Source organism: Diadema setosum, unplaced genomic scaffold (genome assembly GCF_964275005.1).
Source record: "Diadema setosum unplaced genomic scaffold, eeDiaSeto1 scaffold_66, whole genome shotgun sequence".
Classification (NCBI taxonomy): domain Eukaryota; kingdom Metazoa; phylum Echinodermata; class Echinoidea; order Diadematoida; family Diadematidae; genus Diadema; species Diadema setosum.
In genome coordinates this window covers 24,115-96,203 of record NW_027307692.1, presented here as the reverse complement: position 1 = coordinate 96,203, position 72,089 = coordinate 24,115, and the positions used below count along the sequence as shown (strand labels likewise).

The 72,089-nt window shown below is 38.4% G+C and overlaps 2 protein-coding genes across 2 annotated transcripts; one reads left to right on the top strand and one right to left on the bottom strand.

The window, feature by feature from the left end:
- Positions 1–11,893: 11,893 nt before the first annotated feature.
- LOC140245929 (uncharacterized) lies at positions 11,894–38,228 on the top strand. Its single transcript, XM_072325397.1, has 4 exons — positions 11,894–11,940; positions 30,747–30,945; positions 33,610–33,714; positions 37,642–38,228. The coding sequence occupies exons 2-4, from the start codon at positions 30,784–30,786 to the stop codon at positions 37,906–37,908; spliced, it is 534 nt and encodes a 177-aa protein (XP_072181498.1). The 5' UTR covers positions 11,894–11,940; positions 30,747–30,783; the 3' UTR covers positions 37,909–38,228.
- A 10,351-nt stretch (positions 38,229–48,579) lies between these two features.
- LOC140245930 (uncharacterized) lies at positions 48,580–54,969 on the bottom strand. The gene is made up of 2 exons (XM_072325398.1): positions 54,823–54,969; positions 48,580–49,791 (listed from the first exon to the last, which is right to left on the bottom strand). The coding sequence occupies exons 1-2, from the start codon at positions 54,967–54,969 to the stop codon at positions 48,580–48,582; spliced, it is 1,359 nt and encodes a 452-aa protein (XP_072181499.1).
- Positions 54,970–72,089: the final 17,120 nt, after the last annotated feature.

The window sequence follows — 72,089 nt, the reverse complement described above, 5'->3', positions numbered from 1 at the left end:
TTTCTTTTAAAAACACGTGCAGGGAATGAGCCTAGAAAACATTTAATTATCTAAGTGACTATCCCATGAATTATTAGAGTATATAGGGCTAATATTGTAAGTTCTTACAACCAAATCGTCTAAATGGGGCATTATTTAGTCACTCAGACACAGGTTTTTTTTTTAAGTCATTTGTTTTTAACATCAAAATCACATGATTTCCCATTCACAAATTCTACCCAAACGCTATGCTTTTAAAGGAATGTTTCACATGGCAGCCTTTTTGCATTTCAACACAACAGTGTACCTATACAGGACAGGAAACACTTCCGCTCACGCAATATTTAATGAAGTGATTGACTATATACATGATCGTTTCACCATGCTTGGGTCATTACAGATCTTACAGCACCAAATATGGTCAAAATACTTCTTGAATTTCAAGAGTGGCGACCAATACAAATAATCCAATATTACAGAATGTATAAGCCCTATGTGTGTTGGTGTGTTTTAAAGAATGTACACTGTACGCCACCATAAACATTGATATGTCTAAAAGTTGCTTGTAACCAGAGATATTAGCTGAAAAGCAGCCATTTTGAATTTTAAGAAGGCAGCCTTGAAAGTGATCTGCAATTTTAGGGATGGGAAAAGTGCATCTGAATGTTCAACATCATGAGCCCGGTTTATGCCCGAAATCAAAATGTGAACTGTCTGTATTGCGTACATCATGAGATATGGGTCAAAATATACATTCAGTTACAGCGGCCATTTTGAATTTCAAGATGGCCCCCTTTGATATCAAAATGAACCATCGTTTCAGAAAAAGATGTTTCAGAATGTCTTACAACATATGCATGTTCTCTGCCCCAAATTAGAACCTTACACAATGCATACGATGTGAGATACCGGTCCAATTACATTTGTTATGGTAACCATTTTGAAATTCAAGATGGCCGCTAAGGAAAATGATCCATCATTAAATAAAAGAATGCATATATTAGCATGACTGACATCATATGCATGCTTTCTGCCCCAAATTTATAGTCTACATAATGCTTACAACTTGAGATATGAGTAAAAATATATTTAGCTATGGCGGCCATTTTGAATTTCAAGATGGCTGCCTAAAAATTGTATCAAAGCTATCTACAATATTAGAAAATGGTGTATCAGAATGTCTGACATCACAAACATGCTTTTTGCATCAAATCTGAACCTTCTATGATGCTCACATTATGAGAATTGGGTCAAAGTACCGTTTGCTATGGCGGCCATTTTGAAATTCAAAATGGCGACTGAAGACGTGGTCGGAAAAAATGGAACCAAAGTTTTTTGGATTCAGCACCCCCAAATTTACCACGTTAGCTAAAAAAAATCAATTTTGGCACGAAAATCTCACGGGACCCAATATTTCGACATAGTAGACTTTACTAATTTAGTCGACTAGACTTCCACAACGCCGTGCCCTCTATTGACTGGCAATGATCCTAGATCCTGTACTCAGCCCTGTTTACACAATCCTCAGTTCTCCACGATATCATGCCGACCACAGAACTCAGCTCGGAGTTGCGTACACACGTGCACAGAAGATTTGTACACGCGTACACACACACACACACACACACACACGCACGCACACAGACTCACACACATATCATATCATATCATACACCATACCATAACTCTTTGCAGTGGCTTTGCGTCCTGCGTCATGAATATTCACGATAGCTCGCACTTTTGGCGAGGAGAATGGTACATTTGCGGCTGCGCCTATTGAATAATCATGAGATAATCTGTCGCTTGGCTACGGGAAAAAAAAAAAAAAGGCGCTATCGCGCCCGGAAAGGACCTGTGACACGGCCTTAAGAAATATTCTACCCGTCACCACGCGATGCCTGTGAACTATCCATCCAAATAACGTTGTAGTCATCAATTCGTTCCTTCCTCTTAGCTGTGTCTGCTCTTTTCTGAATGAGAACTATATTATGTGACCGTGCATCACAAAACAATCAAAAAGTCGCACCCCTTGATTTTATGTGAGGACTCAAAAAAAAAAAAGGTGAAATGGGTCAACCATGTCAATATTCACTTTTCCATATTTCCTGAAAGAGCTATTTTTCTTATACATTATTCTGAAGTTTGGGATCATAACATGAATGGGAAAGTGTGTTTTCAGCATTTTTTCCACAACCTTTTTGAGGGGGAGTAGAATGATCAGATGTCTTAGAGGCCCCTTTTCATTTTTTGAAATCCTTTGCACACTCTTCAATTTTAAGTCAAATAACTTTTGAAAGGATGATACTACTGCTTTGAAAGTTGGCATTAATCATAGACAGAATGTGTTAACAGAACACGCTCAAATTCAGCTTAATCTGATAATCCCTTTATTGTTGTTGCTCCACTGGTTTACATCCTGTGTTTTGTCCCATTCATTACACAGCTAGCACAGCTTGTAAAAGGTTAAGGGCTTGATAGACCCTGTACTTCAGAGCCTCTTTTCTCAGTTAAAACACACTTTTCCAGAGTGTGTGCGTCCTTTCCAGTATTTAGATAGGTTAGTGGAGTCTATTTGAATTGAGTTATAGATCATTTTAAAGCTTAGAGTCTGCTCTTTCAGAATTTGCCCTTAACTTAAAATCCATGTCTGGCGACTTTTTTGTTGGTTTTGTGATGCAGGGTCACATAATGATTATAGAGAGAGTCTGGCCAAGATTGTGTGTTTGTGTGTGTGTGGGGTGGGGGGGGGGAGGGGGGTGGGGGAGGGAATTAGGTGGGTAGGTGTGTATATTGTTTCATCGTATCTTTTTTTTCCTTCGCCAGACCTTGTCTGATTCACTCGTAGAACGCAATCTGCAGCCGCAAGAGGGCGCAATGCAGAGAATTTGTCAAAAAGTCTAGATTCTGGACAAGGTGCAGCTGCACCTGCAACACACAAGTCTGATGACCGCTGCCAAAATTCATTTCATTTGAAATTCCATGACACCACCACTTATGATAGTACTGTGCAGCTAATGTTCGTATCTTTCACAATTTACCGTCAGTAGCCTGACTAATATATATTCTATGAAGAGTTTGTTCGCAAAAACCAATGTCAATATTTGCCAAATGGAGATATTTGCGAATAAAGGTCAAGAAAAATAGAGAGAATAATAAGAAAATGTTTGCTTCTTCTGACCATAACTTCAAAAATGTACCTTATGACCAATATTATAATTCAAAAGGTATTATTTTGTACCTTATGACAGCGACCGTACTTCAAAATCTTCAAAAATGGACATCGGTTTTTGCGAACAAACTCTTCATATATAAGTTCATGTATATAATTGCTAAATCTTTATGAGACGCAAATATTTTAGGTAACGCCGAAAATTTCATATCACCTTCATGAACTTTAGGCTAATTGTACATTTTTTGGGATTTTCCCTCAAATTGGCATTCACTCACCGCTGATTGGATGGTGGCAGTCTTGCAGTCCGGGAGAATGTAAATGTATGTTGGAATGTTACACCTTTATTGAAACAGTACGGGGGAAAGAATCTACCCGCTTCAAATTACGGTCAAAGCTACACTGCCCTACTTTGGCAAAAGGAAGCAAGTGACATCGAGTACAAATGCTACAAATGAAGAAAATTTTGGGTAGGCCCTTCAGCATGGAAATTTGTGAAGAGAAATAATGTCGGTATTCCTGCAAGTCATGGTGATGCATTTTAAGGGTGCGTTTTATCAACTCTTTTTCTCGGCAGAAACAGATTTTCAAAACGGCGTTCAAGGAATTGTAACGAGATGATAAACGCAAAGCTGTTTTGATTATGGGGTTCGGAAAGCCTTTTTGAAAACCGCAAATTTGTGCTTTCCGAGACAGGTTTCCGAAACAGGTTTTAAGAAACCTATTTCTAGAAGCCCTTTGAAGCGAGATAAACGCAAAGCTGTTTCAAAACGGCTGTGTACTGCGGTTACGAACCATACCTTCTCCTCGGGTCAAAATGGGCAATGCAGCTACACAGTGTGACAAGGCCAGTTTTCGTGCTCGCGATGAGGGCTTTGGAAACGGCTTTTGAAAGCCGTTTCAAACAGGGGAAAGATGATAAACGCAGCCTATGACAATACGAAAAATGTTGATATTCCCATAGAAACTCATTGTTATGTAACTTGCTTCCCTTTGCCAAAGTATTATAGATTTGTAGCAAACATGAAAAATCTGGCAAAAGGAAGCATGTGACAATCATGTCATGAGTATATTACTTACTTCCTTCTGCCAAAGTATTATAGATTTGTTGCAAACATACAAAATTGGCAAAAGGAAGCAAGTGACAATCATATCATTAGGATGTTACTTACTTCCTTTTGCCGAAGTATTTTAGATTGTGTGCAAATATTAATAATTTGGTAGAAGGAAGCAAGTGACAATCATTATCATAATGAGGTTGTAACTTGCTTCCTTTTGCCAAAGTATTTCATTTTTTTTTTAGCAAACATGAAAAATCTGGCAAAAGGAAGCAAGTGACAATCATATCATGAGATTTCTTGCTTCCTTTTGCCAAAGTATTATAGGTTTGTAGCAAACATAAAAAATTGGCAAAAGGGGGCATTAAAATCTGTGAAAAAAAAGAGGGGGATATCACAACAAAGGTGAGAACATCTATACCCCAACCAAAGGAAAACATGCTTCTATTGTACTGCACACCAAATACTCATAAGGATGGTTATCCCTTTGAGGTATAGTAGGCGAGCCTATAAGTACCTCCTTGCTTGTTATCCTTTACGTCCTGTTGTAAACAACATCATTATTATAATGGTCTGTAGGATAGAACTAACACTTATCAAGGGCTTTAGCAGATTCTACTTATTAAGCTCAATAATTGGTTGGGAAGAATGACTTCTCCCATATGCATAATATTCGGTGGTACTTATGTAAGAAAACAGGCAGTTGACCACTGACTTATGCTAGAGTCGCACACGGCCGGGTCACAAAACGGATTTGATCCGGGTGAAAATGAGTCGGATTAGTCCCGGAATGGAGGGTAATTTATGCTACAGTCCCACTCGGCCGGATTTCGAACCGGGTCCATATAGGAATTATAACTGTATCGACCCGGTTCGAGCCGTAGAGACCCGAATTGACCTGTATCTAACCGTAATAAAATTCGCTTTTTAAATCCTTAACTAACTCCTTTTCGACCCCTGTCGACCCGCGTCAACCCGCTTCAACCCGTACCGACCCGGATGTAAACCTTGTCATTATCCATTGCATTGAAGGCAATGCGGTATACAGCAAGGGTCCATGCGGTTTTATGCTGCGGGTTGCAGCGGGACGATGCAAGTTAATGCGGTTCGAACCGGGTCAATTCGAATATCAATACGGAATTGAAATCTGTGTTAAATTTTGAACATGACAAAAAATTTTTCACCGCCGTATCGTATCCCCCGGAATTCATTAGGAATTGACACGGGTTACGATGCGGGTCAATGCGGGTCTCTACGGTTCCAACCGGGTCGATACGGTTTTAATCCTTATGGACCCGGTAGAAAATCCGGCCGTGTTTTGACTCTAGCATTAACGAGGAGAGACAACTATACATCCTTATCCTTTCCTCTAAATCTCACCGATCAATGAATCTCTCCGTAACATGACTAAGGGACGTTTAACTCCTTATGTGCCATGGTGTAACTCCCCTGTGTGCCTTATTATTCTGAGACAGCAACGTATAAATGGAGCAAGATCTTACCCAAAGACAGCATCAAATTTCGAAGATGCACAAGGATCGAGGGGCATTTAGCGTGGGCATGGAACTGCATGAATGGCGACCCTGGTTGTCTTCAACATACATTTTCCAGATCTCTCGGACTACATTACTGCATGCACCCCATCTACGATGAGTCACCGCCAGTCCTGGGAAGCATGCTGCAGTATTAGTAAAAGCTCCCGAAGGTAAAATCAAGCTCGGATGTGATGTAAAGAAATTCGCTTCTAGCAGGGCCCGCTTTCCCAGACTTATGTAGAATTTGTCAAACCAGTTAAATGAAATTAGTTTCTCCTGGACACTTCACGAATTCGCACCAAGAACACTAGATGAAACAACAAAGAAAATTCATGGGAAACAGGACGCATGAGCTAATTTGGGAAACTCTTAGGTTGCGGTTGACGAGAAGAACATTGCTCTTTGACAAGATGTACCTAGTCTGGATAGCATTTAGGCCTTAGTCTAGTGTTCTCACCTGAACGAATTAAAAGAGACTTTTACTTTGTTTCAATAATGTGTAAGGACTACGGGTGGAGTGAATATTGGGAATTTCTGAGTAAAACAATATACAAAATATTCAATGTTTATGAGTGCGATGGTTCCGAATATTACATGAGCGTGCAAGTTTAACCGTTCTATTCAACGACGCGAAGCGGAGTTGAATAGAACGATTAAACTTGCACCGATTAAACTTGTACCGTTCAATAGTCGACTATTGCACTGCCATTGAGAGTGAGCGTTGGATAGCTGATTCCTCTGAATGTCATGTGACCCGCATTCATCCAATCAGATGGCAAGATTCCATACATGTGTTGTATAATATCCTACACACCGTAGTCTACAAAGATTCCCGTGGAGAGTTTGAGAAGAAGAGCCTTCTTTTCCATTTTGATGACCGATATTAGCCCAATTACTCCGGAGTCCCCCCCCCCCCCCAAAAAAAAAAAAAAAAAAAATGATAATAATAAAAGAATAAATAAATAAAAAAAGAAAAAAAAGAAAAAAATCTGTACTGTTCTTTTTTAACACGTCTCCAGAAAAGATAAAATAATAATGTAGGTGATGCATTTTGTTGCTGTTGTTGTATCATTGTTGTATACCTGTATAATTGCTGATCGACGTTTCCACTGCACTAATCCTTGGTTTAACTTTTCTTCCTTTTTCTAGGCAGGCCATCAAACAGAGATTATAAATAGGCCCTACAGAGATTTGCCAGTAGGCGAAATCAATGTGAAGATGAAATAGATATGCTGATAAAGCAGAGAGAGAGAGAGAGAGAGAGAGAGTGAAAAAAAAAACAACAACAAAGAAATAATTATGCCCTACATTTGGTTGAGCACCGGTTAAACTGCAGGGTAGGTCTATACACGCAGCTCGATACCTACCACATTAAAGGGATAATGGGTCCCTAATGGTGGAGATGAGGATTGGGCTTGTAACTATTTGCGAGATATATCATCAAGAAAAAAAAAAAGAGGAATTTAAGATTAATCAGATTGAAGTCGGTTTTGGAAATCAATGGCTGAGACATCCAAAAACAAAGGAGGGCCTAAGAGTGACAAAGCGATCTTCATAAACGATTGTGTCCCACCTTTTATTAGGATTGCCTTGATTTGGATATCTCGGTCACTTCAAAAACAATTAGGCCTATTCATCAAATAAACGTTGAATTCCTCTTGGAATTACATGCTCTTTCATATATACTTCGTAGGCCTATTTCATAAGAGGTATCTTATTATTTCACCATAATGTTGGAAACCTGAAAATAGGTCTCAACTAAAACTATACAAAAACTTTAAACCTGTTAGGTGGCCTGCCGAATGTGACAAGGACCCGGCTGATCGGAAACGCCCTCCCCCAAAACGTCTCGACACTCTATCAATCCGCGCCGCTCGGACGATCACCAGCAGCTCGACCGTCGGACTCAACACGTCGCCGCGACGCCGCGTCGCCGTGTACAGCCACAATAAAAGAGAGTACATAATTATTCTGTACACAATTGTGTCCGAGCAACGTACAACATTACTGACTGGTGATTATTATGCAGGGGCCGCGGAACGTGAACGTTTTTTCTGTGTGTGTGTGTGTGTGTGTGGGGGGGGGGTGTCATGGTCAAGCCCCCCCCCCCCCCCCCCCCCCTTTACCCCTTAGACGCACCGGCGTAGCCAGGATATGATCTTGGGGGCGGTTACTATGCTATAGGGAGCGAAGCGACCGAGCCCCAACCGGCGAGGGAGCGAGAGGGGGAGGATGTGTCCCCCCTCCCACCGTGAGAACTTTTTGCATTTTGATGTTGTAAATGGTGCAATTTGATGCATGCTTTTGCGTGTTTTATCGACTTGAAACGGCCCCACTTGTTTAAGGTAGCAGGATGTTTGATGTGGATTATTATTGAACAATTTGCCTATAAAGTGGTAGCATTCAAATAAACTTCTTTTATCTATTCTTACACTGAATTTCATGAACGCTGTCGGTTTGGCATTCAGACAGAAAAGGTATGCACACGGGGGTGTACATATTCCAAAGGGATATTTCTCCTTCCACACGAAGGTGATTTTATATTTTCAGACCTGAAATTCAACGATCTGGTGCAAACTTTGGGTGCAGTACTTGGATTTTTTTTTCTACCTCCCCCCCCCCCCCCCCCAGGAAAAAAAAAATAATGGAAATAATTCGGGTTTTTTTTTTCGGGGAAGTGTTAATAGCAAAGTCACGGAATTTAGCTCTTATTCCGAGTGTGCATCATCTCTGTGTAATGTACAAAGTCTAGTGAGGTAGAGCTTAGGGGAGGGTGTGGGAGTAGGATGCCCCTCCCTGTCGAAGGAGCTTTTGCGTTTTTAAAATTGAAATAAAGCGATCTAAAGCACATCTTGGTGGGAAATTCAGAAATTGTCATTCCCAAAAGTATACTAAGTCTATAGAGGGGACCAATCAATGGGAGGGTGGCAAGATACCCCTCCCATATTCGAGGGAGCTTTTTTTTTTTTTTATTTTAAAACTGAAATTCAACTTGGGCACTTTTCTATTGAAATATCTGGAAATTTGTCAATTAGAGAAGTGCAAGTCTGTGGAAGGAGACATAGCAGGAGGATGTGGGAGGGGATAAGACAGGGAGGGCTATTCCCCCTCCTACATGAGCGAGATTCTGTATTTTCTGATTGCAGTTAAACGTTTTGGTGCACACATTCTGTGGCATATATGTGAAGAGCTTGCAACCAAAAGGCGCTAAATCCATAATATATTGAAAAATGATGGATTTAGCGCCTTTTGGAAGCAAGCTCATCATTTTGGAGAACTCAAAGTGTAGCCAGAGTCTACTTGTATGCACAGGGCGGGGTGGGGACAAACAGGGAGAAAGCGTGGGGAATGCTATCCCCACCCTTCCCGTACGAGGGAGCTTTTGCCTTTTTAAAGTTGAAATTGAGATATCTCGTGCTACGTATATTTCATGGAATATTCTGGAAATTATCAAAAAAAGAAAAAAAAAAAGAATGATCGGGGAACTGAGAGAGGAAAGGGCTGATTAAAAGGGGATATTTTCCTTGTCCATGAGCTACGGAACTATCGATTTTTCGGAATGTAAGTGGTGCTTAGACGGGAACGATTATGTAAGGGCGGTATCTTAGGAAATTCAAATTTAAGTGCATGGGCGTTTTGATTTTCCCCCGATTTTTCCCTTTTTTTCTTCCTTTTTTTTTAAGAACCAAAACTGTGTGCGTGTATGTGTGTGTGTGTGTGTGTGGGGGGGGGGATGCAGCCCCCCAGCCCCCCCCCCCCACCCCCCCCCGGTTCCGCGGCCCCTGTTGGTGTTATAATATGTAGATTAAGATATATTAATTGCCAGAGAGGATTTTAAGAACTTTATACAATAGCATTGTTCTTCCTTACCTGACTTATTGCAATGTTGCATGGGGCAATACGTTTAAGACCCACATTGATAAATAAAGTATTACAAAAGAAAGTATAATTCCAACTTCCGACAGCCGAGTAAGCCATTATTCCTTCAGTTAAAGTTACTACCAATCATTGTTTGATTCTTGTGTTTAAACTTCAGTCTTGTCCACAATTCTGCCAGTTGTAAGGATTATTTGCCCTTAACTCACGGATCCATAATTACAACACACGTCAAAGAAACCTCTTCCATCGTCCTCGACTACTGTTTCCTTGAATTCTTTCCGGACTCCACTTGTAGGACCTATTAAAGAGTGGAACCAACTACCTGTTGACATTAGGAACTGGTACAACATTTTCTAGGTTCAAAGTTCAGTGTAAAAAATATCTATTAGACAATTTGAAATGAATTTGTTAAACTATATGTTAAACATTCATTCAGGCGCGGTGGAGCACCCCAATTATCTCGCAGAAATCCATCGGCAGCCGAGCCTCATTTGCATAAAGTAAACAACATGTACTCGCGTAGTTGAGAAAAAGTAAACAACTTCTCAAGCTAATAACAATTTCAGGAAACCTATTTTCGGATTAAAATTGAGTTAGTTTGAATTTGAAAACGTGTCCGAATATGCACATATAACATATTAAAGGATTTGACAATGATAAAATGTGAAATTTTAGCGAAAACCTGGCGAGCAAAATTACCAAAAATATGCCTCGAAAATCATCCTAAAATTCACAAAGTGTGATTGCGGAACAAAAGCGCCATTCAAACAAAGTACACCGAAATTTATTTATCTGCTTGCATTTTAAATTTCATACCATAATATTCCCGGCCATGGTTGTGTCGGAAAAAAACAGAAGGTGATGTCAAAAATGACACGAACGCAAAGCGTACAGGTCGGTCCCATGTATATAATCGCGTCACTGTGGCGTTGCATGTCACAGCACACACAACGCATTGCTGCATGCAGCGTGCGCGGCAGCAGCTCAGCAATCACCGCCGTGCGACACTCAGCAAAATTGACTGCGTCACATGGAAACCAACAATGAGCACGAAATCCTGAATCTCACGTACCACGCATGCCCAATATTACGGGAAAAGAAATGACGTCATTTTCAATTGTTTCGCCGACTACAATTTTCTATTCCAAACCCTGTAGAAACAAGTTGATTTCTCAAAAAGTACAGGTGGTACAAAGCGAAAACTTTCACCATATATGGATTGAGGCCTGATGAACTTATGTTGCCAGTTTTGGACACATTGGAGCCCGGCCATAGTCCAGTCGGAAAAAAACAGAGAGCATGTTTTGCGCCGGAGGTGATTTTCAAAACGCTTTAATATCTCAAGTTCTAGTGCAGCAAATTTCATAATTTTTTCATCAAAAGGAAGGTTTTTAAAAACTTAGATAGTGTGGGAAGTTTGAGTTTACTAGCGGCACGCATAGCGGCACAAGGAGAAGGTAAAGATTTGACTTTTTCATGCACACAGTTTCGGGCAGCCGTGGATGCCCGTTGGAAATTCAAATAGAACGGGGCGATAATGAGATGCAAATTGGGGTGCTCCACCGCGCCTGCATTTGATATTATGTAGATTGGCCAGCCTACTTTAGTTTTGAGTGCTCTGTGTGGTGTGGTTGTGTACAGGGGTGTGAGGGTGTGGGTGTGGATGTGTGTGTGTTAGTGTGTTTATGGTCTCCTTTTTTATGTAGGTTTATTTGTTGCCATTGTACAGTATAATTGTTCTGATACATCGTATACTTGCCATGTCGTAGTGTTAGTGTGTGAACTTAGGTGGTACCTTGGTCTGCTGTTGGTGGTTTCAGTGACTGATCTGAATGTTTACTCAACTGATTATTATGATTTGGAATGTCACTTTACATCATTGGCGGTTGGCCTTAGTTGTGCTGCCGAGTCCCAAACTTGTACCTTGCATAGGGCCCCACTCACAAGCCTTGCTTCTTTCGGGGTCCTAAAAAAACATGTAAATTTTTGTATCAGCGATTTGTGATATCTCGTTATTTATGTTTGGTTTTTGAATAAAATTGAATTGAATTGAATTGAATTGAATTGAATTGAATTGAATTGAAATGAATTGAATTGAATTGAATTGAATTGAACCCCCATTATCCCATCCGACCGGCACCTTCAAACGAGGGAGGACTTCCCCAGCATGCATGTATGCTGCGCAGCTGCTGATGATACGCAGTACCGGCGGCGCGCGTGATCCCGTGACCCACCTTTCGAGGACTGATATGAATCAGTGTAGTAAGGGCGCCTACATCCAGAAAGTTGGTGAAGAACAGTGGAGGCCCGGAGCTCGGAGGTGAGATACCGTAATGTCATATGAATGATTATGTTTTCATACAGCAATCTTTTATTTTTTAGAAAATCAACTCTATTGTACATTCTTAAGGGCCTTTGTTACCTTGCTAGTGCTGCAGCTGTGCTTTTGTGGTGACATGTTTGATGTGTTTTGCTTGTAGTTGATCAATACAACGGTCCCACGCGTAGGGATCTACGTCAGTAAGTGTTTATTCTGTTTCTGCACATTGTAACGTTACATCGATAGCTACATGTAACGTTAGGCCTATAGGCTTTACCCGAGCCCCATGGCCATGGCCTGGCCCCTTCAGTATCGACAGTTTACTGTGTATAGGCATACACGCAAAATCACCTTCTGCATTCTAATTCTGTATTACAGCTGACACCCCAGTAAATTTAGATGTGGTAGCTTCTGACTATAGAATATGCTATTGCTAACTCAGTTCGGGAAACCCACTCACAAGGAGGGTCCCCTCCTTATAAGTAACCCGTCCCCCTTATAAGTAACCCCGTCCCCCTTATAAGTAACCCCCGGGGCACCCCTTATAAGGAGTCTCCACGCTTTTTTGCAATGCAACGCGGAAATGAAAGGACTGCGGCAATTCGCTTGATTATGTCCATAAAGCTTCACAAGTTTACTAGTTACTCACGAAATTTGAGCAAAATCGGTTCAAGGCATCATATCTAAAATCATGGATTTGAATGCGATGTCAAACGACCCATGCGAATGCTGAAATGCGAGCGATTACTGGCGTGAGTGTCGCCAGGCGCGGCGGCGCGGCAATGCTGGAGTGCAGACGTGGCGACCGAGTACGGAGACTTTCGTTCATTCAGGTGGCTGTCTGCACTCAAGCATTGCCGCGCCGCCGCGCCTGGCGACACTCACGCCAGTAATCGCTCGCATTTCAGCATTCGCATGGGTCATTTGACATCGCATTCAAATCCATGATTTTAGATATGATGCCTCGAACCGATTTTGCTCAAATTTTGTGAGTAACTAGGAAACTTGTGAAGCTTTATGGACATAATCAAGCGAATTGCCGCAGTCCTTTCATTTTCGCGTTGCATTGCAAAAAAGCGTGGAGACTCCTTATAAGGTGTGCCCCGGGGGTTACTTATAAGGGGGACGGGGTTACTTATAAGGGGGACGGGTTACTTATACGGAGGGGCCCCCCTTGTGAGTGGGTTTCCCGAACTGAACTACACGCAGCCGCTGTCGCGAAGCGACAGCGGCTGCACCTCTATTCCTTCGCAGACGTTGTCATTTTTCAGTGTGGTTGTGCGACTCCTTCATGAATATCTTTATTAATCGTGGAAAACTAAAATACAAGGAATTATCGTAATCTATGATAATCATTCAATAATCGGTATGCGATTTTTTGTTTAATTACGTCAAAAACTTACCAAAATCTGTGGCTGAAATCAGGTCTGTAAATGTCCTTATTGCTTCACTCCTCATCTGCGTGTTATTTGAATGGCATTCACTCTCGTATACTACAACGTAGGTAGTCGGAGAGGTACCTCTCCGACTACCTACGTTAATTACGTTAATTCCACGAGATGTGCCTCTCCAACATTCAATAATCGGTATGCGATTTTTTGTTTAAGTACCTCTCGTGGAATTAACGTAATTAACGTAGGTAGTCGGAGAGGTACCTCTCCGACTACCTGTACGTTGTAGTATACGAGAGTGAATGCCATTCAAATAACACGCAGATGAGGAGCAGTGGCGTACCGTGGGTCAAGACATTTGGGGGGCACCTCATGGCAGCAACATCAGAATTGCATAACGTAATAATTAAATGCGAGCGAGCTTGAAAATTTTGACATTTTACAGTCCCCAAACTGCCGTTTGTAGCTATATATAATAATATATGTATGTATATATATGGGTAATTCCATGGGGTTGGGACTGAAATTGTGACATACAAGTTGAAAATTCAAGTTGGGTAAATTGAAATTTCCTTTTTCCCCCTGATTTGTTACTCCCATTCTTCAACTTATTCCACTAGAAATCTGTTTATTACTTCGCACACTTTCAGTCAGCATGGGTAAACAGGTATGGCAAAATACCTATGTTACACGGACTTCATTTGTTGACATCCTTCATAATTTTGTGTTCTGAAATGATAACAATGAACACATCCACGTTTTTTTCATCCATAACACATCAACATGTTATTTAACAGGCGCATGAGATCATTATTAGTAAGATTGTATGTTCTGATGTCAACTGCAAGCCACTTTTATTAACATGTATTTTTCTACAAACCATTAACAATTTCAATCAAAGGTTTAACTTTTTCATCAAGAGTGACACAATGACAATATTCTTAAAAGCACCACAATTGAAGCAAGTGATTTGTATGGGTATTCAAGTGAAAACATGATTTTATTGTTATAATCAGGGGTTTTCAGTCAACAACCTCGCCCACAGTGTACTACCTATGTTACACGGACAGTATGTCTTTGTAACATAGGTACACTACGACATATCAACTGATTTCCTTTATTGTGGTGTGAGATGTTAAAACCTACACATATAGACTTTATGTATGTTCCCACAAATAACACTATTGTAACAGTTCTTTGGAATTATATCTACTGCACACCTGTGGAACAATACCTATGTTACACAGACTTCAATTCTTTGTAACTCTGGTATGAAAGAAGGCAGACTTAAAGGGTGTGTACAGTTCTGGTCGAGGTGAAGATTTAGCTTTTAATGTTTTGTGAGATATTCAGAAACCACTCTATGAGATGTGAAAGAGCATGCAGTTCTAAGGGGTATCAAAAGTTTATTCGATGAAAATCGGTTCTGAAATGGCTGAGATATCCAAAAACAAGGTGAAACAAAGAGATACTAATAAAGTTGGGGCATGTCGCCTTTTATTATTAGCACTTTTTTGGATATCTCAGCCATTTGAAAACCAATTTTCATCAAATAAACATTGAATCCTTCTTAAAATCACATGCTCTTTCATATTTCATAAGAGGCTTTTCATTATCTCACTTAGGAATGTTCAAAACATGAATCCTCACCTCAACCAGTACTGTACAGTCCCTTTAATCAGAAGAAGAAGAAGAAAGTGAAGCTTTACACAATTTGACCTTATATACACTAACATCATCAACTAGTTGTCAACTAACTAAGAAAACTAATAAAGAGAAATCAGACAAGTCTTCTTGTCTTCTCCATGTTCTTTGTTTGAAATTAATTTCTGCTCTTTTGTCCAATGTCCATTTAGCCCTCGATTTTTGTTTTTCTTCTGTCCATTTTCCCTCTGTGCAGTTTTCTTCTTGTCTAGTTTGTTACGTTCACTCTTCTTGGGTGTTGCTTTGTTGGCTTCCTCTCTGTTTGTGGAGTGCTGTGGATGTGTCCTTGTCACTCTTTCATGTAGTTTAAGACGTAGCGGTGGCAGAGGAGGAGCCATGGCAGATTCATCGACAAACTGAACATAAGGTGTAAAGAGAAATAGAATAAAAAAAATTAAAAGAAAATTTTTGTCGGGGCCGACTATATATTCCTTTTGATGTATGTGTGTGTTTATGAATGGAATTAAATAATTTCAACAATTTTGCTTACATTTCTACCTCTTGGCATACCCATTAGCTAGAGTTCCATGTGTACCTCCCACCAAAATTGGAAAAAAAAATGGGTTATGCTTAAAATGATGTAAATATTAATAATAATAATAATATAGCATGTAAAACATAGGAAAATATAATTTTCATACTCTATGCTAAAAACTTGTTTTGATGTAAGCTAGGAAGGGCAGGTCGCTGCCCCAGTGTCCTAGCTAAGGTTAGGCTAGGGTCAGGGTTACGGTTACGGTTATGGTCCTTAATAGACTCCCAAAATAATACTAGGCCCTATTTTATATTCATCCCCCATCAAAATTGTCACCCTCTTTTTGAATGATAGTGTAGAGCAATAATAGTCTAATTTTGATTGGGGTTCATAATGTCATTGAAGCCTTTCCTACCCACTACCCACCCAAACTGAATAGGACACTGGCATTTTAGCTTTGAGACTTCACAGTGGGTGAGCATGGAATAGAAATGGTGAATCCTTGTGAAATGTTAACAACTTCATCAGAGCATCTAACAGGTCAGTGAAATCTTGGAAGGAAAACATTGACATTTTCGAAGTAAATCTGTTAAAGAGAAAGAATATCACAGCTCCTAGTTCTCTCAATATCACCAGCAAAATAAGGCAAACTCTATTTCTCTAGTTCAGATGCAGTCTGGACATCTACGTTTTCCAACTAGTATATAGTGATGAATACTAACTTTAGCACGTCTACCTTGGTAGATACCTTATGACAAAAGGGTCCAAAAATTCACAATAATCGGGAGGTAAAACAAATTTATATTGCAGTGAAGATACACTGATATACTTTTGTATGGTTTTCTAAGAGAGGAATTATATGCTCCTTTTGCAGAGACCGGCATGGACGGAAAATTTGGCGATCAAAATTATGAACATGAACCTGTAACAAATATCTCAGTATGTGGGACTAAAGTATCATCGTCCACAGTATTTTTGGCCAGTTCAGAGGTTTAGATGTCGTTTTTTTCCTCTAATAGAGTTACAGAATATGACAAATGTTATTATTTTCGTAAAAGAGCGTAAAAGCTTACCAATTGACTTCAGAAACATTAAAACTCCTGTACCTACGTTACATGGACAACGGCAGAAAAACAGATCTTGCGCTGTCCAGGTAGGTGTATATTGGCTGTGAGTAGTTTTTCTGCCATTGGGGGAGGACTGCCAGTGACATGAATACGATTGCTGAAGTTAGTAGCTCTTCTTTTTATCACGAGACGCGTCTTTCCTTACCTACGTTACACGAAGAGGCCGGACATCGCACTGAAGTACAGTGATATGTTCTGTATTTTCTCGTTTATTTGGAGGATTTTGATGCTAATTTTTGGATAAGAATACTTCTGAAATATAAATCTCATTATAGAAATAAAGTTTCTGATCATATTATGATTGGAAGTGTATGTAAAACCATGCTATACCTATGTTACAACAAAAATTGCCATGGACATCGTTTGTAACATAGGTATGAGGTTGCTTGAAGATGCTCTGGTGTTCTTATTTTGTTACAAATGTTTATGTGCCTTATAGTCTTTGTAGAAGTCACCTTGCCTCTCTTAATTATGATAGGCATAATGCTGAAAGGTTGTATATTCCTGTTTTACATTGCCATGAAAATGGCATATATTTATGTCACAACATAATCCACAAAAAACCATGGGACATCATTAGTGAAACAGTCATAGACAAAATACATTTGTACACAGGCTTGTTTTTTTTTCATCAAATAATTCTTCACACATTTCTCTTCAAGAATAACTGCAAACCACAGACAATTAGTTGATAAATTTGTCAGAATATGACTTTTATTCCCTACACAACATGAAAATCTAGAGAAGACCCAACCCCATGGAATGACCCATATACATATATATATTTGCTTTGGAAATTAAGGGGGTTGCACCGGGCGCAACTGCTGGCAGTTACTGGCAGTAACATCATGAGAATGGCATAACGATTAAATGCGAGCGAGCGAAGCGAGCGAGCTTGAAAATTTAGACATTTTACAGTTCCCAAACTGCCGTTTGTAGCTATATTTTTCCGCTTTGGAAATTCAGGGGGGGGGGGGGGGCGCACCGGGTGCAATTGCTGGCAATTACTGGCAGTAATATCAGGAGAATGGCATATAAGGGTTAAATGCGAGCGAGCGAAGCGAGCGAGCTTGAAAATTTTGAAATTTTATGTTCCCAAAACTGCCGTTTTTAGGTATATTTTTTCGCTTTGGAAATTACGGGGAGGGGGTGAATCGGGCGCAACTGCTGGCAATTACTGACAGCAACATCAGGAGAATTGCATAGCGATTAAATGCGAGCGAGCGAAGCGAGCGAGCTTGAAAATTTTGACATTTTACAGTCCCAAAACTGCCGTTTGTAGCTATATTTTTTCGATTTGGAAATTAAGGAGAGGGGGCGCACCGGGCGCAACTGCTGGCAATTACTGACAACAACATCAGGAGAACTGCATAACGATTAAATGCGAGCGAGCGAAGCGAGTGAGCTTGAAAATTTTGACATTTTACAGTCCCAAAACTGCCGTTTATAGCTATATTTTTTCGCTTTGGAAATTAAGGAGAGGGCCTGGGCGCACCGGGTACAACTGCTGGCAATTACTGACAGCAACATCAGGAGAGTTGCATAACGATTAAATTCGAGCGAGCGAAGCGAGCGAGCTTCAAAATTTTGACATTTTACAGTCCCAAAACTGCCGTTTGTAGCTACAATGTATATTTTTTTCGCTTTGGAAATTAAGGGGAGGGGGCGCACCGGGCGCAACTGCTGGCAATTACTTACAGCAACATCAGGAGAATTGCATAACGATTAAATGCGAGCGAGCGAGCTTGAAAATTTCGACATTTTACAGTCCCCAAACTGCCGTTTGTAGCTATATTTTTTCGCTTTGGAAATTAAGGGGAGGGGATGTACCGGGCGCAACTGCTGGCAATTACTGACAGCAGCATCAGAAGAATTGCATAACGATTAAATGTGAGCGAGCGAAGCGAGCGAGCTTGAAAATTTTGACATTTTACAGTCCAAATTGTAGCTACATATATATTTTTTTCGCTTTGGAGGGAGGGGGCGCCCGGTGCGCCCCCTGGATCCGCCACTGGTAGTCAAGGGTGTCGGTTTATGTTTATGATTGGGGGAGGTATGACCAGCGAGGGAGCGTCGAAGTGACCAAGCGGGAGAAGGATGTCCAAAATCTGCACTTTATATAGAGCATCTGGTGTTTGTGAGTGTGTGTGTTTCATATAGATGGAAAAGTTAGGAAATAGCCAAGGTCAAGTCTTATTATTGGCAATGCAAGGCATTTTGATATAGACTAGTATGTAAAGCAACACTGCAAAATCAATGATCAAGCTTAATGTGAACAACCTATCAAACATCATTGCGCAACATTGCAGCGACTCTTTTTACCATTCCGATGTTCTGAGTACACTGCGCACATCCATGCTTGTATTCAAAATGCCAACCAGGAATCACACTGAATCACAATCTTTTGTCGTCTCCGGGCTTTTTGAACAATGTTTCACTATAATACCTCTTTAATTATATGGTTAAAAGAAATCTTAGAAAAATATTTTTTTTCTTTATCATCCTTTCATGTCGATTTCAAAAGCAGTTTACTTAACCCTTGAATTACCATTTTGGTAGGTTTTTTTTTTTTCTTTTTTCCTTCTTTTTTTTTTTTTTTTTTTTTTACCAGCGGATTGGGGGGGGGGGGGGCACGTGCCCCCCCATGCCCCCCCGTAGTTACGCCACTGATTAGGAGTGAAGCAATAAGGATGTTTACAGACCTGATTTCAGCCACAGATTTCGGTGAGTTTTTGACGTACCGGTAATTAAACAAAAAATCGCATACCGATTATTGAATGATTATCATAGATTACGATAATTCCTTGTATTTTAGTTTTCCACGATTAATAAAGATATTAATGAAGGAGTCGCACAACCACACTGAAAAATGACAACGTCTGCGAAGGAATAGAGGTGCAGCCGCTGTCGCGAAGCGACAGCGGCTGCGTGTAGTTAAGGGTTGTTTTACAATCAGGGTACGCACTTCTGTCTCACGGGGGTGAAAAAAAAAGTTTTTTCGTATTCCCTGATTTTTTGTCGTTGCATTGTAGGATAGTTAAATTTAAATAATCTAAAAAATTGGAGCTTAAAGTCTTCAACTTTTCTTTTTATTGCATGAAACATGCCAGTGGTGATAAAAATCTAGCCCTCAGACCTCTGATACCATCTTACCACACCCTGACTAGAAATTGCAACTTCAGGTGAAAAATTAACACATTTTTTGATAATTGAAGGATGGTGAATATGAAAGCAAGTCATGTTTTTAAGTTTTAAACACTTTTGTTCTTGAAAATTCATGATTTTCATGGAAAAATCCCCAAGGCAGTCACCATGACATTGAAGAATTAATGATCCTAAACTCCACAAATCAGTTATACCAGATTTGTTGTATATCCCCGATAGGCATATCAAGGGTGCTTTTACAGGCAAAGTTTGAATGCCCTGTGGTTAATGGTTGCCGAGATAAGTAGTGTCAAAAAAATCATTCGGAGAGGACATTTCTTTTTCGGAGAGGACATATTTTTTTGACATATAGATAACAACATAACAAATACTTTTAAAGTGTTTAGCCCTTTAAATGATTGATGAAAATTATGATTGTCAAGTTCAAAAAGAACATTTCCTTTGATACATTTTATCGAAATGTAGAGCAATTCCACATCATGTGATAAACAAGCCATACCAACACCCCCATAAAGGTTGTGACAAAGAAAAAAAAAGAAAAGAGAAGCGCAACCCATAATTTAGACATGCAGTTGTGCCAGATTTATTGGACTTCACAACACTTTTAAAGAGTTGTTTTACATGTAATCTTTGAATGTCCTTTGATAAGTGGTAAATGAGATATTAGAAGACCAATGTACATTGTGTATACGTGTACATCATTCGGAGAGGACTTTTTTGACACATAAAGATACTGTATGAAAACATGATACTCTTTCCCCTTTTCAATTTATGAAAAGTAGCATTATTTATTCAACAACAAGGACATATTTTCAATATTTTTTTTTCTATGAATTTCAATAAAAATCAAAGAATTTGATGATACTGAGAATCCCTGAAGAATACTTAGATTGGGCTACATAAATTACAAGTCCTGTAAATCCTCAAAGAGGCGAAAGTTTTAAAAAGTTTGTATCTCAGGTAAAGTATAATAATGTTGTGTAGCACCAGAGGTGTTTTTGTATGCAAATCTTAAATGCACTGTGGCATAATGTTTACTAAAAGCATTTAAAATGTCACTTTGGAGAGTATACCTCTTCTCAAAGAGGACATATTATTGACATTCACAAAAATTGCGCTCAAGATAGATGTATACATAGAGAATGGGTGCAGGTGTGGCTCTTCATTGTTATCTGCAGTTTACAAAGTGTCAGTAAAAAGTGATGCTTATGACTTTCTTGATTATCATATTGCATCACATTACAAATTAAACCCTATCGTGGTAAAACATGTTCACATAGTGTAAATTAACATTGTATGGTGTGTTCCAAGCTGACTTCTCTTATACTTTTTGAAATCCAAACAGTTTTTTACATGAACAAGCAACTTGTAATACTCTTGATATATCAATTATTTGAGATGCCTGCATGAACAAGTAAAAGGGGAAGGCATTTTTGTTTCATTATCTAGGCATTCTTTGTGTGTGCGTGTGTGATAAAAGCATTCTTTATTATGTCTAATTACACATGTAGTAAGTCTTTGAATTAAATCAACATGTATTACAAATAAGAATAATCAAATAGGCCCAAAATCCAAAATGTTTTGGACCAGTTTCCACAGAATAACATTTTGCTTCTAATATTTATATGGTTGTTAAGGCAGAAGGGCTCCTAATGCACTATGAGGGCAGAATTCTCAATTCAAGTTGTTTGCAATGTGAAATAATGTAACCTATTACAGGAGCTTTTCTTTCAGATTTTATATCGCATGGATCATACCCAGTACATTTTCGTTTTTGGGAGCACACTACATTGTGCTGCAATGCAGAGTATTATGCATTTACACACGTGGAGTTTATTTATGATTCATCTGTTTTGTTGGGGCGATAGGGTAATTAAACCATAACCATAGTATTAGTAATGTGTTTTCTGTGTGCTTGTGCATAAATCTTGGTGACTGTGTGTTTTCATTCATTTTTCTTGTTTATATTCCATTCATATGGTGAATGTGTCAAAGCAATTGTCCTCTCCGAAATGATTGATTCTGTGAACATAAATGTCTGTACAGCAAACCGAAGGACTCTGGTTATGTTCAGTGTGTGATGAACATCATTAAATATGATATATATACTAATAGAAAACAAAGAATGCTGAATGTTCCTCACTTCTTCTTTTTTTATTTGCAGTTTCATCAATGGGAGTTTAAAATGACATTATAAGTCAAAGGGGCATTTTCATTCAAAAGCATTCATATTATGAAACATGGGGGCAATATAATTGTAAAATGTTTTCAATAAATCATAACTCACTTTTTAGCAATATTTTGTAAGTTTGTTACATTCAATTCTCATTTTCAGGAATTCATGTGTAACTACCATTCGGAGAGGACATTTTTTGTTTGACATGAGTTAAATAAATGAAGAAAAGCATATGAATAAGTCTTGATACATGTAAATGATAGACAACTATTAGCACTGATAATAACACAACTAGGATTTAAAACGTACATATTCCTGTGGAGTACTGAACAAATATGTCATTTTTCGGAGAGGACGCTTTTGGACGGAATTGAAACCATCAAAATTCAAATGTGCACTGCCTGAAAATTAAATGAGTGTGGGTTACACAAATACCCTGTATGTATAGGGTATGAGTGAGACTCTGCAGAGGGTATGTAATTGTTTGAGTTCTGAAGTCTTCAAAAAAGTTATTAAACTGTTTTCGGAGAGGACATTTTTGGACGGAATATGCATATCAATCATGCTTCAAACCCAAATTTTTAAACTGTGTCGTAGATATCATGACACACACAGTTTTTAATATCCACATTTCATTTGCTCATTCTGATATTCTATTTCTGTGTTATGGTCATTGGTTTCATAGATGTTCATTCTCAAATTTTGAAAAAATCAAATGAGACTGTAAAAACTGCCCAAATTGGCTCATTTTGACATATTTTGAAAATTTTGTAAGCTATGTCAAAATTTTTTTCGCTGTTTAAGGTTGAGGTAACTAGGCCTAATAACATGCCATACCAGATTTTGTATTAATGTACACTGTTTTTTTGCTGGACGCTGATAATGTCCAAATCTGAAGTGCGTACCCTGATTGTAAAACAACCCTTAACTACATGCCTATGGTGCATGTACAGTTCTACACCACATACTGTACATTGTACCTATAACCATGATAACATAACCAACCATCCACAGGCAGTGACACCGACAGTGTATAAATCCCGGCTCGGCGCGGGGCACAGTATGGTTGGACCTACTACTCATGGACCACCCAATTTTTATTTGCTTGATAAGAATATTTAACACTGAAATTCACGTAAAAACTTGACCTACGTGATTGAGAAAATCCAGCACTATCAAATGCTGTTCCCTTTTCAATTCGTAGTTTCAGTGCAAAAATATTGATCGCCTTTGAACTTGACTGGCCTCTTATCAGCTCCCAGTGGTGCCGCTCCTTTCTTAGATCGACCGCTGTTTTTGCATTGACGATGCACAAAACTGAGTTGTATTGAACACCGTGTTGTGCGAAGCTTTTTATAAAATGCATTGCATTACATAACAATTTGGTTAAAATATTCATTCAAAATTTTGTCCTTGATTAAAACCCATTAATGAACAGTGAATTTTCACATTTTTTCCCACACACTCTCATCAATGGTCAAAGCCAATACATTTTCATGTGCACTGCGCGCAGTACAGTGGGTACTAAGCGTTCTTTGCGCCAAAACCACACGGTCGGTTTCAAAAAGGGTGGTTGATGATGCGTAGTAGAGCTACCATACCACGTGTAACATAACAATGGGGTCGCTGGTGTGGTTAAGGCAGTGTATGATCCTACTTGTACTATCTTCCTCACATTATGGACACTCACAATTGGCTAATAATTAGTAGAGGGTAAAACCATCAACAGGCATCATGTTACACTGTGTACAACCAGCAGCAGTAGTGTGAAATGCTACATCACATTTCAGTTCAGCATTACCCCCCCCCCCCCCCCTTCCAGAGAACTGGTAGCATGTGGATATCATTAATTATTACCTACATTGTATACGAGGTAGTTTTGCGAGGCAATTACAGTTGGTATTTTGCAGGGTCGGGAGTACAGCGGGCGATATTAGAGCATATCACGAGCATCCGGGTTTTTACATATACAGTGGACTCCTGTTATAACGAAATCCTCGGGACCGGCAGTTTTCTTTCGTTATATCGGAATTTTGTTATAACCGAGTAAATAAACAATAGCAATACATAGAATGGATGACATTGCAGCCCAAATTTTTACTTCGTTATATAACCAGAATTTTGTTATAACCGTGTTCGTTATAATGGGAGTGCACTGTAAAACAGGGAGGTGGGAAGAGAAGGAGTGGAATCTAACCCCCCTGCTTTACATGTAAACATTCCGGTCGACCACGAAGAGAAAACATTTAAGGAGGTCGCTGCGTGTTGATTACACGCACCGCAGAAGAACGCCGATAAATCAACTCATACAAGGTCGACCACTTCCAGCAGCACTACGCGTCAAACAATGACTAGTCCATTTGTGCTCAATAACTGCACAGTGACCGTCAGTTATTACAACTCTCCAAATTGAAACAGAAGCAAAAATAAAGTGTAAAAGCGTTCAGATGTTTGAAGTTCGCCTGTTACAGCTACTTGTATCTTTGAAATTGGAGTTGAATGATATACATTGATGAACAATTTGTCAATTATTCGACATGTTGGTGATGATCTACAGGTAGTCAAATGTCGCTTGATCTATATCATAGTGTATAGCCGTATTCACATATTTTCCTAATTTAACCAGGGGATAGGTAATAATTATGATATTGACTGGCCTCGAGGGAGATACCAGATAAATATTCTTTCAGTTTGGGCAATATCTTCTGGTATCTCCCTCGAGGCCAGTCAATATTATATAAATGTGAAGACTGGCCTGAGTCGGATATGTGACCGTGCATCACAAAACGAACAAAAAGTCGCACCCCTTGATTTCATGCGAGGACTCAAAGAAGGTGAAACGGGTCAACCAAGTCAATATTCAGTTTTTCATATTTTCTTAAAGAGCTACCCTTCTACATTATTCTTAAGTTTGGGGTCATAAAATGAATGGGAAAGTGCATTTTCAGTAGTTTTTCTACAACCCTTTTTTAGAGTAGTGAGATCAGGTACATCTTAGAAGCCCCTTTTTATTTCTTGATAACCCTTTTGTACACTCTTCACTTTCAAGTTTGATAACTTTTGAAGGGATAACGCTACTGCTTTGAAAGTTGGCATTGATCATGGACAGAATGTGTTTATATAGCATGTTTCAATTTAATCTGATAATCCCTTCATTGTTGTTCCTCCAGTGGTTTACATCTTGTTTTTGTCCCATTCATCGCACAGCTAGCACGGTTTGGTAAAGATTAAGCGCTTAAATAGACAGATAGACTCTGTACTTCAGAGCCTCTTTTCTCGATTCACACTTTTCCAGAATGTGTGCTTTCTTTCCAATATTTAGATAGATTAGGAGAGTCCATTTGAATTGAGTTATACATCATTTTAAAGCTAAGAGTCTGCTCTTGCAAAATCTGTCCTTAGCTAAAAATCCATGTCTGGCGACTTTTTGTTTGTTTTGTGGTGCAGGGTCACATATACTAGAGAATCCTGGCTAATGAATTTTGTACAGCTTAAAGGGACTGTACACTACAGTACTGGTTGAGGTGGGGATTCATGTTTTGAATATTCCTAATGTGAGATAATGAGAAACCTCGAGCATGTAATCTTAAGAAGGATTCGACATTTATTTGATGAAAATGGTTTTTCAAGTGGCTGAGATATCCAAAAAAAGTGATAATAATAAAAGGCGACAGGCCACGCCTTTTATTAGGATCTCTTTGTTTCATCTTGTTTTTGGATATCTCAGCCATTTCAAAACCGATTTTCATCAAATAAACTTTTGATACCCCTTAGAATTGCATGCTCTTTGACATGTGGTTCCTGAATATCTTGCAAAACAAGCTAAATCCTCACCTCGACCAGAACTGTACACACCCTTTAATCACTGATCTCTGTGTAAAGTAAAACTGCGAGTGGAAGAACCCTGAGTGCAGTCAGCTGTTACTTTCGAGTGTATGCCACCCATGCATCTCCCCATTAAGAGGTTATTAGATTTAATGATAATTATCATGCACGTAGATGCCAAGAAAATCCAAGTAATTTCAAATATGTAGGAACTGTAGGGCATACATATATGTCACCGTGCATCACAAAACCAACAAAAAGTCGCACCCCTTGATTTTACGTGAGGACTCGAGGTGAAATGGGTCAAGCAAGTAGGCCTAACTTTTTAGTTTTCCATATTTTCTGAAAGAGCTACACTTGTATACTTCTACATCATTCTTGAGTTGGGGATCACAAAATGAATGGGAAAGTAGGTTTTCTGCACAGTTATTCTACAACTTTTTTTTTTTTTTTTTTTTTTTTTTTTGATAGGGTAGTGTGATCAGGTATGTCTCAGAGGCCCCTTTTTAATTTCTTGAAAATCCTTTGCACACTCTTCAACTCTAAACTTTGAAAGAATAATGCTAACACTGCTTTGAAAGTTGACATTAATCATGGACGGAATGTGTTGATAGAGCATGCTCAATATCAGCTTCAATCTGATAATCTCTTTATTGTTGTTGAAACGGTGGTTTAGAATTTGTACATCCTGGTTTTTTTTTTGTGTGTGTGTGTGTTTTGTGTGCTTTTTTTTTTTTAGTCCCATTCATTGCACAGGTAGCACAGCTTAGGAAAGATTAGGTTCTTGAATAGACCATGTACTTCAAAGTCTCTTTTCTCAGTTCACACTTTTCCAGAGTGTGTGCTTTCTTTCCAATATCATACATTGTAGATAGTTTATGAGAGTCCATTTGAATTGAGTTAAATGCATCATTTTAAAGCTTAGAGTCTGCTCTTTCTGGATCTTCCCTTTTAACTAAAAATCCATGTCTGGCGACTTTTTGTTGGTTTCTTGGTGCAAGGTCACATATTTAGAAAATGGATGTTAGCAGCCCATAAGTTTGAACAGATTTGACCCACAGCCTATGTAATGTAGGTAGAGCTGTAAACTTGCAATGACCTAGAGATTAAATCTTAGAAATGAAAGAAAATTTAGATTTCCACCTGAAACATGTGAAATTTGTTAGTATTAAGGAGATGTCTCTTTTATGCACGTACAGTTGTATGTTGTTTCATTTTTTTTATCACATTATGGTCTTGCGCTTATTTCTCTCAAAATTGAAGCTCCTAGAAAAAAAAAAAATATTGCAGTGCAGTATTTGTCTTGATGTTTCTATTCAATTTCTCATTCTCTTACACATAATATCTACAGTACTGTAGATACGCATACCTTTATTAACAATTGTATTAACTTATTTTCTTATTAAAGATGCATTACATGTGTATACAGGGAAACTCGATAATTATAATGAGATGGGCGGGACGGAGTCTTTTTCCTCGTTATAGCCGATATCTCATTACACGTAGGCATGAAAAAAGGCATAACATTAAGACATTAATTTGCACATGTGGGACTTACATAATGCTGTGTCTTAACATGTATGTGACACTTTCTGTATTTGTGTACATTATGCCTGTGTGTGTGAAGATGGAGAATTCCCTGGTAGAAAGCCAATTACAGCATCAGATTGCCTCACATAGTCTGCTATACGTCATGGTGATGTCATGTGTGCATAGGGTCGTACAATTACAATGTACTCCTAGCACATTCTCTGCATTAGCAAAATGTGGTATACTTACAATATGTGCACACAGTGGCGTAACTACGGGGGGGGGGGCATGGGGGGGGGGGCACGTGCCCCCCCCCCCCATCCGCTGGTAAAAAAAAAAAAGAAGAAAAAAAGAAAAAAAAAACCTACCAAAATAGTAATTCAAGGGTTAGTAAACTGCTTTTGAAGTCGACATGAAAGGATGATCAAGAAAAAAGATATTTTTCTAAGATTTCTTTTAACCATAATATTATAATTAAAGAGGTATTATAGTGAAACATTGTTCAAAAAGCCCGGAGACGACAAAAGATTGTGATTCAGTATGATTCCTGGTTGGCATTTTGAATACAAGCAGGATATGTGCGCAGTGTACTCAGAACATTGTGCCCTTTGCACAATAATTGTGCCCTTTGCACAATTACCCCCACTCAGTGAGTGGTAAGATTTTCTTTATGTATCTCTTTACCTGGGGCCATCTTCCTCGTCAAGCTTAGCTTATGATGATGGTCCCCTGCATTTCATTTTTATCATCTCCTATTGCTTCCTTTCATATATGATATTCGTTCTTGAAAAAAAAAATGTATGTAAGATCCAAACGTTACGAATATTAGCTGTGTAAATGACTATGTAAGTGTTTTGTTGATTTGTTGATTTGTATTGATTTTGAAATGCAGAAAGAAAAAATGAACTGAACTGAACTGAACTGAACATCGGAATGGCAAAAAGAGTCGCTGCAATGTTGCGCAATGTGATGTTTGATAGATTGTACACATTTGCTATCAAAGCTTGATCATTGATTTTGCAGTGTTGCTTTACATCTAGTCTATATTAAAATGCCTTGCATTGCCAATAATAAGACTTGACCTTGGCTATTTCCTAACGTTTCCATCTATATGAAACACACACACTCACAAACACAAACAAATTAGGGGATGCTCTATATAAAGTGCAGATTTTGGACATCCTTCTCCCTCTTGGTCACTTCGACGCCCCCTCGCTGGTCATACCTCCCCCAATCATGAACATAAACCGACACCCTTGACTACCAGTGGCGGATCCAAGGGGCGCACCGGGTGCCCCCTCCCTCCAAAGCGAAAAAATATATATGTAGCTACAAACGACAGTTTTTGGACTGTAAAATGTCAAAATTTTCAAGCTCGCTCGCTTCGCTCGCTCGCATTTAATCGTTATGCAATTCTCCTGATGCTGCTGTCAGTAATTGCCAGCAGTTGCGCCCGGTGCGTCCCCTCCCCTTAATTTCCAAAGCGAAAAAATATAGCTGCAAACGGCAGTTTGGGGACTATAAAATGTCAAAATTTTCAAGCTCGCTCGCTCGCATTTAATCGTTATGCAATTCTCCTGATGTTGCTGTAAGTAATTGCCAGCAGTTGCGCCCGGTGCGCCCCCTCCCCTTAATTTCCAAAGCGAAAAAAAATATAGCTACAAACGGCAGTTTTGGGACTGTAAAAATAATGTCAAAATTTTCAAGCTCGCTCGCTTCGCTCGCTCGCATTTAATCGTTATGCAATTCTCCTGATGTGGCAATTGCTGTCAGTAACTGCCAGCAGTTGTGCCCGGTGCGCCCAGGCCCTCTCCTTAATTTCCAAAGCGAAAAAATATAGCTAAAAACGGCAGTTTTGGGACTGTAAAATGTCAAAATTTTCAAGCTCGCTCGCTTTGCTCGCTCGCATTTAATTGCTATGCAATTGTCGTGATGTTGCTGTCAGTAATTGCCAGCAGTTGCGCCCGGTGCGCCCCCTCCCCTTAATTTCCAAAGCGAAAAAATATAGCTAAAAACGATAGTTTTGGGACTATAAAATGTCAAAATTTTCAAGCTCGCTCGCTTCGCTCGCTCGCATTCAATCGTTATGGAATTCTCCTGATGTTGCTGTCAGTAATTGCCAGCAGTTGCGCCCGGTGCGCCCCCTCTCCTTAATTTCCAAAGCGAAAAAATATAGCTACAAACGGCAGTTTGGGGACTGTAAAATGTCAAAATTTTCAAGCTCGCTCGCTTCACTCGCTCGCATTCAATCGTTATGCAATTCTCCTGATGTTGCTGTCAGTAATTGCCAGCAGTTGCGCCCGGTGCGCCCCCTCTCCTTAATTTCCAAAGCGAAAAAATATAACTACAAACGGCAGTTTGGGGACTGTAAAATGTCAAAATTTTCAAGCTCGCTCGCATTTAATCGCTATGCAATTCTCCTGATGTTGCTGTCAGTAATTGCGAGCAGTTGCGCCCGATGCACCCCCTCCCCTTAATTTCCAAAGCGAAAAAATATACCTAAAAACGGCAGTTTTGGGAACATAAAATGTCAAAATTTTCAAGCTCGCTCGCTTCGCTCGCTCGCATTTAACCGTTATATGCCATTCTCCTGATATTACTGCCAGTAATTGCCAGCAGTTGCACCCGGTGCGCCCCCCCCCCTGAATTTCCAAAGCGAAAATATATAGGTACAAACGGCAGTTTGGGGACTGTTTAATGTCAAAATTTTCAAGCTCGCTCGCTCGCTCGCATTTAATCGTTCACATGCCATTCTTGTGATGTTACTGCCAGCAACTGCCAGCAACTGCCAGCAGTTGCGCCCGGTGCAACCCCCTTAATTTCCAAAGCAAATATATAGCTAATGAAACGGCAGTTTGGGGACTGTAAAATGTAAAAAATTTCAAGCTCGCTCGCTCCGCTCGCTCGCATTTAATTGTTACGTTATGCAATTCTGATGTTGCTGCCATGAGGTGCCCCCCCCCCCCAATGTCTTGACCCACGGTACGCCACTGTGTGCACACACACACACACACACACGTACAACATGCAGTGCTAGGTGGAGTGCTTTATGTGTTCAAGACAAAGTTTTCGTCGCACCGAGCTTTACAATCTTTAAACATCATCGCACAGGCAAAGTAAGGCTTTACCCAAAGAGATTTTGCTTTACCTGGCTATAACAGGTTTGATTAAGTTTTTCTTTGTTTGGAAGTCACAAAATTCATCTCGTTATAGCGGTTATTTAGTCGATCTCACTAAAAGAGTAGTGTTTTACATAGACTTAAGTGTGGAATGAAATTTGGGAAAGTTTCCACGTAATGACCGATATTTCATTGGAGCAGTGTACTTTATATCCAGTATCGATTATGTGAAAAATGTGCCTTACATACATGTAACACATGGTGCTCTTTTTGTAATGTTTATCCTCGGAACAGCTGACTCTCTTTGTGGATTGACTCATAGACAGACACAATGAGCTATCCCCCACCAGATGGAGGCTATGGTTATCCAGGGGGAGGGTACCCACCTCCTCAACCAGCCCCTGGCCAGTATCCCCCAGCACAGCCAAATGCCGCAGGGGCTTATCCACCGGCAGCCTACTCAGCTTACCCACCCCCTCTGGCAGGTGGTGGTGTGAGTATCTCATACGTACTGATTCTGTATTCTACCCCTTTGGAGACTGGTCCAAAGTATGCTTGGTCAGATGTCTGTGGGAGATAGCAAATTATCCCGTTCTCAATGGGTTAGATATTCAATTTATAACGTTGTGTTTACAATAACATTGGATATATTATCTTGAAATGAAACAAATATTGTTTGCTTCTTTTTCTTCTGCAATGTCAATTGAAGCTGTATACTCCACAGTTCTGTATCCTCAGCATACTACAGTACATGTAGTTGTGAAGCTTTTTCTGAAGACTGTTTTAAACTCACACTGAGGGTACTGCATTTCTGTCACACTCAGCAGACACTGGAATCCTGTCCCAACTCTAAGACATGCAGAGACCTCACAATGTACACAGCTTCTTGACTTAGACTTCACCCCTGGTGTAACTTACATGGAACCTTGTAACAGAATTTTCTTAACAGTGAACCAAAGATACATTTCCCAAAATCATATGTACATGTATGTCACAGATAAGTCTTTATGGATAACATTTGTTTTGCTATGACAAATTTCATAAAATGAAAGAAACTGCCAATCCAGAGTCTATGGGTGCGTTCGAGCGCTTTAAAGCGACCCAAAGCGAACTGAACTAAAGCGTACCGTACCGTACCATGCCAATTTTGGAGTGTTCGAGCGCTCTGTGGAGAAAGCGTACTCACGAGTAATTTTTAGAAAGGTCACGCTTGTTTGTAGCAAGAATGTCATTCACCCCTGGCGCTTGAACTACTTACAGCTGTCCAGAACAAAGAGAATGATGTTTTTGCATTGTGACGTATGGGAATGATACGCGCATGCTTTACAACGAACTTTTGGTACGCTTTGGTACGCTTTTGGAGCACATCGGGAAGTGGTCCACTTTTGGCTCGGTACAGTACGGTACGGTACACTTTAGGAGCGGGTACGGTACGGCACAGTTCGCTTTAGGAGAGCGCTCGAACGCACCCTTTGACTTCATTGTAACAAGAGTTGCCTCTGCAGGGAAATCAAGTCATTATTTACTTGTTTATTCTATTTAATGGAAACTTGAAACATTATGTATACTTTTTTTTTACCCATTGAGACTGGCTGATTTTGCTACAACACGCATTTCCAATAGACCCCTGCCCGAGTAACTCGGGACTCATCCTCGCCGGGTTTAGCAGCATTGTTTTAAGAGATTTTTTTTTTTTTTTTTCATGCCTCTGCCAGGAAGTGGTGACAGAGGCATTATGTTTTTGGGTTGTCTGTCCTTCCTTCCATCCGTCCGTCTGTCCATCTGTCTTTCCGTCCGTCCGTCCGTAATGAATTTTGTGGACAGCGTATTGAACTAAAAAACCTTTTGAGGTATTCTAATGAAACTTGGCATGTATGTGTATTATATGTAGGGGGTGAAGTTGTGCCTATCAACTTTTGGATGCACATGCTCAAGGTCAAAGGTCAAAAGGTTAAGGTCAAATGCTTAAAATTTCACTATTTCCCCCATATCTATGCAATGCCTTGGTGTACATGTATTACTCAATTAAAATTCTCTGGTGAAAGTTTGGGGTCATGCGGTCAAAGGTCAAAAGGTCAAGTAAAAATGTTCAAATTTCATTTTTTTTTTCTCCGTATCTTGGAAATTGTTCAAGGTATCTTCATGGAACATAGTGCACTGGCAGTGATTATCTAGGGAATTTGGGGTTCATGGGGTCAAAAGTCAGGGGTCAAAGGTCAAGGGCAACACTTCAAAAATGTCTATTTCCCTCATATTTATGCATTGCCAGCAGGATTTTTTTTTTTTTTTAACTTGGTGTATGCATGTATAACCAAATAGAGATTCTCTGGGAAGTGTTTTGTTTTGTTTTCTTTTGCCAAAAAGGTCAAAGGTCAAAGATGAAGCGAAAGTGCTGAACTTCTTCCTCCATATCTCGGAAGTGGCTCAAGTTACATTGTATCTTGAAACTTAGTACTTATTTTTTATGCATGTTCTGCTTGACAGTGATTCTCCAATGAATTTTAGGGTCAAAGACCAGGTGAAAATGGTAACAAGTTAATATTCAATACAGAAATTGCACTTTTTCTCCATACCTTGAAAATTAAACTTATGAAAGTGTCAAAGTCATGTTAAAGTCCTTAAATCCACAAATACATGCTCTCCTATTCATCCAAATAAACCTAGGTCAAGGAAGGTGAATATTCAACACATTTCTGACAATCATGTCATTTTTTTATGTACAATGTATTTTGCCAATTTTTGAAAAAGTAATCACACATTGTCCACATGTACTATAGACCTATTAGGAGAATCATGCATTATGGCGGAGGCATACCAGTCACCATAGTGACATTTCTATTTTTATTTTTTTTTAGTCTCTCCTGCCTGAATGATTCAGTGAGACTTCGCTACACAATCTTATTTTGATCTTCATTATCTGTAAGAATGATTATTAAGGAATGTTACCATAATTTCTCCATTTTGATTTCATTCTGAGATTTACATTCCACCTTCCCTACATGGAATCCAGGGGAGTGGAGAAAATCCTTCATTCATCATGGAATTTTACTTTCGAGTAAAACTAGTGTATGTTTAAATATATTGTATATAAGGGCTAGATTTTTTTTTTAAATGTTTGTTTGTTTGTTTGTTTTCAATATGTGTACATTCTGTGCAGGTTCCACCTCCCCCGGTCTACAACCCAGGACCTCCCCCTCCCCAGGGGATGGCACCAGGACAGCCGTATCCCGCCCCTGGGGCTCCCCAGGGTTATCCCATGCAGGTATAGTCTCGTTATCCATCAAATTTTTTACGTTAACCCATTGAGGACGGTTTGATTTTACTACAACATGCATTTCCCATAGATACTTGCCCGAGTATACTCCGGTCTGGTCCTCAACGGGTTAAGGCCCTAGTTTTCTCTCCTTTCTTTCTTTCTTTCTTCGTATGTGCATGTTTTATTTATTTATTTGTTATACCCCGCATACACAAAGTGTATAGGGGGTACATGTATATATAAATCAGCTTGTGTTCGGTTGGGCGGTCGGGCGGGCAGTCGGGCTGTCGGGCGGCCAGGTGGTCGGGCGGTTAGGCTGTCCGTTGCAAATCTTGCATCAGGAACTCCTACAGTTTTGAGGCAGTTTTAGTGAAACTTCGGTTACATGATGACATTGAGGTATAGATGACATGTGCAAGACATTTGGGGGGGGGGTTGTTGGAGAAAGCATTGCTATGGTAGCCACAATTTGCCCCAAGACCTTGTGGATTGAACAGTATTTAAGCAATTTATTGCAAATTTGGTGTGGATTGAACTTCTTCCACAGTATTTAAGCAATTTATTGCAAATTTGGTATGTATAATGACAGGTGAATATGCAAGACACACTTTGTGTCTGTACCCGACAAGGCATTGCCATAACAACAGTTTATTTTCTTGAAAATCTTGTGATGTGAACTTTGGTGTACATAATGACATTGATGTGTAGATGTGCAAGACATGTTTTTTTTTGTTGTTGTTGTTGTGTGTGTGTGTGTTTGTCGGAGAAAGCATTGCCATGGTAACCACAATTTCCCCCAACCCTGTAAAGTGAACTACTTTCACAGTGTTTAAGCACTTTACAATATATTTCAAATTCAGTATGTAGGGCCTATAATGATCTATACGTAGGTGTAGTTGTGCAAGTTAAGCCTGTACCTGACATGTTGCCATGGTAACTGCATATTTTCTTCAAATTTTATGGAGTGAACTACTTCCACAATTGTTCAGCAGTCAAACTCACCAGGTACTCACAAGGTACTACACACATGTATACACACACAGACAAACACACACACACACACATACATAACCTTATATCAAACCCAGGTACAACATTCTTTTTCATAGGAATCTTGGCTTTAGTGATACTTCTAGTTTACTTTTGGAGGGGGGGGGGGATTTGCTTTTTGCCTTGTGTATTAGTGTTTAGAACATTTTACATTTTAATACTGCCTCTGTATCAAAGTACGGCAAAGCCCTATTTGTTTAGGATGTCACTTTGTTCCACAGCTTTTTTTCCATTTGGTTTGATATGTGAATGTTTAGAGTTTACTTTCTCCCTCTCGCCAGCTGTACAACTTCCCATCTTATCCCCTGCTCCTACCTCAAGATAGATTGCTTTGGTGTCTATCACTTTAAATGTATGTCAGTATGATATGTTTTCACCCCAAAACCATGCTGCAATATATCTGTAAAGATGTTGTACAGGTTACATCCTAGCACTAATTTTCTCCACAAACCATGGCTGGTTTAAATTGGCATTTTGATATCAGTGCTTAAATTCTCACTGCCACAAGTTCCAATGATCACTTCTTTGGGTATGAATCAATTTTTTGTTTGTGAAAGGCTCCGTTCATGTATGAAAAAATGTAAAATTATGGCGATAATATGGACTCTAGTACAGTCACACAATTATTACTGTTTTTGTTTATTAGTTACACAGTGCACTCCCATTATAACGAACGCAGAGTGACAGTTATAACAACAATTTGTCACAACAAAGTGAAATTTCAGGTCCCAAAGTTATTGACTCTGTCAACGGTAATACTGTTTTGTTTTGTTTTTTCTCCTGATAAAGTCCTGTGCTCTTTCGATATGCTAAAAAAAAAAAAAAAAAATGAAAGTATGTTGACATACAGTGTATCTTTTTATATTTTTTGTATGGTATTGCATATAATATATTTGTGATGTCATGATCTCTATTCAGTCTTAACCCTAAATAGACTGGGCTATTTTGGTAGCTCGAAAGACTGGGGGGGGGGGGGGGCCTAAAGGGCCCCCCCTTAAGATCTCGGCCGTGGATCGCGCGATCGCCGCGGAAATTTGCACAATGGTAGTGTGCAATGTAATCTACAAGATCGTGTATTCAACTTTTCCAAAATAGTCTTTTTTTATTTTATTTTGATTAATTATGCTAATTTGTGCGAGAAATCAGACTCTATGACCTAAATCAGTAAATAAAGCTCCAAAAGTACTCATTTTTGGTCTAATTATTTTTTGTGGCATTCTTAGCAAATGTACTTGAAAAAAAATTTGGTATCAAAATCAATTTCTTATTTATTTTATTGTTTTATGAATTTCTTATGTATTTCTTTGTTTTTTCGACCTTTTGTTTTTGTTGTTTTTTTCTACAAAATTTGTGGCAGACACTTTTTGAAGCATAATACTCCTAAAACAAATTAATTTCAGCCATTGAGAGTAAAAATAAGCATATTTATATGAACCATGTGAAAAAAAATCAATTTGCATTGACTTTGTACACAAAATCACATTTTTGAGCCATTTTCGGCCTCACGTGCATGTACAAAAAGTTATGTAACTTGAGAACCGTACCCCCGGGCGTCACAAATTTGGTTTCAAAATGTGCGGGAAACTTGAAAGAAAAAAGTCATAGAGCATCGCGGCAAGAGCATTGCGTGTTGCAGAGTAATCGCGCGAAATGTCGAGGGGGGGCCTTTTAGGCCCCCCCCCCAGTCTTTTTAGGGTTAAACCCAATGATCTGTCACCAAAACTACTGGTAAGTTTTGAATAGATTTTCTGATTTACTCAAACTTTCACGGCTGTATTCTACTGATGTTACTGCATTCACTCAACATGTATTTTGGGGTTTCATTTTCCTTTAAATTATTGTACAAAAGTACAGTTGTTAATTACAGTTAAACTCGCATAAGTCGATCTTCTCGGGACTGAGCAAAACACATCGACTTAGGCGATTTTCGACTTGTGCGTAAGTCGAAAAAAATCGACTTAACAACAGTTACACCACACGTACATTATGTATAAATGTACATGTATGTTGTCTACTCTGGAGCCGAGAGCTGGAGAGGTGTGCCGCAGCACGGGTCGCCCGGCAGGGCCGCCGGCTAACTTTGCATGGACAGTGCATTAGTATTGGCACAGGTCCGATTACTTATACCTTTGTTAAACCTTGGAGAAGTGAATATGAACGATATTTGAGCAGTGATTGATTCCAGTTTACCATACCGTGGCTTGAAATGCGTGTAGAGGTGTAATGAGGTGTACTTCTGATTTACCCGTGCCCGTAACTTTCCCCCCTACTTTCCGCTTTGAAAACTCTGCAGCTTCATCCACCGCACAGCGCAGACTGCAAACATACACAGACTATACACAGCCCAGTCGCTGTACGCACAACTATACACAGCCCAGTCGCTGTACGTATACGTAGCGCGGCTGTACCAGCGCTGTACCAGCGGACCTCCAAACACGAAGATAGTTCAACAATCGCATTATCATACGATCATCGCTTTGAATTTTGATACTTTAGATCATTTTTTTGTCACCTGTCTGGTCGGGCTAGGTCTTATGTAAACAAAAACTAGCGTCTCATGATTTTGACAGTGATTTATTGCACAATAAAATCGTATTCGACTTAGGCACAGTGAATTTAATGGTTTTTCCGTGAAAGTGTTCTTGGAATTTCATCGACTTAGGCGAGTATTCGACTTACAAAATTCGACTTGGGAGTGAATTAATACACGTAAGTCAATGGGGAAAAATCGGGACTTTTTAAAATCATCGACTTGTGCGATTATTCGACATATGCGATGTCGACTTAGGCGAGTTTAACTGTATGCCTGTTAAATACAATTCATTATTATATATTCTTCACTGTATGTCATCTTAGTACCACATTCCCACTCTTTGTCCCCAGTACCCCCTGCAGGCTGGTGGATATTACCCTCAGGGTACAGGAGCATTGGAGGGGATGGTCCCCGGGAACAAACCAAAGAAGGCCAAGAAGCACAAGCACCGGCGGCGATCGAGCTCAAGTTCGTCATCATCATCATCGTCCTCCTCATCATCCTCATCGTCGTCCTCCTCTTCTTCCTCCTCGAGTGGTGGAGGGAGAAAGGTGAAGAAGAACAGGGGGATGAAGCACAAGAATAAGAAGAACAAGAACCGTGGTCATCCCCGTTAGGTGTGTCATCAGTACTACTGTTGGGCAGAAGAGAAGAGAGCATCAGTTGTCACCTAATTAAGGTTTCTCATTCTTTCATGTTTTCAGAAAAAAGAGAGAAGAAACAGGGATAGGAGAGGCAATGAACTTAGGCTTCTTATGTTTTCCAAGTAATTGTATTTTTGTGAGAGTGGTAGAAAATTAAAAAAGAAATGAGTTCTATGGAATATACCTGGATGATCATCTCTTAATAGCTTTTAGTGTTTTATCATTTCTGAATTCTATTTTATCTCAGTTATACAGGTTTCATTTTGAAATTTACCTCTGATATACATAAGATTCTGATGGAGGTCTGTATCTTGTGTGTGTGTGTATTTAAAGTTTTATATCATACAGAAAATTATATGTAATTCAAGCTGCATTTTTACTATTTTGGTATGTGTGATACATAGACAAGAGTTGTGTGGATACTTGATTTTGATATGACACTCGCTAAATGCAATGTGCAGTACCCACTGATGCTGTTCTAATAATGCCAAAGGACTAATACAACTCTGATTGGAACAAGCTGTTATCATTATTGTTGATGCTATCTTGATTTGATGTGTGGTTATGGTGAGGAAATTGTAGAAGTATGGCGTTAGGCTTGATTTATCGCTATATAACAGATCCTCAGATTTATCGCCGATTTCAGTGTGACTATGAATGGTAGGCTAAGTTTTGCTGGTCTCTTATATAGGAATGATGGAAACAATTTCGACAAGTTCTTTTTTATGAATGCAATTCATTTAAAGAGGGAATCCACCCCAAAACGTTAATTCAAACAGAAAGAGAAAGAGAGAGAGAAAAAAAAAGAATCCCTACAGAATGTCCAAAAGGGACAAAAATCAGATTGCAAACAAGGAAGAAATGACTATTTCAAATTTCACATTTTTTTTTTCCATAAAACATTTCGTAACCTCTCCCTATAACTATCCGAATTCTTTGAGCAAGTTATGATGTATGATGTACATGTATATGAAATTCGGGCGGGGGGGATTAGCTGATAAAAGCATATTCCGATACCAGAATATATCGAGGGTAAACATTAATTTTGTTCCTTTTTGTTTTTGGTGGTTTAAGGCAAGTTTTATGCTTATGCCGCTTAAATATGAAATTTTTGTCATTTCTGCATATGAAATGAGTAAGAACTTGTGAGAGCATTACATCATCAACTTGCTGGTTTTGATATTCTTAATAACTGATGAAGAAGTGCTTTCCGAAAATTTTTAAATTTCAGAATGTCGTAACCTCATTAGGTGATCCGAGCATCCTCTCGGATCACCTTCTGTTTCTGTACGGATTCTTTCTTCTTCTTTTTATTTCTCCCCAAAAGTTGTGCATCGATTAGCTCCGAAAGTCTTCTTCCTATCAATTTCAAACTTATACCATACATGTATCGTCTCCCAAAGACGGCAATCGAACTAAAATCAAAGTGATCAGTCGACCGTGACGTCACTATGACGTCATTATATGAAAACACATTCTCAATCATATCTCATTAATGGAATGGAATTTTTCAATGAAATTTACGTCACATATATTTCAAGTCAAGCGCATTCTACTCATATTCTCAAAATTCATCTATACCTTAAGACGTGCGCGTACGCGCGCGTTGAAATATTTGTATACTCAAATCGAGCTCAAATTTTTTTTTGCACACGTTTCAGACCATTTGGAGCATTTTTTGAAAAATTGAAAAAATTGGACGGACGCGTACGCGCGCGCACATATACGCACGCACAGCTCATATGCAATAGAAATTTCCCATTTTTTCACACGGATCGGATGTCTGAAATGTCAAGGAATGTTTCTACCAAGTTTCAAGTCAATCCGACTCAATATGACGTCATACGGGCCCGTCAAAGTTGAAATTCCGCGCGCGCGTCAATGGCGATATACAGTGCAACAATGCCCAAAAACCGCCAATTTTAAATCCGATTTTACTCGTCAGGATGGACGGTGACCCCCCATTTTCTTTACATATTTTGAAAGCTGATGAGTTGTACATATCATTTCATGGGTTGGCGATACTGAAAAAATGATTAAAAGATATCAAATTTCTTAATAAAGTAAAAAAAGTAAATTTTCAAAATGACGTCATCAAATTTCAAGTTCACTCGAGCGTATCTCACTTATCCTTTGCCAATTTTCACACAAATTTCAGTATGTTGTAGGTTATTAAATGCTTTTTCATTAATATAATAACAGCATTTTGATTGGATGACGGCATCACATCGTAAAAATGGATTCAAAGTATTCTTGTCAAATTTGACCAGTTTACGTGTTATCTCTATGGGAGTGCAGTTTTTCTGGAAATGAAAATTGACATGACTATCTTTATCGAGCACTATCTCACTTATGCTTCGGTGAATTTCTCCCAAATTTTAGTATGTTGTAGCTGAGACTTTGGGCTATCGTAAGTGTGCCCTTTGTTTTTTCATACGACGTCGGCATCACGTCAAAAAATTTGGTTGAAATTAAAGCTTATCTTCGATGTATTGAGATATTTCTTCCTTTCTGCAACTTTCTTTGCAATAACTCAAGAAAGAGAGCCCCTATCACCCCCATATTTTGCACATGTTTAGTTCATGTTACGTACATTATTTGATAAAATAACAACTACTTGATCGGACACCATCTTGGGTATGTAAATTAGGGTCAAAGGTCATAGATACTTCATCCTGTATCTTAATAAATACATGTCCTTTCTTTCCCATATTTTGCACACGTAAAGACCATGTTACAAGGATCATTTCACAAAATAACCACTTTTTGCTCAGATGCCATCTTGTCTGTGCAAAGTGGGGTCAAAGGTCATATGTACTTTTTTCTGTATCTTCGTTATGACGTGTTATCTCTATGGGAGGGAATTTTTCTAGATGTGAAAGTTGACATGATTGTCTTTATCGAGCACTAGCTCACTTACCCTTCGGTGAATTTCTCCCAGATTTTAATATGTTGTGGCTGAGACTTTGCGCTATCAGAAATATGCCTTTTGTTTTTCATACGATGTCTGGATCATGCTAAAAAACTTGGTTGAAATTAAAGCTTATCTTCGATGTATTGAGATATTTCTTTCTTTCTGCAACTTTCTTTGCAATAACTCAAGAAAAACAGCCTCTATTACCCCCCCCCCATATTTTGCACATGTTTAGTTCATGTCACGTACATTATTTCATAAAATAACAACTACTTGATCGGACACCATCTTGGGTATGTAAATTGGGGTCAAAGGTCATAAATGTTTCATCCTGTATCTTGGTGAATACTTGTCCTATCTTTCCCATATTTTGCACACGCAAGGACCATTTTTACAAGAATCATTTCACTAAATAACTACTTTTTGCTCAGATGCCATCTTTGGTGTGCAAAATGGGGTCAAAGGTCAAATATACTTCATTCTGTATCTTCGTTAGTGCATACGGAATTCGGTACCAAAGATGGCAGGTCTGACTCCCTTTTCTAAATGAGACTCCAAACATCACATGGCCAATGTCCTCTCAACACAGATGAAACCTGTATAGTCATGCCTATTGGGATCAGGACTCAAATCATTGATTTCCCAAGAGATCGGATCACCTAATTTGTCAGTGTTGACAAATTCCGACTCTAGTTTCTCATCTAATTTTTATCATTTTTTTTTTTTTTTTCTGTTTTGCATGAGCTGTTATTTCTCTTTCATATGATAGTGATACATCTCTGGAATGGATTTCTTGTTTAAAATAGTAAACCTGTAAAGGACAAGTGTGTTTCATAGCTAGAAGGGATAACTGTGTGCTAAAAAAAATTCAAAAGAAATCTCAAGAAAAAGAGGCATTTCCTGTGTCTAAAGTAGAGATGGCAGTGGTATCATATGTGCAGGAATTGCTCGCTGAAAATGATCTTTTTGTATTCTGCAATTGAAACAGAAGGGCATGTATATGAAACAAGTCATACAGGAAACAACTGTGCATTATATTCAAAGAGTCTTTCATGTGTAGTGTGTGCTTTGTGTGATTGATAGTCAAGAAAATGATTATGAACTTATTTAATGATTTAATTATAACAGCACTAGTATTTCCACAGTAGTGGTACATGTATATGTACATGTAATTCTTTCATTGTATCAACAATATTTGATATTAAAAGGGAAAACAGGGTGTTCAATTTAGCCGAGAGAGCATGGGCACTAATTTTGATAAAATGAACGTTTGATTACATGTAATACACATGTAAACTAAACTAAAAATAAATCCATTGGAATGCTTTTTTTATTTTATTTTTTACTTGACTTCCAAAGCAATTTACGTACAGTATGTATTATTAAGTAAGGCAGTTGCGTTGTTGCCTCCTTATTGTTCCGTTGTCAAGTAGACGACATTATGTAGCAAATCTTTTCAACTTTATGTTATAAGAAACTTCATTTTTGATATCTCACAACTCTAGTCTCTAGAATAATGCTGTGCCAAAAAAAAGAAGGAAAAATGATTATAAAGGAAAATGAAAATTACTGGCCTCTTATCTAATTCATGCCCAAGATGTGAAATGGAGATGAAAATTTGTGTACCAGTAATAGTGACTGAACTGTTTAGCTATATATGATATGATTCACATTGTATTCATGCAATCCTTAATTAAAAGCAATATTCATATCTACGTTTGTCATGAATTATGCTATTATATGATTCATGTTATAGTCGTGCGACACCTCATTGAAAGCAGTGTTTCCCTGTATTTGTGAGAACATGAAGTTTCGATAATGTCTAATTTCTCACTTATTAGTCTTTTATTTAATTGAAACTATCGCTGTATTTTTTTTTTACATAACATGATAAATGTGATTATTGATTTTATTTGTGTGTTTGCACATTTAACAACAACAACAACAGCAACACACACACACACACACACACACACACACAAAGATGCAGATTATCAACTATATGTACAGCGAACACAATTATTGTACCACAATTTTTTTCCAAACATCTCAACTTTCGACCCAGTAATAGTGTTGCATAAAATTAGAATCTATATGAGCATACACTATATGTATTCTCTCTCTCTCTCTCTCTCTCTCTATATATATATATATATGTATATATATAAATAAATAAATAAATAAAAAAAAAATATATATATATATATGTGAAGGGTTTGTTTGCAAAAACCGATAAGTCCATTTTTGAAGATTTTGAAGTGCGATCTCTGTCATAAAGTTCAAAATAATACCTTTTAAATGATATATTGGTCACTACATATAATGGTATATTTTTCAAGTTATGGTCAAAAGAAGCAAAAATTTTCTTATTATTCTCTTTATTTTTCTTGACCTTTAATCGCAAATATCTCTATTTGACAAATATGGACATCGGTTTTTGCAAACAAACTCTTCATATATATATATATGTATATATATATGTATATATATATATATATATATATATATATATATTATATATAATATATGGATATATATACTCTAACATGATTTCTAGTAGGTACGATGATAAAACAAATTGTCATTTCTTCGTACCCAAATAACAATTAACTTCTGCATGACAGAACAGCAAAGAATATATATAATGTTTGTATGCCCATAATGCCATTTTATTCTTGGAACAATAATACAGCACACACACACACACACACACACACACACACACACAAAAAAAAAAATCGTATAATTATTGCACAGCCAGTATATTCTATTAGCATATCATGATTGCAATAAGTTTGTAAAAACACAAAATGTTAAACATAGTACAGTTTACTTTGGTAAAAATCAAGAAGGGACAAAATGTTCCCTCTCCGCGTAACATTATTGTACCAGAAAATAACCGAAAACAGAGATAGAGAAAAAGAGGGAGAAAAAGAAAACCGGACAACGGAAACATACCCTGATATATCAAGGAAAAGTCCACATCATAATATATTTGCATTAAAATGTATGGGGTGAAGGCAGATAAATAGATACTAGATATTTTAGTGTATCCAGATAAGGTTAGAGCCACTGTTTTCAATTTGTAGTTGAAAAGAAACAACAAAACAAAACAGATTTAGTGCTTTGAAAATTGTGTACATTGTAGTTCTTGGAATAGAAACAACCGATATAAGAATGTTCAACGGTATAACCAATGTTACAGTAAAGTGTTGTCATTACACAAAATTTGAGCAATATTAATTGTGTGTGTGTTTTTTTTTTATTTGATTTATCGAATAAACCGTCTAGTTATGCGTTATTATGAAAATATGGATATACGGCGTACATGTATTTTTATATTCATGGTTTATCCCAAAATTTGTTGTAAGTTACCGGTAGGGTGTTTTGTTTTACATCTGAACTATTACGCATCAAATGTGATAACTCGAACATTTTTTTAATCACTGCTGCCAATGAGTTTCACATGTTTTCACTGAACACACGCAAATCGGAAGAGGTTGTGGCGTCACGACACCCTCAATTCCACCGTTAATTTTGTTTTTACACGCAATTACTGTTACAATCGAAGTTTTGGTTGGTGTTCTTGAAACTGCAACCTCTACCCTAACAGTCACTTTAGTTGATCATGAGAAAACAACTTGAGTACATAAGAGACATTTATATTCCATACAATGTTTAATGTAGTCGATCCCTGATGGAATATCCACCCGTGGTTTTTTTCTTTTATTTACTTCACCAACCTAAACATGACGTAGAAATGCGCTTAGGGTGCAAAAGAGTAGAGTTTCTATCGATTTCAAATATCTATTAAAACCGTGCCATTGATAGATCAATTGCTACTTTCAAGCGATTGCAAGTTTCCGTTGCAAGAAGCGAGCTTGCAATCAGTTCCAAGTTGCAATTGATTTGCAATTTATTTTGTTTCCCTTTCATCAGAATCAATTGTAAACGGTAAATGGGAATTTATTTGTGGGATTTGCAATTGACTACACTGTGTAACTTTCTTGCAAGGCCCCCTTGAATTACTTAAATGTTGAAAAATTCAACGCTCCATCCATTCTGCTACTCCTTCTCTATGACATTCTCTTCCGACAATGTGCACCATACTGTGGGGTTTTCCGTGCAAATCGGCACTAATAAAATATACTGGGTCAAATGATTTGTTAAATGCTATTTCAAGAATACTTGCACATAGAAACTTTCTTTTCAAGTGATATTCATTTTTTTTTTAAATGAAATATGATCACAGTAATGTCAATCCTTTTTTTTTCTAATAACCCGTTCCATTTGGAGCACTTTACAGCTTACTAATTTTAAAAATATCTATGCAGTTGTCGTTTACGCAATAATAATGATATGTTATATATCTATATATTTCCATAACACTGATTTTCATTAATTTTTACCATTGTACTATTCAAACGTTTTGAGCGATCAATTTGCGTATACAAACCTTTAAACAAACTATTTTACAAATATAAAAAGTGTTGAATATATCGATATCTCCATCTATGCATATATACAATTGCTTCAGCGATAATATTATTGCTTTTTTTTTTCTATTTGACAGTAGTGAATAACATGGCTTTAATAGGAGGTATGATTTTTACGACAAACGTTTTGGCAGTTGCTGAAACGGCATCTCTTTGTTCATGGTTACAATCGGCATTTGCCTTTTGTGTCTTACTGACATGGATGCAAATGAATGAAGTCATTAATCTGAAAAAAAAAAAAATCAAGATCAGCCACCTTAATTCATGAATACACTTTGAATAGATATAAAAAAAAAATGGCTGATATGTCAATGTTTCACAACTGCTGCTTTGATATACAACCAAGCTCAGAAACTCTGGATGCTTTGAGGCTGCGATGCTTCAACAATGACTGTCTTAGTTTATAACAAATATTCAAGGTTTGAATGTGAACAGCGTAATATTTTTCGTACCCTTTTTAATAGAAGAATATTTCAGAAAGCTTCAGTATCTAGCGTATATATTAGTATGATACATTATACAAAAGACAGACGACGAGAACAATAATAATTATTTTGAATAAAGCGATAGCACGTTGCCCTGGAATAGAGTGAAATAGAATATAGATACATTAATGTCTTTCGCGCTATTTTCAGTTGTCAGTTAAATATAGACATACATTTGACGGTGTGAAAGACAAGACAAAACGGAAAAAACGTAACTTTCTAAGTCATATACAGTGTAAAAGACTCATATCGATCTCTTATTGAAAAATGTGTCTTTTTATAGTTATTCTCAAGGATTTCCTTTTTGATGTCATTACAGCTATGAGTATAATATAAAATACGAATAAATTGTATCAACTAGTGAAAATGTATATACATGTAACACCTAAATACAAACAGCACATAAGCACACAAATATTTTATGTAAAAGGTGTCCTTATTTTGTTCCATATGGACTCTCACTTCATTCTCCCACTTCTTTCTCTCACACAAAGGAGGTCACAAAATTTGTCTGCTGCAATAACTTGTTTTGTTGGTTACAGAAAAAAAAAACAAAACACAGCCTTGCAATCTCACACAAACTTACCACAGTAGCGCATGTCAAACCATACAGTGTATTCCCTTTAGTCGTGTGGCATCTGCTCCTGTGTCTACAGGCCGTGTCACACCTTCCCGGGCAAGCCTTGCGTGCGACTTGTGAAGAACAATTTTTACTACCCGGAGGTCCCCGCAGATGACCCGCACATGACAGTAACTAACACGTATCTCATCCGTAGTCGCCCGGAGGTGCGCACGCAAATCTTTTTACCCGCAACCATGTTCAGGCCCTGTCACACCTTTCCGGGCATGCTAGCGGGCTTGTTGTGTGTGGGGATTTTAATTTTCCAGCATACCGAACAATTTCTAAGGGAGGACAAGGATTCGGGGGAGTTTGGGCATTTGTCTTACTTGCTGGACGTGTTCTACTTCAATTCTACTTACGGGTTTACTGTGTGACCTGTGTACCAGTCGCGTGGGTGCTGACAACTCAGAGAAGGAATTCCTCTGAAGGAATGGCAGAAGTCCCACAGAATGTCATTATCTTGGCTGCATACGGGGACTGCGAAGTACGTGTGTGGGAGTTGCCTGCGAGGTGCTGACGCTAAGGGCCTCCTACTGGCGTTCTGCGTGGACCTCTCCGGGCATCCCCGCGACTCACCCGGACAAAGTTTTTATCATGCTCAAGACCTGGCTGCGGTTAAATGGGACCTGCGTGCGCACCTCCGGGCAACTGCAGGCGAGATACGCGCTAGGTACTGTCAGGTGCGGACCAACTGCCGAGAGCTCCGGGTAGCAAATCTGTTTCCCCGCAAGTCAAGCCGCAAAACTTCCCCGACACGGTATTACAAGGCCTTGAGCATGCTCAAAACTTGTTCCGAGTGAGTCGTGGGGGTTTGCTCGCAGAGGTACACAAAGTACACCAGTAGGAGACCCTTACCGGCAGCACCTCTCAGGCAATTCTAACGCAGGTACTTCTCAGTACCTGTAAGTCTCTCGTAACAGCAAACGGATCGGTTTCAAAGCTCTCAGGCAGGTCACACGGAATACACGCAAGTAGAAGATAGGTAGCACGCGTCTAGTAGGTAAGAAACAAGTGCGAAACTCGCAAACATTCTTGTCCGCCCGGTGAAATTCTCCTGCGTGCTGGAAAATCCCTCCTCGCAACAAGCCCGAGTAGCTTGCCCGCCGGAAAGGTGTGACACGGCCTTTACGTTTGTGTGTGCGTGTGTGTGTGTTTTGAGCTATACATACACCACACTGACATGCTTGACGCGGATTCACGACGAATATCTCTGTGTCGCCTTCGATACCATTGTTGCTTCGTTATGTCATTAGACCCCTCTGAATAACAATTTCCAGAAAGACGCCTGTCCAACAGACCATTGTGCTCACTTTTATTGCTGGGTAATGAATAGATATAATCGAATTTGAATTTCCTTAACACACAGGCTGCCATACTACAGACTTGTGATTGAAATCAACTATGTCATCAATAATGATTCTTCATAAGACAGTGCCCTGGTTTGTAACGTGCTGTAAAAGGGACGTCCCCTTCCACAGTAGCCTAATTATATTAATATACTTCGTAACATATAGATATGTCCATGTAAGTGGAGACTAGAAACTCGTTGAAATATATGAGTTAGTGAGAATTTTTCTTTCTCTTCTGCCCAATATCATATTCCTTGACCTAACTTCTTACACTATACAAACATTGTGGCATCAGTAAACACACGTGTTTACTGAAGTAAGCACACAAATCTTGTGTGCATTAATATGTACATCAAGAGAGTGTAAATGCGACATATTATTCACATTTCGAGTTTTAAGATTCAACTATCCACGTTCTACTATTCGACTTTCAACGTATAAAGAGCTTCAACTTTCACTTCCGGGAAGAGTACGCTAAAAGGAATGTATGAGAACCCATAATCAGTGATAATGTAGAAAAATCTGTTAACATAATTTTTGTCATTAACAAAGACCCATCGAACAAAACATGCCAACCGATCTCCTATTCTAAAATGACGCATATACAAAAGAAACGTCACGCTTGGTTAGGACAAATTTCATTACATGTATCTCTATTGCAGTACGATCCACACACTTTTCATTATCACGCATTGCTTGCTTTTTATATTATATCTAATGACAATGGAGGTGAATATCAAATTGAATCGAATCTTTGCGATCATAACATCAACAGCTTTCACTTTAGAAGTTTGATCATTTCTTCATATCCCGGAGCTTTCGTAAATACCAATATCTCATTGTCGCCGTTGATGGCTACTGTCTCTGATGACGTCACCAGGAATTCGGACAGCAGGAAGGTGGAGCGTGATATCTTGCAGCGAATGATGTTTTCAATTTTCCCGCCGCAGTGGCGTGTCGCCACATACGTCGTGGTATCGTCCGTCTTTTTATACATGATATAAAGGACATCATGGTACGCAGCACAGCGCACCTCACTCCAGTCGGAATTTTGGATCCTCTCTTTCACCGCCCCGTGTTCGTCGTAGACGCAGATGGTGGTAATGCTTGTCTGCACTACAATCCAGCCTCGACTGAGAACATGGAGTCCGTGGATTTTCTTCCCGCTTACGGGAACAGTCTTGATGATTTTCCCATTGCGCGGGTTTAAAAAGTATATCTTCCCGTTCGACTCGTCCCCGACGAGAATCAGTCCGTCTCGAGAGACGGCAACGCGGCCGCATGCCGACGGTAGGGTCCAGGACTTGGTGGCTGTTCCTTTGGAGTCGTACAGATGGATTGCTTTACTATTGTATTCGCTGACCACGTAACCATCGTTGTCAGAGGACACGCAATCGCAAATGTCGAAGTGCGTGTCGCTGATCACGGCCCGCGTCTGCTGCGTGTCGAGATTCATTTCGAAGAGCCCCGACCGCATCTCGTTCGTCATAATGACGCTGTTTCCGGTCCTGCTCGAAGTCAAGAGCTCCGGATAGGCAACGGAAGGAGGGATCGAAACGCTCCCGTGCAGCTCCCATGAGTGCTTGACTCCAGTAAGGTTCCCCAGGAGCTCCTCCGATTCGTCCTTTTGGCGCGCAAACTTGATCTTTCGGCAGGCGGCTGTGAGCTTGCGCACGGCGTCTAGATTTTCCTTCGCCGCCGCGGTGAGTGTGTGACTGAGCGACGCCTCCTTCTCCTCCGCCACCTTGGCGTCCATCATTGAATCCGCTCCTGGTCTCTCCAGCTCGGTCTCGAGGCGCTCCCGTCGATCCTTCATCCATGACTCGAATGTCGTGCGAAGTTTTTTGATTTCGTCGAGGAGTGTCTCCTTCCTTTCCCGAATGGACACGTTCTTGAGAGTTGCTCTCTGATGAATGTCGCGGATCTTCTGGTCCCGATCGGCCATGATCTTTCGAATAGCCGCTTCCGCCTCGTGCTTGGCTCTGCTTACCTGTCAAAAAACAAAACAAAACAGCAACAACAACAAGGAAAATTAACAGACATGACGGACAGAGAGACAACAAAAAAAGAGACAAAATCAACTTCGTGCAGATGACACGGCAATTATTGTGTTTCCAGGTAGTATGACTATCCTACTTTGCTTTTCAGGATATATTAACGCATTTTACTGACGGCGAAAGACATGAAAGAGCAGACTGAATATCAGCAAAGGGTCTAGAAAGCAGACTCCGTGACAAAAAAAAAAGAAGAAACAAGTTGGTATCAAGAGGTCAGATGGTTCCAGTAATGAACGTTTTAGATGCTAAGAAAGGAAAATTGTTGAACTTCTCTCTCTCCATCTTTCTCATTGTCAAAAAAAAAAAAAGAAAAGAGGAAGAAAAAGAAAAAGACATAGCGTTCCCGAAAATTTCTAGCCCCTGCAAAATATTTAGATAAGCATGATAAGGACTATTGTGCTGGCATGGGTATTATTCTGTTTTACACTCTTGTTCACCTTGCAAGGACACCCTGCATCATGTTTCCATGGTTACTTCAGGCTCACATCAAGAGCGCTGATAAACTTCTTCTTTATCATCATCTCCTCCCTCCCCCCCCCCCCCCTCTCTCTCTCTCTCCCTCTCTTTCCCAGAATCACCCATCTCCCTTTACCCTGCATTCCCCTCTTCCATCTTTCTCGGTCTCTATACGTCGGTAAATTGAAAAGGAGTAAGCACGCTCCTGACCAAACAATATCAGCTTGTATCACATGTTTTAACGCTTAATTGAACGCGCTCTATACCTGCTTCCGACCTTTTTTTTTTTGCCATGGTTGACGCCACGAGCACCTGGAATTAAAATGCGACAGTAAAATCAATTTTGATTACAACAACAATGACGCGCAAGGGTAGTGTAAAAATAAAGCATTAATAGAAGTTGTTTTGAACTCCCTTTTATTGAATGCTCTGCTGCAACCTTTGTTCAATGCGGTGGTGCTATCTTTTTATTTCTTCATTTATTCGCATTTGACCGTAAATAAGGATGGCAAAAAGAACTGCAGGTGCAGTTAGCGTTTTTTACAACATGGCAGGACAAACCATCTACCGCTCCGTGTGGGACGAGTGTGAACTGATGGCGTTACGATGTATAATTCGTACATGGCAAAGAATAGATATAATGTGGATGTTGCGTTGTTATTGTTGAATAATGATTTGGTGATGAAGTTATTAACTTTTCCTACAGACTGGAAAATTTGCTATTAAACAAAAATTTAATGACATGCCTGTAGGTGATAATTCGAAAGAAAGTCAATTTGCCGCTGATTTACAAGAGTAATGTAATCCTTGTAATCCTTCTTCTTTTTTCATTGCCTCAAAAGCGTAGTGTAAAAATAAAGCATTAACACAAGTCGTTTTGAACTCCCTTTTATTGAATGCTTTGCTGCAACCGATGTTCAATGCGGTGGTGCTGTCATTTTATTTCTTCGTTTATTGGCATTTGACCGTTTATTCGCATTTGACCGTGAATTCGGGCCGGCCATCTTTTCAAGCAATGTTTATAATGTCGGCCCTCTGCATTAATCACTTCTTAACTACAATATTGTTCATGTAACCCCTGCTGCATAGACATGCATACTGTATAATATCAATTAATACTGCATATATATCAATTAATGATATTATATTGATTAATGATATTATATCATTAATTTCCTTCAAATACAAATTAAGACAGAATTTATTGAATAATTACATTGCGTAAGTCCATTGAAATGTCCTTCTTTCTCGTTTATGTGCCTTTTCCTGCTGTGTTGGTTGTTGTCATTCAAATCAGTTAAGCCTCTCTGTTTGCGCTCTTAAATTCCATCACACCAGTATCCCTTTTCGTATCCTAAGACTTCGGAACGCGTGAACAGCTGGCTTGTTGTATTCCCCTCAGTGCTATACTGGCTGGTAATTCTAATTCTAATCCTAATTCTTCTTTGAATGTTAGTACTTGTATGTTCACTCTTTAGGTTTCCCGTATCTCTTCCGAGGACTCGCATGTCGAGTTGTTCTCTTTTCACCATTATTCAAATCATATTATTACACTATTGTCAACATTGTTAAATCAACTGTTCTTACATCTGCAGAATGTGGTTGTCTGTATATCACTATTTGTATTGAGAAGATTCTGTTAGTGCCCCAGGTATTTTTGCCTTTCATTTTTGTTTTTCTTTATTTTGGTCCTACGTTGCATCCGTGCTCCTCATCTTTACACTCTGTTCAGAATTTGGGACCTACGCTTAACAAGCTCGCTTTTAAGTAGGTTCCATCATATTTCTTTAGCGTTATACATAGAACCAAACGTACGATGATTGACCGCTGTAATGTTCTGCATGCTTACATTAATTTACTGTGCATCCAAGCCGGATAAATTTTGATTCACTATGTTTTTATTATATTTGATGTATATTCCTTCATTGAGAAGTATGAAAATAAGTTGAATTGAATTGAATTGAATTTATATCGTTGTTTATGCAAGTCAAACGACTCTGTGATGAATTTACTTTGTATAATTTTATTTCCTACATGTTCATGATTATGTAACTTATGTATATTGATTTGCAGAAAATAAAGTATCTTTCAAACAAAAAACAATACGGCTGATGGCAAAAAGAACTGCAGGTGCAGTTAGCGTTTTCCTACACCATGGCAGGACAAACCATCTACCGCTCCGTGTGGGACGCGTGTGAACTGATGGTGTTACGATGTATGATACCTTGTACATGGCAAACAATAGATATAATGTTAATATTGTGTTGTTATTGTTGAATAATGATTCAATGATGAAGTTATCAGTAAAATTTTGCTACAGACTAAGAAATTTGCTACCAAACAAATGACATGCCTGTAAGGTGATAGTTCGATAGAAAGTCCATTTGCCGCTGATTTACAGGAGTAATGTGATATTTTTTTTTCAATGCCTCGAAAAAATTAAACAAACAGATGCCTAGTATCATACAAAGTATTTCATTATGACTATGCTTTTGTTCATTTCAGGAATATTTTGCAACATATTCCAGATGCTCTTAGAAGCTATTTTTCTAAACACATCGTGCATGATATGTATATGTATATATATATATATATATATATATATATATATATATATATATATTATATATATATTTGTTATTTGCTTGACTGCGTTTATACGTCATCTCCTTTTAATTTCAATTATGTTCATCTCTTGGTTTGTTGTAATTATATAAGAAAAACCCATGTCCGATTTCGCATGTGATTTCTGCGTTTCAGTAAGCATTGTTGTACGTTGTTTTGATTTTTTTTCCCCATGGAACAGGTTCTAAACAGCGACGATGCAACAAAGCAATCATGATTCACTGCTATTTAAGTCTTCCTTTGATCACTTTTCGGCAACAGTTTGCATCCAAGAACATCTTATAGTAGATGTAATTAAAACATTCTCAGGGGAATCTGCCTTTCTCATCTTCGAATGCAATCGTCTTACGTGCATTCTAAGCAAATGGCTGAATTTGGTTTCAGAATTATATGAAGTTTCCGGGTTTTTTTTTTTCTTCATTTCTTTGTACAATTTCTCTCTCCTGCTGCCGAGGACATAAACTCCGAATGACTTAATTAACTAATTCCCATAACAGCATTGCAGGATCAAGAACGATGGGTCTATGGCTATGATTCATTATAGATTTTTAACAGCTGATGATTCTGCTATCTTTTCTTCCTTTATTCCCCTCATCCCCCCCCCCCACATCAACTGAAAATTATTACGTTCCATGCAATAAATTGTAAAGATGTTTCCTTAGTACCTATATGGCAAAACGTTGTGTGGTATAGGCCCTCTGGCTCCATATGCATGGTCAACACCATATTATGTGTGTCCGTATTTCTCCTGAGTGAGTTTTTGAACATTTATTCACAGTTTCTTTAAAAATAAAATAAAAAACAAAGATACAAACAAACAAACAAACAAACTGCATAGGATCATACATGTAATATCTTCCATTTCGGGAGATACCACCTGACAGAATACTTAGTGGCATGTCCCAAAGCTAATTTTAGACATTATAAAAAAGAAAAATAGTCAGGCTTGACAGGGGTGGATTAAGTGTACAAAACATATTTCAATTTTGCTGCATTTCGTTCGTTACACATCAAACAAACGAACATGCTGCGTAGTTACACGTATACATGTAGGCCCTAATATTCTGGCTGCAACGCCAAAATGTGCGTACACACGTATAGAATCTTTCCGGGAATTCAGTGAACGAGTTATTTTTCTAGGAGTGCAAAAAGAACAAACGGGACCTTTGGTCCTCTTTGCCATTGTTGCGCAATTTAGTGTCGACAGTGATGCCTACATGAATTGAATTTCGGATTCATTTTATTTTGTATAGAGTGTCATCAAAGATGATATTTGTGGGCAAAACTCCAATCGCATATCGCGAAAAAGCACGTGTGCGTAGTTTTCCGAAAATTAGCTGTTTTACCCTGTATATTTTTTCTGTATCAGAGACCTTTTTCTTGTTTTGTGAGAACTATAGAACCAACCATTCTGTCACTTAAATGTAATCAGTCGCAAGATTCATGCCATTAAACATTAGTAAAGAAAAAAAAAACGAGCAATGCACTATGCGAAACAACCAAGAATCTGCTGCTTCTGATTAATGAAAGACTCGACGAAAGAATTTCATGCATTTGAATAATATCCTGCTGTGATGTTATTCTCTGCATTATTTCGCTGCTTTGTATTATGTGTCGTTCAGTATAGCAGTTATCTCAGCAAATTTGAATACAATCCTAAACTGACAACTTGGTTATGAGGTTGATACGTATACGAAAATTGTGACTTCCAAATATTTACCTCGTAAATAGCTGCTATAGGTGACCTAAAAGGGTGGGAAGGACGAGTAATCAGTGATAGTAGGACTCTACATAAAAATTGTATAACTTTCCAAGAGTCACTGATGTGGGAATATCAATAAAACATTGCAAACTGATTGCTAAAGGAACTGAAGTGAAAATACCTGTGCGCCCACGTCTTTCTCGACAGTAGTCACGTCCTCGTCCACGGCTGCCGACACGCTCTCCACGAGGCTTTCGAAGCTCGCTCTCCCCTCATCGGTGCAGCGGTTGACCATGGAAAAATACCTGGATTTCTTCTCGTCAGCCATGTTGATGCAGAGATCGAATTTAGAGCTGTCCGTTTTACAATGATACACCAAATATTCATAAAATGAATAACCTCATCAATAAATTCTTTAAAACTATGGTTGCGTTTTCGTTTTGGTATTGCAGGGGCTGCGAAAAAAAGAAACAAACAAAAAACACTTTATATTTCCGTCTCTTTTTTTTTTTTTTGGGGGGGGGGGATGGGATCGTGGAGGGATTCCTGATGTCATAGTTCAAATTTATGAGCATGCAAGATGTGTTTTTATTATATATTTTGGAAATGTTATGTTCCTGTTAAGGAAATATCATCCTCTTTTAATACTCTTTTAAAATATATACATGTAATTGAAACAATAACTTGCAACGTTCTTTTCTTTGAAATCATCATCTGGTAATATCCTAGAAAATAAAATCCAACTACTGTCTTTGTTATGACATTTGTGTCTTAAGGATCATTATAAAGGCTACAATAGATGTTTAATCATACAAGGTAGAGGCTGCTATTTGATGTCATTTTATTTAAATTATGCGTTAAGTAACAATGTGGAAATGAGATACGGGATTAGCTCCTATCCTTGCCGAAGAAAATCAGGTAAGTAAGAAAAAAAAAAGAAAAAAAAAGAAAAGAAAAAAAAAAAAAACCTCCACCGGAAAAATAGAAAAAGAAAAAAAAAAAAGGAAACGAACAAATTTCAACTGCGATACCGCATCAGCAATATTACAATGCAATATGAGTTGAAGGAGTCATGTGAGAGAGGTTTTATTTCATTAAAAAATGAGCAAAATTAACGTCAATATACCACTGTCTTGATATCATGACACCTTGACTTTGAGTGATAGGCTTCAACAGCATATTGATGTCTGTCAAAAATCTGCGTTTTTATCTAAAACAGCGTTGCTAGCTTCAGAACAAATCCTGCCTCTTTCTCTATTTTTGTTATTTGTTTTTAGTGATTCAGGATATGGAGAAGGATAGTGTCTTAAATTATACGGAAAAGATTAATAACAATTCTAATGAGAAATTACGTAGTATCTCTGCTGGCTGTGAATGGAATTAAAGTCTGTGATTGCGTTTGTAATTGACTGTCATGCGGAGTAATGGATACACACAGGAATGTGTTTCACATATCAGCGGAGAATACATGTTTGAAATGTCATAGGTCACGCATTGCAACACTCGAGAAAATTAATCCACGCAAGTGAAGTCTGCTTTTCAAGCGCAGATTTGCAGACACGCACTGACGGTTACACACACACACACACACACACACACACACGCACACACACACACACACACACACACACATACACACATAAGCAAACACATATTTTGTACAGATGGACATAGTATAGATTGGCATACATGCATGCATAATGTGGGTATATATTTCTGATCTGTTTGGGGCGATGGCCAAATGATTAAACTTTCTGCGATCCTCGTCACATAAGATAAGAAATTTCTCCCTCCCCATCTCTTACTCTCCCTCTATCTCACCATCTCTCTTTCCCTCTCTCTCTCCTCTCTCCTTTCTTTCTCACACTGCCATTGCCTTTCCGCCAGTGTTTTTGTTTGATACAAGTGTGACTGGTTAAGACGAATTATAAAAGCATAACAATTCAAATCACACACTAAGCAACGACACAGGCAATGAAATGGAGAGGCACTTCTTTCTCCATGCTGAAACAGGGCATTGTAGATCTTAACCATTAACATCCGACAGGGGTCGTATCAGCTAGTACACCTGTTCTGGCAAAACACTAGAAATAAATCCTAAACACTATTCCATATTGTTGGCTTACAATACTGTAACTAGTGGGTGAAATAGCTGCAGGGAGGATTAAGGACATAAAATGCGATTGGATCTTCTTTTCTTGCTGACATATTGAGCTATTGCATAGAGAGCAGAGAATCTACATTATCATACTGGTAGAATATATTCTGCGAATTTATCTCTATTTTGCAATCATATTCCATTTGCTTTAATTCAAACTTATGTGTTTTTATATACTTTTTGTTCTATTATTTTGTTTGTTGGCTGTTTTTTTATCCACTGTCATAATTTATGATGATATGATATATCATTCATAATATATCATTATAAAATGCATGCTATTATTTTGATAAATAATTATATATAGATGATATAGCAAATAATCATATGCCATAGATAAGTCACCATCAAAAATGATAGAGACAAACATAGACAAAGAGAGAGAGGGGGGGGGGAGGCGGATAGGATTTAGGCGGCTATTCCTGTAAAATGTGATGAATACATCATCGTAAATCAAACTCATTAAATAAATTACTTCTTTTTGTCTATGTCGGTTGCCAACATCAAAAAGCAAACAAAAACAAAAACGAAGAGATCATAAATACATAAAGACCCCGCTAATTTTCAGCTGACACGGAAGCTTGCACTTGTAGTATATACAATTCAATAATGACTAGTCCTTAATTGGTAGTCAGTTCTGCTATTTTTCTCTTTAAGAATTCCACACTTTTTTGGAGGGGGCGGCGGTAATACGTTTTTCATTAATACGTTTGTTTGTCATTGCTATGAACGCCAAAGACAAACCACTTCATCTGAGCATTTTCAGCTGTAACATCAAGCGTATAGGTTTCTACTTGTTCTCTCCAAGTTTCGGTTTTATTGCGGACCTCGTTATGGTAATTCATACAGCACTTTCAAAGTTTCATAACTTCCTCGTCTGAAAGATTCATAACACTGCATCATGTGACTGGTAAGGAGGTAATAAAGATGCCACGGCCATAATCATAGAGAACAAAAAACATTATAAGACTCCTGACACGAAACATTTTCATGATTCAAATATGTAAACAAGACAACTTTCTAGGAAAAGACGTTATAGGAAAAGATCTACAGATAGCAACCGCTGAAGACTTCTGATCAGTTGAAGTGACAGAAATATCAATTCATGAAGAGTACAAATCTTTCAGCTCTCATCCTTTCACCCCACGATCATAAGTGGTTGTTTCGACAATGAGAAATCTTGATGAAAGGGAAAGAAAAGACACCCACGTATGTATCACGCTCACAATCAGTCTCATCGAATTTTACCTGTGGCTGATTCACGTAAAATTGTATAATGTTCGTCCTGCAGCTGCTCTCTGTCTGTGGGGTGATAACGGAGCTAACGTTTTGCCTTTACACAGATCGCGGCAAAATGTGTAGGAGTATTACGCAGTGCAGATTTTCCAGGCAAGTGATAACGGCTTGCGACCTTCTGCAGCAAAATATGTACATGAAGCTCAGCGCGCGACCGCCCTGGGGAAAGACATGGTGTACACATTAGATTTATTGTGGCGGTCGTGACTGCGGCGCCATTTTACGGCGACTGTGGACGCAAACGCAAAATGCTTGCACTTTGTGTATATTAGCGAGAGTGAATGTGTGTATATGCGTGAGTTGCTTGTCTGTGTGTGCGTGTGTGTGCCTGCGAATTATGCATTTTCGGGGCATGAAATGAGTCTGCTGAAACTTCGCGCGCACACATGTGTGTGTGTGTGTTCATGTTTCTGTGTGTGCTGTGTAAATGGAATTGCGGTAGAAAGTGTATTGAAGGTTAATGCGTTGCTTGCATCTCGGATATCGCTGCAAACACGATGTTCCGAAGTGATGGCCGACAATTTCATTATTTCATCCTATATGAAGGAAAATCATAAATCTTATTTGCAGGGACGATGAAGGTAAAACGAATACTGTAACAGGCAGACTTCAAGATGATTTCGCATGCAGCTCTTGACGGAAACATAATCGTGGGTTGGAACGTCATGTTCATATTCAATCAAACTCATATGGTTGAGGGGTCTAGATATCGCGCACGTAAATTTGAAATGCTCTTATAATAGAAGTTATTCTATAATCGTACCTGAATTTCTCAATGAATATCACGAAAAGGCAGAAAAATCACCTCCCAGAATCTCCTGATGATACGATGACGGAGTAGTGCGCTGTCGCCGTTTGTATGTCAGACTTTTTTTTATGCGTTCAATTTCTCGGGGTATGTAAAGATCGCGCAGCTGCCCTCTGTAGTTTCATGCGTGAAAGTGTCTGCCCCTCTGCGGCTGTAACGTGCTCCGGCTTTCGTAGAATATTTTTTCACTTGATATTAAATTTGTCCCTGTTATAAGCAACAGCAGTTTTACCTAACTTGTGTATATTATTGTTATTATTATTATTTTATGTGTTATTATTATTATCATTATTATTATTATTATTATTGTTATTATTATTATCATTATTACTATTATCACCACCACCATCATCGATCATCATAATCATCATAATCATTATCATTTTCATTATTATTATTATCACTTCCACCACCATCATCATTTTATCATTCTTATTATCATTATTTATATCATTGATATTTTCATAATCGTTAATGATTTTCATTTATAAAGTTTTCTTACAATATTTCTAATCACTTTAACCAATAATATACACGTAATATAAAATGGAAAAAAAGTAAAATATGAACATATAGTGTGTGTGTGTGTGTGTGTGTTTGTGTGTGTGCTTACCCATTCGTCACCCTCTCATTTTCGTCACCCATACACTCTCATCTAATTTGTTTTCTTCAGTATCATTATGGCCCTCCCCTGTCACTAATATATCACAAGTTAGCGCAAGAAATCACAAGCAAATTCAAATTGAAATCACACTTCAACTTCGATAGACTGAGATATTTATTCCTTTGTAATATTATAATCGTTGTGTTAAAATTTGACTTAAAACACCATTTATTAACAGTATTTCAGCGTAGCTGGCAGCATGCATTGTTCTTGTGTATGATGACGTCACGTGGTAAACGATCGATCGAACAAATTACGAATTCTATCGACTCCGAACGAGACAAGCGAGACGACACGTCTAGGCTACAACATCCTTAGAACAGATTTTAAGGGAAGGTAGGTTTGTACAAGGTAAAAAATTGGAAATTTAGTGGAAAATTTGTTGGAAATCAAAATTTCTTACCTGCTTCCTTCTCATGTTGAGCGGTAAGTCAGGTATGTTTATTCCATGGGCGTATCGGCAAATTTTGCGCTTAGTCCTACGCGTAATATCGCTTGCTATACGCAGTTACGCTATGCGCGATCATTAGGTCCCTGCGCGAGACCTAGTACCCTTACTATACATGTTTGCCTCCCCGCAAACATCAACTTTGCTTTGCAGTTTCATTGCTTTAATGCTTGCACTTACCACATACAAATTTGCCATTTTGTTGTTTCAAATTTTCCAAAATACTCATCTCGACGAATGTATCAAATAATTATATATGTATATACATATATAATTATACATAATTGTGTGTGTGCCTTCGCCTTTTGGTGTACTTATGTATATGTTATGATATACATACACATCTCACCCTCTCCCTCTCTCTCTCTCTCTCTTTCGCTTTTTCTCTCTTCCTTGCTCTCCCTGTTTTTGAATAACAGTAGATGAAGAGAGAAACACCAAACCATGCATATAGACAGGGAGACGGATAGGGAAAGAAATAATACTGTATTTAGTGAATGATTCATTTTTTTTTACGATTTATGTTGTTTGTTGTTGTGTATGGTCCTCCCGCGTTTGATTTCGTAGCATGCGTGATTTATCCCCAAAATAAACGTGGACTTCGACCAATAAAGAGTCCGAAATCTGAGTGAAAATGTATGGGTAATTCGCGTAGAACTATAGTGGCATTACTTTAGGTGTTTCTGTGGTAGCAGATGGCACGATTGGTGATAGGAATAGTTCCTTTGAACTATTTTCTTGACTTTTTTTTATTAAATTGGCAATAATTATGATATTTGGATTGGAAATTTATCCTGAAGTCATTGCTTAGAAGAGCCTCACGCGATCTAGGCATTTTCATCTTTATCAGAATGTTGGCTTGATTGACACGCCATGTCGTAGTATTTGCCAAATGACGTCAATTTTTTTATTTAATTTTTTTTTTCTAAAATTTGCCAAATAGTACCATGATTATAATTTGTGAAACCATTGTCACAATGCCATTGTAACATCACAAGGTAATTCTGACTTACTATAGAATATAAAAAAGAAAGAATGGCTCTTAATGCCATAATCTTATACCTGTTATATCGGTTTCCCAGTTTCCTTCAAATGATTTGTCCTATCACTAAAGACAACGTGTGTGTTATACTGAAAACCTGCCTTGCAAAAGAGGTTTTTGTATTCGTATGTAAACGTGTGCATTAAACTATCAAAATAGTCAAACACCCAAAAGTTTCATGAAGTTTGATGTGGATTGATATATATATATTATATAATGGGCCGTGACGCGAGAAAAGGGCCCTTAGGCCGTAAAATACCGAAATTGAGTTTTCACCGCCACATGGAAGAGCGAATTTTGATGTATTTAGATATGCAAACCGTTTTCTGAAATTCCACTCCTGAGTGCCCCATTTACGAAATAAAAAAGAAAAAAAAAGTATGTTTTGCCCAAATCTTGCTGCTTTTAACGCGTTTATGCATGCGCGCGCGTAAGTCATAGACGGGGAACATTATGCCCCTTTAACAGCTCATAGTTCCACAGTTTTGGTCCGTTCTTCATCAAAGTTGGCATCTTTCCCCCATGTTTTGTCATGGATGATATGATGTGAAAGTTAAGTATTCTATGAAATAATCGTTGCCATGACAACCATAAAAATATGAGTTTCATTTCAAATTGTAAACAAATTTGGGCTTCTAGTATAAAACACGCATTATAGAAACATATTGGATATGGTAACAGAATGTATCCGATTGAGAAGTGGATGTGTGTATGTGTGTGTATGTGTAATTGTGTGTTACTTACGTGTATGTACATTGTAGATTTATGTGTCTGTCTGTTTGTGTTTGAGTGTATGTAGGCTTGTATGTGTGAGACAGGAAGATGATAAGGGACAATGTTGTTTGTCGTGCGTGTCTAATGTAAACTACAGTCATGTAAATAATGTTTGTGTTGGATTGTATGATGTTAAGCCATCATTGTTTCCCTGCATGTGAAAGTGGATGTGTGTATGTACATCTATGTGTGTACTTCTGTGTGCACTTGCGCGTATGTATATTGTATGTTTATGTGTCTGTTTGTCTGTCTGTATTTGAGTGCATGTGTGTGGTGAGACAGGAAGAGGATAAGGGACCATGTTGTTTGTCTTGCATGTCAACGTACACATGTATATAATGTTTGAATGTGTTGGACTGTATCTTAAGCCATTATTGTGTTCCTCTGCATGTGAAAAGGTCTATAAACAAGCTTTATATTCTAAAAAGTTGCATGCATGAGTGTTTGGCTGGGTGTCTGCTATAGCTGAAATGCTACGATCAGGGCCATGGTTAAAAATGAATTCAGCCGTGTTTGTACAGGGCTCAAGGAACATCCCGGCAGTTACACATACAAGATGTAATGTGTTTTTGCAAAATTTACAATCTAGATGTAGCAAATGTGCGGATTTTATACTTTAAGTGTAGGATAGAATTAATCATGACCTATTTTAACCCTTCTTTTACAATTACATTACCAAAGTAAACTAGAATTATGTCAATGGGGAAAGAGTATTCCAATTATACATTCATTTGAACATAGGCCTACATGTGCAACACACACACACACACACACACACACACACACGCATACACTTATGTGTACAAAGATGTACACTGTATGCACTCTGCAAACAAAACTGCAACATACATATTCACACATACTTCCAAGACAGTATCAAAATGAAAATGAAAAAGAATACATTATATAGAATTGTAGGAACATGCCCCATGTGGAATTTGCTGGAGTAAAGAGTTATTGCACTTGCAACACTTTAATCTCTTTCCATGCCACTTAATGGATCTAAACTCCATCAAAGACAATGCATATTGCAGTGCAGATAATTCAATTCCCTTTTTTCCATTCTTCTTTTTCCAGTAAAACACAACACAGAATAAATCAGGAATTACATCATAAACATATACATTCGACTTTGCAGAGGATAAATGATACAGATAAAGATAGATGCATGCATACTAGCAAAAAATACAAAGTTATGTTTCAATTGAGAAAAACAAAAAGAATTGAGAGGTCCACTAGAAAGCAAGCTTGTACATTATGAACCACTCAAAGAAAAATGTTATGAAATACTTATTTGTAAATGAGGGACATGACATGACATAATAGATGGAAAGAATGGAAGAACGAAAAAAGAGAATGCCTACACGCTGAACAATCTATATGGAACTCCAGGAAGATGGAATTTCCATCAAAAGCAGATACAGAATGAAGTAGTCTACAAGTAAAATTCAATAGATAAAGTATTGGAATTCAACTATGTACCCTAATTGTTCCCGTTGCTATATGAAAACTTAGTAATGTTAATGTCTGTTCCCTGAAAAGTGAACAAAAAAGTCATAAAACTCTTAAATATGTCATGTTGCCATGTTCCCATAAGAAAGAGCAACATATTCTATTCACGAAAAAGATCCAGTGATTCTCAAGTGGAAAGTTTTAAGTGAGAATTCTGTTGGTTTCCATGCTTCCCATACTAAGTACCCTGATGAAATTACAGCATTCACGTTACATTAAGCCCAAGCTTAGCTACGTGTGAAGAAGAGTAATTTAGTTATCATATGTATCCTTTTTTCCCCTGATATTAGACACAGAAAAACAGAGAAGAAGAAACATGTCAACTTCTTCAGGATGAGGCTAGCTACTTACAAGTTTTTCTCTCTTGGGCACACTACAAAAGACTGGATGTCACATTGATATCGACCACAGTCTACTAATACATGAGCTGACTTAATCACAATATCATTTGCACATTATTGGTAAGCTGACAGCAAAATCATGAGACAGTGATGATACACTGGAAGTAAAGAGGAAACTTATATGCTTATACCTTTTTTGAACAAGTCAACTGTGAATACTTGCAATTGCATAAAGCCATTTATAAACAAATGTCAACAAAAGACAATACATAAAGGATATGGTAACACTGGAAGAAAACCTAAGAATGACAAGTTATCTGAAGATGCATTTGAAATTATTACCGGTGAATTCATAGTAGAGTACTGATATGCCATACAGTCTTCCACTGTAACAGCCATCAGTGTCTTGAGGGCATGATAATCACACCTGCCTTCTTGCCAGCACCAAGTTTAAAAAAAAAACAAAAACAAAAAAAAACCCACAAATCTTGCAGGTAAGGCATAATATGAGGGGAAAAGGGGAGATTTTGAAAAGTTGATCTTGACCTTTGCGCCATGACACCAAAATTTCCTAGATAATCACTGTCAGTGATTACTTGCATATGTATTAAGTTCCATGAAGATACCTAGAACAATTTCCAAGAAATGGAGAAAATAAGTGAAATCTACAATTTTCAATTAACCTTTGAATTCTGGACCTTTGATCTCATGATTCAAAACTCTAACCAGAGAATCTTTATTGGGTAGTATATGTTTACACCAAGTGTCAAGAAAATACCTTCAGTCATTGCATAGATATGGGGTAAATAATGACATTTTGAGCATTCGACCTTGACCTTTGACCTTGAGCATCTGCACCCAAAAGTTGATAGGCACAACTTCAACACTTCATACACATACCTGCCATATTTTGTCAGGATACCTCAAATAGTTTTTAGTTACGCTGTCCACAATATTGATAATGGACGGACGGACGGACGGACGGAAGGACGGACGGAAGAACGGACAACCCGAAACATAATGCCTCCGGCACCACTTCGTGGCGGAGACATAAAGAGAGTCCCTGAGCTGGACGGAATGAACAGCGCCATCTATAAACCAATTAAAGATTGTTTGTTAAAACTGGATGTCGTGATTTTTCCCAGGTACTATTTCTTTATCCCATGACGGGGTATTCTTAATCCTATAGGGTCTGAATTCATTGCACAAAGATGCTTACAATCATGATGTGACCAGACATCACAACCCTCCCCCCAAACAAACAAACAAACAAACAAACAAACAAACAAACAAACAAACAAACAAACAAACAAACAACAACAAAAACAACAAAAACCCGCAAAAGGTCCTGATTTACGTGAGAAAACAACACACTAAAATGCGTCTGTCTGATCAATCTTCAGTGGTTTTTGTGGGGCTTTTGGGGGAAAATGATTTTCTTCTACATAAACTTGAAGTGTGGAATCTTACACCGAATGATCGAGAAATCGTGTTATTGCCAATTCTGAAGAACACTTTTCTTTTGTAGAAGGGTGCATCTTAGATTAGAACCTTGGAGTGGTTCAGGAATTACCTTTCACATCGCATACAATACGTTTCTTTATCTGGTCAAAACTCCTGCAAACAATCTGTCAACTGTGGTGTTCCTCAGGGTAGTTTTGAGACCTCTTTTGTTCATTTTGTATATAAATGATATGACAAATGCTTCTAATATTTTATCTTTTGTACTGTTTGCTGATGACTCTAATGGTTTTCTTTCTCATTCAGTTCCTTATATTTTGGTGGATTTGTTAAATTCTGAATTAAAAAAAAAATGTTATGTTGAATAAGGTCGAATAAGTTGTCTTTAAATCTTCTTAAAACTAAATGTATATCATTTAGTAATATTTTGAATAGTCTCCCCAATAATATAGAAATAGATGATATACTTATAGATGAAGTTTCATCAATGAAGTTTTTAGGTTTGGTTATTGATAATAAACTTTCTTGGAAGTGACATATTGATAGTATTTGTCACATAATATCTCTAAATATTGGTGTTATTAATAGAGTTAAATATAATTTTCCCACTCCCACCCTTTTAATGTTATATTCAGCTTTAATTTTACCTTATTTTAATTATGGTATAATAGCTTGGGGAACACACATCCAACATCTCGACAGACTGTCCGTCTCCAGAAAAATAATAGTACTATTCTTCGAATAATTTGCCATAGCATGTATCTTGGAGAGCTCACACCGATGTTTTATTTTCTGAAAACAAATTTTTAAAGATAACCGATATTTATTATTATTGTCTTGGCCAATTTATGCATAAACTCTCCAATAATTTGTTGCTGACTGTTTTCACCAGTATGTTTGCGAGAAACCGCTCGTTCCATAAATATCCGACTCGTCACTCTGATGAATTCCATCTGCCTTTAACTACACGTAGAACTATGTTTACACAATCATTTTGCTGGACCTAAATATTGGAATAACCTTTCTAACAGTTTAAGGGCATCCCCAAGTTTAAGTTCTTTTAAGAATATAATCTGAAGAAAAATATTTTGAACAGTTACAAGAGTTTATCTAAACATCATTATGAAAATTGATATTTTGTATATTAATTTCATGAAATTGAAAAATTGTGTTGATCCTTTATTGGTTGCAAAGAATTAGTGTAAAATCCAACCTTATAATAAATCACAGCTAAGCGGCCCCATCCATCCACTACCTCTCGTCTGGTTATAGTCTTCTTCTATTTTTTTTTTTTGTCTTCGCTCCACTTAAGAACTTTCTCTCTCTCCCTCACACACACACTCACACACACACACACACACACACACACACGCACACACACACACTCTCTCTCTCTCTCTCTTTCTTTCTTTATTCTCTTCCGGCATGACAGCGACTTAGTGTATAGGGATTTGTTCTGGGTTTTTGTTTCGGATTAGTTAGGTTAGTTATAGGTCTTTTTGTCGTAGTTTCTTTATTTCATCCATTTTCATTGTATATTAGTCAATCGATCATATAATTTCTTGTATTACGTGTGGGAGGAATGCACCCTACAAGCTCAGCTTTTAAGCATTTCTCCCCATTTCCAACATTTTCGTATACTTACAATTTTTTTGTAAACTTATCCTTTATTTTGTATTATGATGAAATCTATGTATTCAATTTCTGTAATATATTTGTATGTTTCTGTTGGAAATGAAAAATAAGTGAATGAATGAATGAATGAATGAATTTAAGTTCTTCAATACCCTTTAAACGCTCCTCATTTTGAGCTATGACAACTTAGAAAAACAAAATATGATGCTACTACATTTAAAACTTACATCAATCAAGAACACACGTACTGTGCCTAATAAGTGTAGACATTTTCTTCTCAATTAAAATCCTTACATTGACGTTGCTACAGAGTTTCATATCGTTCATTTCCTTTATCTTATTTGTTCTATTCATTGCAAAGCGCACAGTACGGGAAGGTTAAGCACTCGAATGGACTCTAAACTTCAAAGGCTCTCTTCTCTGTAAACACTGTTCCAGAGTGTGTACAATCATCGGCGTGCGTATAACTCCAGCTGCGGGATTCGAACCTACGACCCCACGACCTGATCTCCATACCTTCTAGATTTCTTTTACCATGGCTACAACTAGAACACTGATGAATTCAGTGCTTATTTACTTAGATGTAGGGCAATTTGTCAATCGGTTGCATAAAAACATCTAGACAGAAGAATTTTATAAGTTTGAATAACAACAATTAACAACAAATCCACAAAATACGTCCTAAATGGAAACGCATTCACTCTTATATCCCCGACCGAGTTAAAAGCTTTGTGTTATTCAATTAACCATCTGTCTACTCGTTACACCGAGCCTTTAGAATATTAAGTGTGTTTACAGATGAAATGTGACATGGTATTTAATATTATAAGACATAAGTTTAACATTCGGCTGATGTTCCACTGTAACTAGTAAATGTGCCCTTGTCCGATGACGTCTTAAATCTTTATATTGGAAGTAGCACATTCAAAAGCCAAAAACAAAATTGGTCGGGACATTATATTCCCTTCCACAGCAAAGTGAGATAATTATATACCGTATGTTCCTCCCCCCCCCCCAAAAAAAAATAAAATAAAAAAAAAAAAATAACAAGAAAAAGAGACCCTCCATAACTATCACTTCAAAAATGGTGAATCAATCCAAATTCAATTTTAGAGTATGAGACTATAACTTATTACCCAAGGCCCAGGCGCAGAAAACTGCTACTTTGCGCTTATCCGCTGGAGCGCCGAGAAAGTGTGCGCGCTACAATCGATTCTCGTAGTTTCTGCGAACAGTCGGTTCCATTGATACCGTCTGTGTGCCAGACGCTCGTTACTGTTTCCTGCAGTTCTCTCCCTCCCTCCCACCCCACTCCCATCCTCCCCGCCTATTCCATTGATGTACAGTGCACTACTGTATGCAAGACAGTCAAAGCGACAGGTCTTGAACGTTCATAGAATAAAAAAAACACGATAGTATACCATGTATAAATTGCACTGTATCACCTACTATCGAAATACGGCATTCGTCAAAAGGCATATCACAGAGCCACACGCTCTAACAAACAGACGCCATGCACAAAATAAAGATGTAGCTCTCACCTACCACATTTACCATACTTAGCTCATTCATATCCAAATAAATGGCTAGTAAGAGTGAAAAGTAGGAGTGATTGTGATTATACCTTGCTGTTAAGCTGTTATGCTGCCTTCAATTGCACAAGCATCTGCAAATAACTCTGATAACTCTGGTAAAACTATGGGATCTCTGGTATAACTCTGTCATCTCTGGAATCTCATCTAAAACTGCAGTCTAACAGCCTTTCATACCCATCGCATAGCCCTTGCATCTGTTCTTTGCCCATGGTTAGTTCAACACCAGGGAGGTATAGGCCCCACAGAGATGCGAGGCTCGCACTTTCACAAAACGTTCTTTGGTTAAACTGCTGCCCTATGTTTACATAACATCGATAAGAACCCAACCTGCCGGGGAGAGTACCAGGCAGAAGAGAGAGGGGGAAAGAGATGATGTGTTAAAGCATGGGAGGTGGCTGTGCTGGGGGAGAGAAAGGGAAAGAGTGTCCCTTCCAGCTGTTTAAGATAACAATTCTGTTACAATATTCAATTGCCTGTTGCGCAAGGCTAATAAGAAAGCAAACCGTTGGTCATTCAAAAAACATTTACCTTTGTATTCCGACCACAATTACTCCAGTTGTCATGGTTTTTTCCCCTAGAAAAGGATTCCTATGCAAGATTAGGTATTTGGCTTACTACAGATGAAAAATCAGAAAAGTGTCAGGGTTCAAATTTTGATACAAAATTAGTATCTACTGTATTTGGTGTCTTCATCACCAAAATTTTCCCCATGCCTTTTAAACTATGAGCATCGCGTTGAAGGGTATAGCGTTGTCATTATAATATTCGTGGTAAACTGGCACCTCGTCTACAACCACCCTGTCCTCTGTCCACCTAGTCTAATGCCATCTCGTCTAAACTCACTTCGTCTACTACCAACTCGTCTACCAACCATTTTGTCTATATGCCAATTAGTCTAATTGTCATTTCGTCTACTAGCCATTTTATCTAATGTCCAATTTGTCTAAGTCACATTTCGTCTAACACCCATTATGTCTATTGACCATTTCGTCTATTAATCATTAGGTCTATGAATGAAATAGTCTACAACTCATTTTGTCTAATAGCCAATTGGTCTACAACCACCTTGTCTACTAGTCAATTAGTCTAATAACCAGTCAGTCTACTCCCAACTGGTCTACTGCCAACTGGTCTACTCCCAATTGGTCTACTCCCAACTAGTCTACACCCAATTGGTCTACTCCCAACTCGTCTACTCCCAATTGGTCTACTCCCAACTAGTCTACACCCAATTGGTCTACTCCCAACTCGTCTACTCCCAATTGGTCTACTCCCAACTCGTCTACACCCAAGTGGTCTACTCCCAACTCGTCTACTCCCAACTAGTCTACACCCAACTGGTCTACCCCCAACTCGTCTACTGCCAACTCATCTACTGCCAACTCGTCTACTGCCAACTAGACTACTCCCAACTGGTCTACTACTAGTTATATTTTTTTTTTTTTGTTATTTAAGTCTACTTCATCCAGTTTCTTTTTTCCCAGTGAAATAGGTTGAGTACTCTTGGTGCCCCATTTGGTTTAAATTTTTATGTTCTAATTATGACAATTTTTTAGGAAAAAAAGATAATGTCACAGTGTGAAAAACTTGCTGTGTTATTTTTGTGGTGGATGTGTAATTTATATCAGAAGCAATCATGCAGCATTTATATGTCCAAACTTCAACACTCCATCCATTCAACTTTGATAAACAATCATAAGTATGGTAAAAATGAAAAGGAACACATTAGAAGTACATTATCAGTATTCTTTATTCTGTCTGCCACGTACTGATGTATGTAAACGGTTAAATGTAACTGAGCTAGTTTATCATTATTTAGTTATTTTACGGCCAGAATGTAGACTGGATAGTCATGTCTCACCATTGATTAGTATGTCTTTATATTCAGCATGTGCGGAATAATTAACAACTAGAATAGTCTAGTATTGATTTTTGTGCTAATCAAGGGCAGGGTTTAATATGAATAGTTCATGACAGTGAGATGGACTGGACACTAGACAAAGTGGTATATTCATTATTAGCATGACCAGATGGAAATGATCAGTTTGGGTAAATTGTTGAGAGTAAAACTATATCAGTTGGGAGTACACCAATTGGGTATAGACGAGTATAGACCAATTGGGAGTAGACAAGTTGGGAGTAGACCAATTGGGAGTAGACCAATTGGGAGTAGACCAGTTGGGAGTAGACCAGTTGGGAGTAGACCAATTGGGAGTAGACTAGTTGGGAGTAGACCAGTTGGGAGTAGACCAATTGGGAGTAGACCAGTTGGGAGTAGACCAGTTGGGAGTAGACCAATTGGGAGTAGACGAGTTGGGAGTAGACCAGATGGGTATAGACCATATTGGGTATGGACAAACTAAGGGTTGGAAGATATGATAACTAGACAAAGTGAATGTAGACTACTAAATGACTTGTAGACGAAGTGGGAGTAGACTAACTAGTAGTAGACAAAATAGATATTAGACGACATGGCAAATAGACATTGTGAGTGTAGACGATTTGGCTATTAGATCAATTGTTTTGTAGACGAAATGCTCCTTAGACGAGTTGGGTATTAGACAGTACGGGTAGTGGGCAAAGTGACTATTAGACAATATGGGTACTGGACAAAACGAGTTGTAGACCAAATGGGTATTAGACGAATCGGTAATAGACGATATGCCAGAAGACCAATTGGACAATAGACATAGTGGCTGTAGACGAGGTCACTATAAACCTTTCGTGATAGCAGAATTCGGCTCTTTTCGACAGGCGCAGTTTTCTGCGCCTGTGCCTGACTGACTGTCATACAAAAAACAAACAAACAAACAAACAAAAAAACCATCCGATTTGCTTTAGTGGTCAAAGAGAAATAAGATGTCTTAATTTGTAAAACATGTCAGGAACCCCTTTCCTGCAAGTACTGTCCATTGTACTCACACATTATGGAGTTCTAAGAGCATCAAACAGCTAAATTCGGAAGAATCAGACCCGGCCATGTCATCCTTTACAATGATCCACATTTCTCTGCGTGACCACTTAACCAAATTGAATGGAATTTTCTGCAAAATATCGGTAAGATAATAGTCTTAGTCCCAGAAATAAAAAGTGTAATTGGAAGTTATCAGCAAGAAAATCTGATTGTATTTTTTTTTCTTTGCGGGGGGGGGGGGGCGGTTGATATACTGTACAAAATGTGAGGTGTTTTGTGATAAAGACATGTTTATATCCTATTGCATCGCTATCGTTGAGATGGTCTTGACTTTTACAAATATTTCCCAGTTGTATCAGTTTCTTTGCTAAACCATTCAATAGAACTACCTTATATCATTTGTTAATCACAGAACAGTAGGCTACGGTCACAACCCCCAACATCGGCCTGCTCGGCGACCGGTCGGCGAGTTTTTAGCCAATTTCGGTCGGACAACGACCGGTGACCGACCGGTGACCGACCAGGAACTACTGATTTTTAGAGCATAGGTTGGTCACCGCTGAAATTTTAACGCGGAGTTAAATTTTCAGCGGCGACCGACCAGTTTTCACTTGCTGCCCAAAATGCGCTCGGTGTCCGAGCGGCAACTATCCAGGCACTGGCGTAATCGAGCGGTAGCCGCCGAGCGATTTACGGAACAAAAATAGTAGAGATCGCAAAAATGACAAAAGCAAAGAAGAACACCAAGGGAACAGATCAAGCGGTCCATCGCCGTCGAGCGATTTAGGGACTAAAAATCA

Coding starts and splice junctions, on each gene's coding strand:
- LOC140245929 (XM_072325397.1), top strand. CDS start 30,784: ATGAGCTATCCCCCACCAGATGGAGGCTATGGTTATCCAGGGGGAGGG. Junction 30,946..33,609: donor CCCCTCTGGCAGGTGGTGGT/GTGAGTATCTCA, acceptor CATTCTGTGCAG/GTTCCACCTCCCCCGGTCTA. Junction 33,715..37,641: donor CCCAGGGTTATCCCATGCAG/GTATAGTCTCGT, acceptor CTTTGTCCCCAG/TACCCCCTGCAGGCTGGTGG.
- LOC140245930 (XM_072325398.1), bottom strand. CDS start 54,969: ATGGCTGACGAGAAGAAATCCAGGTATTTTTCCATGGTCAACCGCTGC. Junction 49,792..54,822: donor AGAAAGACGTGGGCGCACAG/GTATTTTCACTT, acceptor GTTTTTTGACAG/GTAAGCAGAGCCAAGCACGA.